This window comes from Beta vulgaris, chromosome 2, assembly GCF_026745355.1.
Source record: "Beta vulgaris subsp. vulgaris cultivar EL10 chromosome 2, EL10.2, whole genome shotgun sequence".
Lineage (NCBI taxonomy): Eukaryota > Viridiplantae > Streptophyta > Magnoliopsida > Caryophyllales > Amaranthaceae > Beta > Beta vulgaris.
In genome coordinates, this window is record NC_079203.1 from 23622040 (window position 1) to 23694128 (window position 72089).

The 72089-nt window shown below is 40.4% G+C and overlaps 3 protein-coding genes, 1 long non-coding RNA gene and 2 other non-coding genes across 7 annotated transcripts in view; 1 reads left to right on the forward strand and 5 right to left on the reverse strand.

The window, feature by feature from the left end:
* Nucleotides 1-8817: 8817 nt before the first annotated feature.
* Nucleotides 8818-11552, reverse strand: LOC109134483 (hypothetical protein). Of its 2 annotated transcripts, XR_007271119.2 has the most exons (3): nucleotides 10926-11552; nucleotides 9685-10273; nucleotides 8818-9051 (listed from the first exon to the last, which is right to left on the reverse strand). XR_007271119.2 is itself a non-coding variant. In XM_048638889.2 (2 exons), exons 1-2 carry the CDS (start codon nucleotides 9920-9922, stop codon nucleotides 8984-8986), a joined length of 306 nt encoding a protein of 101 aa, XP_048494846.1. In that variant the 5' UTR covers nucleotides 9923-11551; the 3' UTR covers nucleotides 8818-8983. The 2 variants fall into 2 exon arrangements, 1 of the variants encoding a protein (XP_048494846.1); XM_048638889.2 differs by having other exon boundaries at nucleotides 9685-11551.
* A 25564-nt stretch (nucleotides 11553-37116) lies between these two features.
* LOC125495319 (small nucleolar RNA R71) lies at nucleotides 37117-37223 on the reverse strand. Its single transcript, XR_007271961.1, has one exon. It is a non-coding gene; the product is annotated as a small nucleolar RNA R71 (small nucleolar RNA).
* Nucleotides 37224-61497: 24274 nt separating this feature from the next.
* LOC104887171 (uncharacterized) lies at nucleotides 61498-62148 on the reverse strand. Its single transcript, XM_010671769.1, has one exon. The coding sequence runs from the start codon at nucleotides 62146-62148 to the stop codon at nucleotides 61498-61500; it is 651 nt and encodes a 216-aa protein (XP_010670071.1).
* Nucleotides 62149-63079: 931 nt separating this feature from the next.
* LOC125495320 (small nucleolar RNA R71) lies at nucleotides 63080-63186 on the forward strand. Its single transcript, XR_007271962.1, has one exon. It is a non-coding gene; the product is annotated as a small nucleolar RNA R71 (small nucleolar RNA).
* Nucleotides 63187-63490: 304 nt separating this feature from the next.
* LOC130590356 (uncharacterized) overlaps nucleotides 63491-72089 on the reverse strand; it is a 10348-nt gene continuing 1749 nt past the window's right edge. The window contains exons 2-3 of the long non-coding RNA XR_008968005.1: nucleotides 71316-71375; nucleotides 63491-70516 (exon numbers count right to left, since the gene is read on the reverse strand). This is a non-coding gene — a long non-coding RNA (uncharacterized LOC130590356). The remainder of the gene's footprint in view (nucleotides 70517-71315; nucleotides 71376-72089) is intronic.
* The window catches only part of LOC104887090 (transcription termination factor MTERF4, chloroplastic), a 1682-nt gene continuing 1424 nt past the window's right edge, over nucleotides 71832-72089 (reverse strand). The window contains exon 1 of the mRNA XM_010671677.3: nucleotides 71832-72089. This exon is cut by the window's right edge and continues 1424 nt beyond it. Coding sequence (XP_010669979.1) covers nucleotides 71912-72089 — 178 coding nt within the window. The 3' untranslated portion in view covers nucleotides 71832-71911.

The window sequence follows — 72089 nt, forward strand, 5'->3', positions numbered from 1 at the left end:
GGCGATGTTCAACAATTCCCGTTTCAAATTGTTGCAATTTTTGTGTTACATCCAAATATGGCAAATGTTGCATTTTTTTTTTGTTACGAAGGAAGTACTTTCCTACAAACTCTTCCTACAAGTACGAAAATACTCTCAAACACTTTAAACTCTCATACACTTAAACCTCTTGTGATTTAATATTTGAAGCTTTGACGGTTGTTCTTTTGAAAATTGTTCATAAGATCAAGGTGATTTAGGTATATTTTTTAGGGTCTTTTAATTTATTGAACTCCTATTCATTTGCTTGAAGTTATTAACCTTCTTTGATGTAGATCTATAAGTAAGTTTATGTCTTTTGTATATTCTTAATCCCTACTCTTTTCTCTATACTTTTGTATATGCTTCAATGTCTTCATGTTTATTGCTCTCATCATCCCCACATGTTATTATTTCTAATTACAAGATCTAAATAAATCTTCTAACACTCAATAAAATGATTAGATAATTAATTTAGGAACCCAGTAATATGCTTGCTTAAGAACATGTCACTAAAAAGTAGCATTTTATGTGTTTAATGGACCAATCTAGACTAATCTTCTTAGGGTGTTGAAATTGGATTGCTTGGTTTTCTAATTCCATAAAAATTGATATAATCTATTAGGTAAAGCCAGCAATAGAAGAACGTTATTCCTGATCATGTTCGTACCTTCACCCTCCGAACTCAATTTTTGGTTTAATGACCAATGATGGAGTCATGATGGGAAAATCTACATTGGATAAGTCCCTATGTTGTCCCTAAACTTTCCAAATATATCCAATTAGGTTTATGATTTTTGTTTAAAGACTTGTTGGCAACTTCGTAACATTTTTCAATAAAACCCTTCAATGAGGTAGTCAAATAAGCGATTACACCGTGTAGGCAATAAAAACATGCCTATACTCGTAGGGATTTGTAGAACTCGTATATGAACCAACACAAAATGGATGTTCATTTCAACATGTTTGGTACGTTGGTACTGTACAAGATTGTCAGTTTAATAAATAGCGTCGACATTATCACAATAAACAAGGGAGGCCAACAAAAGAAGACAAGGTAGCTCAAGCATATTACAAAGCCAACATGCTTCTGCAACAACATTTACGATACTTCGGTATTCAGCTTCGACACTCGGCCTAAAAAGAGTAGCTTGGCGTTCGGACGACTAGGAAATCAAATGATCACCTAGAAAAGAATAATACCTGGAAGTTAAACGACGAGTGTTGCGACACCTATCCCAATCCATATATATGTATGTGATCAAGCGAGTCGAAATAGAAGGATATAAATGTACCCCATGATCAATAATGGTGCCCTAGATGTAATGCGGGATGGTTTTTAATGCATTAAAATCAGGCTCATTAGGGTTATGCATAAAAAGACAAACCTATTGTACTGCATAAGAAATATTAGGGTGAATAAGAATAAGGTGCTGAAGTGAACCTACCAAACTGCGGTAGAGAGTAGGATCTTGAACCGGGGGAACATAATCAACACCAAGTCTGGACTTAGTATCCACATAAGTAGCGACTGGCTTACAAGTGCCTATATGAGCACTCTTTAGAATTTATTGAGCATATTTCTGCTGAGAAAGGATCATGCCAGAGGAAGATCGTGTAACACAAAACTCAGAAAATAATTGATAGGAGTCAAATGAGACATACGGAACTCAAATTAAATTTCAATTGAAAAATGAGAAATTGTCTAAGCTCATCAAAAGACGTGACAAGTACAATATCGTTAAAATAAAGAAGAAATAAGCCGTATGGAAGCCACAATGAAAAATAAATAGAGAAGCGTCGCTTTTGGCACCTACAAAACCAATCATCATAAAAAATTGCAAGCCCTCGGTATCAAGTCTGAGGAGCTTGGTCGACTCCCTTGTTTATAAATAATGGGGAGCTCGTCCGAGTCAGTGACCCCCAACCTCGCCTCCTTATAAATTGTCTGAGGAGGTGAGGGGGATGGGAATAACGTTGGTGTCGACTTTAATAACTTACCCCGACCCCTTGGATGCACCCAATGCGGTCTCTCTCCCGAGCTCTTCATCAGAAGTGGAAGAAGAGGCCAAGGGCATCATTACCTATCTTTGGGAGGTGTCCCTAGCCTTTCCTTCTTCGAGGATCTTCTTAGACTGGTACTTGTCTGATGGTGTAGTTAGGATAGCCATGCCGAGGGAGGAAGGCGAGGCATCAACTTCAGGCCAATCGGAGTTTCCGGACATAGATCTGAAGGGAGGTCCTCACACATGCTTCCCCTTGCCTTCTTTGATGAAGGCCCTGAATGAGGATCTTCGGGGCACGAGTGCAAGATTTCAAATAAAGGACCCCTTCCACCTGGTCCGACCGGAGGTGTACCACACGATTCGAACTCCGCTTCTCGGTTGCACGGCTGCGTACTACAAAGCCATGGAGATGGGACTCTAGTTTCCCTTAACTCCCTTCATCAACGATCTTCTGAACGCCTACAGACTCTCTTTGGGTCAAATTCCACCCAACTCTTGGGGAGCCATCCTCGCTGTGCAGACCATCTGTGAGGTAATCGGAGTGAGGCCAATTGTGACCTTATGACATCATATGTACAAGTTGGTAGAAATGATGGCAGGTGAGAACTATCCAAGTTGGTGGTGCATCCAGGTCCGAAGGGGTTACCAAATCGTGTTAAATCTACCCACTTCCCAGAAAGGATTCCGAAGGGAGTTCGCCTTCTTTTACTATGGTGGAGACTAGGGGGTGCCAACCATCCGATCGACGCCTGAGCTTAATCATGAGTTCAATTTATGAGTTCCTGAGCTGGATGATGAAGAGGTCGTGGCAGCTTGTTACATGCAGCTTGAATCCAAGATTGTGAACGGAGGGGAAATTTTTGTAACTCGCAATTGGTTACCTAGTTGTCGCCTTTTTAAGAATGAACATTTCCTGGCTGCAATGGGATTGAGATCGGCCTTTCCCAAGGGTAATTGGCAGAGGGGGTTTGATTTTCACACGTGACGATTTTTTTCCTTGGTATTTCTCTAACTTTTCATTTTGTTTTGCAGAACCTTCACTTGCCTATTTTACCGAATCCGATCCAGCAATGGTTGAGCGACTAACTTCTACATCTCTCAAGACGGCTCTGATCTGAGCCGAGTTGGGGGTAAACACTATGAAGAAGCATGCCGCCCTTAAGGTATATTCTACTGACTCACCTCTTTGCATTTTGACCTATTCTATCTAATGAATTTGGCTAACTTTTTGGAAAACCTGAGACCTCGCCAAGCCGAAGCCGAAGAAACGTAAGGAACGTTCTGGGAATAAGGTGGCCCAGACTAAGAAGGCTCTGGCTAAGGCTCGGGCCGAGAAGGAAGCGGCCAAGAAGGCCAAACTGACGCCCTCTGCGGAGGTTAGTAGTCCTCGCGTTGAATCTCGAGCCGAGGATACTGACCTCTCTCTCCACTCCTCTAACTTCGGACCTCGGGGGGAGTCTTGGATATACCCCTTGGTTTCCTTCTCCTAAGCGGCCAGTCGAGGATCAGATTGCCGAGGCGGTCCCTGTTCCATTTACTCAGCTGAGGCACTCAAATAAGAACAAGAGGGTAAACCAGGCTATGAAGATCATCTGCACCGATACCGACTAGGAGCACATCAACATGACTCTCGGGAAGAATGAGACAAATGAGATTTACAGCTTATGGCTCGATGTAACTTTATTTCTGTTTTGGTTCTAATCGACACTGTGCTTTGACATTTTTTGTTCCGGATGGCCAATATTGCAGAAACCGACAGGCTTTGTTTGATGAGGTCGAGGACCTGAGAGACAAGTCTAGAAAGCATTTCGACGAGCTAAGCAAGGCCCTAAACGAGAACAAGATTGCTGAGTCAAAACTTGATGATGCTGAGAAGGCCATCAAGACAGACCGAGAGAATATTAAGGACGAGCGCGACCAGTGGAAAAAGACCACTACAAACCTCATTCTGGCTCGAGACAGAGCCCTTATTGCTAAGGGTGATGCTGAAGCTAAATTGACTGAGGAAGAGCAAGACTTAGCCAATGTCCGCTTCAAACTAAAGGTTGCCGAGGGGAAAATTGTGGCGGTCGAGGAGAGAGCCAAACAGTCAGAGGAGCAATGGTTCGCTGAGTGGCAGACCACCCATGCTTGTGACGATTATAATGTTGAAGTAGGTCATAAGTCCCAGGGTGAGGATGAAGCACTAAAGAGGGCGTTGGTTGCGACTTGCCCTTCTCTGGAATGGAATTATGTATGGTCTAAGTACGAGGAGATGTATTAGGCCGAGGCGGAGGAGATTTGGGCGCAGATTGCTTTGGAGGAGGCTGAAGAGAAAGAGGATGATGACGACGAGGAGGATGAGGCGATGAATGAGACGCTTGAGGTCAGCGAGTCGGCTCAGGGTAACGAGTTGATTGGCAACAGTTCTGCTGCGGATGCCCACACTGCGTCCGGCCTTCCCCCTCCCCTTAGCTCTTAGGCTTGTCCTCTTTGTATCTAGCTTTTTCTACTTTTGTAATGTCTTCTTTGCCAACTCTTGTACTGGCTTGCTTTTGTAACCGCTTGGCTTATCTTTAATTAGATATCATGGGTTCATTCCATCTCAAGTTGTGTTTGTTATTTGCAATATTATTGTCTTCTAGGTATCTGCCTGACTTGTTCTTTTTTCTGACTAACTTATTTTGACCGACTAACTGGTTAAGTTATAAGCCTCTGCTTGAATAACAGGTGCATTGAGCATACGATTTTGCCTAAGCTTTTGTTTTCGACTGGTTAAATCATAGTTGCCCGACTGGTTACGTCTTTTGCTGAATTGCGCTTTGTTTGCTTTGACTGGTTAAGTCATGGAATTTGATTAGGACAAAATATGTCTAACTACATTGATGACTGGTTAAGTCTAGTAGTCCAACTGGCTACAAAATGTCCTGCACTATTACACAATGTGCTTGACTATTGCATAAGCCTCTATTGCAATTAACAAACATTCAACACATAATCTTTTAAGGTTGTCTGCGTTTCAGGGGCGGGCCAGGGGTACACCTTCCGGGGATTCTAGTCGAAATGTGCTTGGTTTGATTACCTCCCCTATTTACTAGGTTTTCTCGAGTAATTGAGGATAGAGGTCTTTGGACTAGATTTTCTCTCTTTCACTTTCTCTCTCACCTTTTTTTTTAAAATTCTAATCCATCTGAATAAAAAATAGAACTATCATACTCCCTCTGTCCCATAATATAGTGCCTACTTCATTTTTTGGTGAATCAAACTTTAAAATATTTGACCGAATATTCTCATTCGTATATATAGAAAAAACATATTCAGGTGGGATCTTGTTATATTCGTCTCAATGTGTAGTTTTATAATATCAACCTTTTATATTTTTTATTAATACGAAATTGAAGAAATTAAAGGTTAAAATTACCTCTTGAATAACGTATAAAAAAGAAATAAGCACTATATTATAGGACGCAGAGAGTAATTATTTTGGAAAAAAAAAAAATGCATTTTTACTAATTTTCAAAAGAAGAAAGGCGAAATAAGTGGAGAATTCAAAGTAAAGACACATGGGTTTCCACTTGTCAATTGTCATTAACTTCTATGGTTAATTGCGTCTTCATGTTGAAGATGACGAGGAGTACTTCAAAGTACTGATGAGGTAAGGTAGAGTGGGGCCCTAGTGCCATAAAGATCGCACTAGTAAAACAATAGAATGCCGTGCTCTTTCCGTATACCGTACTAGTCGTACCGAGGAGAGAGAAAATCACAATGAAGTACAGACAGGAAGGGACACCTACCACCGACTCCCTACAGTTTTTCCTTCTAATTTATGCAACGCCAAAAGGATGTGACAATAGCAAAAAATCAACTTTAATAGTCTTTGGGCCCCACTTGTTAGGCGTCACTCACGCTGCTTTCCACCTCTTTCTTACTTCACAAAAGAATATGCCATAATCAATTATCAATGGCCGTTACTTTCCAACTATATTTTAGTTGTGAACGTATAGTTCAACAAATACTCCTTTTATTTTTCTAAGAAAATATGCATGCTTTATGGTTTTGCATTATTAGCATGATTTTTAGGTCATGTCATATGGAGTACAATTCAAAAAAAATCTCATTTCATTCCTTTCTAATTACCACATATTTCCCTCGTTTAAATATATATGATACAATTTGAATTTTGTATTATTCATCCATTTTTAGGGGCGGATTCAATATTGATTATTTTTGAAAAGAAATTAGTAATATTACCACCATTTTTCTAATCTACACATTTACTATAGCATTTCACCAATGATGTTCCGGAAGGATTACTTTAACCAATGATGTACTCTGTATTCTGTATTTTGGGAGCTAGAAGGATTATAATATGGATATTAATATGGGTATTATTGATAAGTTTTATTATATTATATATTCTCAAGGCTTATTTAGGATTATTATTGTATTAGTGGGCCCATAACTCGCGGATTTAAGTTCAGTTTTCGCTGGCAATTATTAGTAACAGTGATCAATTGAGTAACTGGATTTTTAAGGCTTGACATCAACATTTTATAGTTTTTACAAAAATAGATATTATTGTTCAAAGAGTTATATTGACAAGCGTGAAAAGGTAAAGTGTAACTATTAAAAAGAAAAGGAGGGAGTGTCATAAACAGAGGACCTTGTGGACCTAATGGATTTACATTAACCAAGTAATAAATCTCTAACACTTAGATGACAAGATTAATATATATATATATATATATATATATATATGTGTGTGTGTGTGTGTGTGTGTGTGTGTGTGTTGTGTGTGTGTGTGTGTGTGTGTGTGTGTGTTGTGTGTGTGTGTGTGTGTGTGTGTGTGTGTGTGTGTGTGTGTGTGTGTGTGTGTGTGTGTGTGCGTGTGTGCGCGCGCGTGCGCGTGTGCGTGTGTGTAAATAAGAAGAAGTATAGTATAATATATACTTCCTTTGTTCTGTGTTAGTTGCAACATGTGGAAAATCAAGGAAGCCACAAGTTTTAAAAACGGAACACTAGTGATAAAAACATCATTGGATCCGGTCTAAATTTAGGATACTGATCCATTTTTGGTATGGATCCGATGGGCTCGGATCAGTTAACCCTCAACTGATCCGGTCAGGAGGAAAAACCGAATCAGTTGGTTGTAAAAACTAATCCGGTTTTAACTCATGATCGGATCAGTAGAGGTAATATATAACAAAAAAAAATGATCCATGCACTGAAACACATTTGTAATTGTGAAACGAATAGGCCATGAAACTGAAAACCCTACAAAATTTACAAATTGAATCCATCAAAACTAACCAGCCAAAGAACGAAGTAAGTGGTCGAAGTTTCAACAAGGTGGCGGATGTATTGGCCAAGACTAGTAGACTTTCGGATATTAGTAGCATTGTAACTAGGACTTTTCCCCATCCCCCTAGTTATTGTATGAAAGTATATCTTGAGGATTGTAAGTCATTATTTAATACTCTAAATTAATCTAGTTGCTTTGTTCACCAAAAAAAAAAAAAAAAAAGAACGAAGTAAACCAGCGACACAAAATTAAAAAATTTAAAAGAACCAACCAAGAAACGAAATTAACATACACAAATTTACTAACTTACAACATCAACGAAATTTACAAAATCTAAAATATGAAATTAACATACATGTGTTTTTACTTACTTCCATCTAGGGGTGTGCATCGGTCAAGAACCAGAACTAGCTAGACCGGTGGACCGGAATCCGGGATTTTTTTCGATCAGAACCAGAATTTTTCCAGTCATGTCCGATCCTGGACCTCTTGGACCTTTTTTTCCAAAAAAAATCTTTTTTATTTTATTTAAATATATTTATAAATTATATACATTAAAAATTAACAAGTTTAATAATAATAATCCTAAATGAATAAATAGTAGTTTTTAAATTTCTAACTTTCTATCTTTTAAATTTTTTTAACGTATAAACTTTTTTTTTTACTAAAATAATAGAAATTTCGGTCCAACCGGTCCAAATCGATTTTTTTTCGAATTTAGACCAAATCGAACCGGTGGACCAGAATCCTGTTATTCGGTGGATCGGGAGAATCTCCGTCCGGTCCAAATTCCGGTCTGGACCGATTTGTGCACACCCCTACTTACAACATGATGTGAAATTTAAATAAAACTCAAGTTACAATCTATGGACGAAATTAAATGAAATGATATAAACCTAAAATACGAAAAAACAAATAAATCAAACAACAGCATGAGGTGTGACTAAGCCTAATATATCTCGAGTGAAAATTAAATTAAAATAAATAAATACACACTACAAGGAAATAGGTTTTGGGCAACAAAAATATTCGTCGCCCAATGGGACAATTTCGTTGCACAAAGGTTTGGGCAACGAGATTTTTGCGCGCCAATTTCGTCGTCTAAGGCTCGACGCCCTTTCCATTTTAGGCGTCGAATATCATGTTCGTTGCACAAACTATAGTTTGGGCGTAGAAATGCTTTCGTTGCTCATAATGCTATTTTGTGCTACGAGTTTTTTATATCGTTGCCTAAACTTGACACAGTTTTGGCAACGACAACTTAACTTTTGTTGCCCATATTATGGAACTTTGTGCAACAATCACTATTTGTCGTCGCCCATTGTGTGTTATAATCTTACCAGAATGCTATCTTGGGCAGCAACAATTTTATTGCCCAAAGTAATTTGGGCAACGAACTGTTTTACATAATTTTAAATCTCACGCTTTATTCAAATAACAATGTATAATACTTAATTAGTTGCCCAAAATTTCATATATAAGTATATAAACTTATTAAAAACAAAAGTATGATATAATAAAAGAAGTATTCATGGAATAGCAAATTGTAGACACCCGGTGGAGTCAAAATAATCTTCAAATTCAACATCCGACGTAACTTGAATATCTTACAAAATTCAAAGTAGATCTAAAAAAATTAATTAACACTACCCATTATTTACAAAGAAATTCACATAATTCAAGCTTTGTCATACTTCATATAGCTTTCCTTCGCTAATTTGGGAAGATAGCCACGACCCATTGTTCCTGATAAAAGCGAAAACGTCAAAATTAGACACCCATGTGATAAAAAAATGGAGGGGGGGGGGCAAATGACCTTTTTACTCTTCCGTCCTAAAAAAAATAATATGTCCAGATGCACCCATCACTACATCACTAAAAGTGAAGATTTTCTTTCTTATCTAATGGACAGTTGTGGAGTCTGTAAATAGACAAGCCACAACTTACATAATCAATCCTAAAAATTTTACAAATATTTCAATGTTCTATTATGCATTATAAGTTCAGAATAGTAGCACAAGGTTCAATATCTAGAATTTTCAAACATTACTCATTATTCATTCTCAAGACCCCAACTTGTTGCACTAAGACATAATAATGGAAAAGTGTTAATTTTATAACTAACACACTAGATAATTCTTGTACTAACTCACTCAAGAGCTAGTTGGTTCAGCCAATGATCTTCACTTATGTGAATCTTAACTGGAGTTTACGGAGCTAGTAGTGGGGCTAGATTTGAGTTTTTTAATTGCATGACATACTTTCCATCTTTCTACCTCCTGAGTTCATTTTCCATAGTGTCTAAAAGAATCCTCACCCACAAGAAACATCATCTTTCCAGTTGAGCAAACGCAATACAAAAAAGTAATTTACTCTTACCCTTCATTGCTCGAACACCATCCTTTTTAAGTTGATCGTTCTGACTGTCCTCTCCAGGTCCAACTCTATTTGACGAGGTTGCTTCATCTTTGCCTTCAAGATTCATCTCTAAGTTCTCTTCTTTAAGCATGCTGGGAACTGAATCTGCTGATAATTTAATTTCCAAACAGACACCATCTCTAAGGTCATTAGGGTGTACATCTGTAGAAAGACCAGTACTATCATCCTTGACTATCATCTCATTTTACATCCCAGTATGCAAGATGTCTTGGTGCTTAGTAACAGTGGAAAAAAGTCGTTCCTTCTGATCTCCATCCTCTTCGTTGTTGGAGTTAATTGAAAGATGCTCTAAAGCTTCTTCAAGACCAAAGCCATTTGAGGGACTGACTTCACCAGAAACACTGCCCCCATCAGAGCTGCTACTGTATATGCAATCTGGAGGAGATAACCATCCTTTATCTTCGGTAGACAAAATGTTCGCACCCATTAAAGTTTCATCCTTTTCTCCATCAGGTTCTTCTTCCAATATATCTCCATCCATGTCATCATACTCAGAGTAGCTGTTAATGAGGTCCTAAAAGCTCAAGAGCTAAGAGAAATTTACTCAGAAAAGATGAGTCTCATTATCATTTTTTCACATTTAGGTTCAACGCCAAATATCTTTCCTTCCCCAATGGCATTTATGTTATGAATCACATTTCAAAGATATCTAAAGGTATCAACAACGCAATAATGAAACCCCTATAATGCTGTAATGTTGGTTGGAACAGATAATGCAACAACCCAAATTCCCAGATTAATGTTCTCCTTACAGTTTGCTGTTTAAGCACATAATATCCTGCATTTTCTCATGTTGTCATGCTGTTGCTTATTATACGGAAGGAGTAAAATCATTTTGTCTTTTGAATTATATGTTGTTTCATACTTCTGAAATGAGTAACAAACTCACATAGTGTTAATAAACTACGTGAATGATTATCACAAAAGAACTAAATCGAAACACACGGTTCGCTGAAATTCAATTACTTCCACCATTAATCGGCCAAAACTCACATCTAAATCCATCATTATTGCGTAAACAATCAAAATAGGCAAGAATTCGGCATTTTTCTCAGTGAAGATATTGCTAACAACATATTTGACACTTTGATCTACAATAATTCAACCAAATCATCCACAAAATCATATAATCATCCACAAAATTAAAATTTTACCAGAAAAAAAATGGAGTAGAAAATTACCTATACCAAGATCTGGATGTATAATTGTTATCTTCAACTTTGGGTTTTCCTTGTTCAACATCTTCGTCGACCACAGACAACACTGGAAACCAGTAAACGAGAGGAGAGGGAGCACCGGTGGTTCTGCTTCGCCGCAAAGAAACGAGAGGGAAAGGGATATTCGTCGGACAACAGTGAAATCGGAACGAGAATGAAGTCGACGGACAACAGCAGATTTGCCGGCGACAGGAAGTGCCGGAGAAGTCGTCGGACATCAGCAGATTCGCAGGAGACGTGCGAGTGTTACGGCGGACCGGAGAGGGTGTCAGTTGAGGAGGAGATGAGCAGTTGAATTATTTTTTTTTTTGACAAGTGAGCAGTTGGAGTCTCGAAGGAGTGAAATACGTGATTTCGGGGGAAAATATTAGAGTGGGTTTCTTTTCATCTATTTTTTTATTTGGTTTGTGCAACGAGACATAATTTGAATTGGGCCACTTATTATACAAGGGCAATGAAATATATAGTTTCGTCGCCTAATCAAGATAACGGGCAACCCAAAACTTATCTCGTCGCCCAAATATGAATTTGGGCAACAACAATGATTTTTGTCGCCCATAATTTACATTATGGGCTACAAAATCAGCTCGTCGCCCTTGTTTTCAACAATGGGCCACGACATTCTTTTTTGTCGCCATTAAGTTTCAATTCTGTCGCCCAAAACCTATTTTCTTGTAGTGACATAAGGAACAACGTTGAGAGGAGAGGTGGTGAGCGACGACGAGAGGAGGTGTGATGTTAGCGTGAGCGAGGATGATGGTGGCGGAGATCTGGTGGTGAGAACGACAAGTGATTGAGAAAAATCTAGAGATGCGAAGACGGAGACACAAATAAGGTAAATAGATTTTTGAAGATGATGGTGCTGAAGATCAGGTGGCAAGGATGTTGTTGATGATGATGGTGGTGGATTTAGGAGAGAGGGTGGATAAGAGAGGGAAGAGGAGATGGGTATGATGAGAGAGGGGAGGGAAGAGGAGAGGGGTTTTAGGTTTGAGACAGAGGGGTGGGTCGCTAGTTTGAGTGAGGAAGAGAGGAGTTGAACTGAGTGTGCAACTATGTGCCGTGTTAATATACATGTAATATTGAATAACTGATCCAATTTGTTGAACCAGATCAGTTAACAGAAAACCGAATCGATTTTCTATTAAACTAATCTGGTTCACTACTGAACATGATTAGTTACTCAGCCCAGTTGTGTTGCCCAAAAGTTTGGGGATTTACAAATTTTGTTTTTTAAAAAATCGGATATGTTATCTTGTGACATAAAACCTTTTTTCTTCCACTAGTGAAAAGTGATAGAGAGAAATCACAAGAAGGACTCATGTGAACATATAGAGAGCACATTTCTAATAGAAGAAATGTTATAACTAATTTGTAACTTTTGGAAAAGGGAAGTGTTGCCATGAAATTGCAACGGGAGAAGTATATTGTTTGAACTCGTAACATATAGAATATATTACCTTAATTTGTAACTTCTGGAAAAGGGAAGTGCTGCAATGAAATTGCAACGGATCGGAGGAAGTATAGTGTTTGAATTCATAGCATATAGAGTATATTACCTATAGAAACATTTATATGAATACATATAGTTTTGGTATTGGCATCTAAATTATAATACATCCTCCGTATCTATTTAATGCAACAAATCCTTCGGGATTAAACTCCTATGCAGAATTTCTTTAGGGTTGGTTAACAAAAGTGAGGGCAAGTGTTTAGCTTAATTAAGCACCACTACCAGCTAATGTTGCTACCACCTACTGCCACCATCTAATCAACCACAACAAGCAAGACACCTCGAGGCACCACCAACACCATTGAAATGCCACAACACATCATCACCACCAAAACACTACCAACACCATCGAAATCCACCACCATAACCCAATTTCACCACTAACACCACCAAAATCCACCAAATAACCCCTTAAATTTGCCACCAACACCACCGAAATCCACGACCAAACCCCAATTCACCACTAACACCATTGAAATCCATCAAATAACCCCTAAAAACACCACCATAAATCGCAAACCACAGTCCCAACTACCGAATTTCGAAACCCCAAATAAACCAAAAAAGAGAAGAACAAGAGATGTGATGGTGAAGAGACTGAAGAGAGGGAGATGAAAAATTGAGATATGTTCGTGGTGGCGGTGGTCTTGAGAAGATCGAATTGGTGGTGGTTGGAAGGAGATTTGGTCGAGGCTGTGGTGACTTTGGGGTTTTGTCATGGATTTTGGTGGTTGCAAGCTTGTCGCGATAAGTTTGGCGACTTGTGGTGGAGAATAGAGGAGTAAATACTGGTGGTTCCAAGGCAATAAGTGTGGTAGTGGTTGGAAGGCTTGTGGCGGTGGTTGGGTTGATAAGGGTGGTGGAGGTGGTGGTTGGTGGTGGAAGCTAGTGTTGGAAATTGTTGGATAGAAATGGTGGTGGTAGAAGATGATATAGATATTGAGGTAGGTGGTAGAAGAGGAGAGAGAGTGTATGGTAGGTGGAGGAGGTTTTTTTTACGGTAGGTGGAGGAGGTTAGTATAATAAAGATTAGATTATTTTTGTTATTAATCAATTATGTTATATAATATGAGGTTTTAATTCTTAATGAGGGTCATTTTGGTAATTGCATGTCAAAAAGCCATACTATAAATGGAAAGATAGAATTTGTTTCTTTTAATTTGAAATTGTCAAAAACGAAAATTGTGCATTTAAAAAGAAACGGAGGAATTGTGAGAGGATTGTAAATTAAATTATCCTCTATGATCATTATAAATCGTACGTGGTATAACCAAATCCTTCTCAGATAATTAAAATATTTTCAAAATTAATTTTGTTTTCACCAATTTTCAAAACCCTTTTATTTTTACGAAATTGTGAGAGAATTGTATTTGTACATGCTGCAACAATTATATCATAAAATTCGCACATAGATAGACACACTTATTAGTTGTTACCAAGTTAAGCTTGACGTAGTGATAAGGAAAAAAACCTTCCAAACTCAAGGTTGGGAGTTCGATTCTCAGTAGGAGCACTTTAAGAGAGAGTTTTCTCTTATCATTATTCCAATCTTAAAACTATCTTACAAAAAAATCCAGGGCAAGAAAAAGAGAAGATTGACACACTTGTTTTGAAAAAGTTTTGAACAGAGTATGTTCGCTGATCCGCAGTACTAATGAACGCGGATAAGTTGGTTGGTCTTCGCTTTAGTTCATCATCACTTCAGTCTGTCGTATTAATAAATACGAGTAGCGCGTGAGATATCTTAATATCAGTGTATCACGTTGTGGTGTATTTTTCTATTTATTAATGCAAAAGGAAAGAAAAAGGGGAGCGCAGAAACATAAAAACAGAAAGGGTCAAGAGGAAGGAGTTGGTCATGACTCATTTTAAAGTGTGATGATTAGGAGTTCTTTTTAAAAAATTGGCTAAGCTGAGTATGAAAGCACCTCCTATGCGTAAGATCACCCACTCTTTCGCACAAGTGGCTAAACAGAAGAATATCCAGCTTTGGTTTTCATGATATATCTATAGACGGAGCTAATTCTTTTGTCAAAATAGTTATATAGATAGGTACATAACACCTTAAAAGAATAATATTAGTTAGATATAATTCTTTTGTCAAAATAAATAATTAATTATATAGATAGGTGCATAACACCTCAAAAGAATAATATTAGTTAGATAAAATCAAGTTTTCAATTATTAGATATCTTGTAAATTCTTTTAATCTACATAGTTTGATTTTCACGTTTGCTAACACGGAACCTCTATCATTAATATTTATAAGTATGTACAAGTAAAAGTTATAGAAAGTTGATAGTTGAAAAATATATGTCGAGATAAATATAACAAAATACACATGGCTATATTTCCTTATATATAAATTATAAATGTTGTCAAAATGAAGTATGTGAATAGTGTCAAATTACAAAGTGTATAGATAGAGAGAAACCAACTATTGCTTAGACTGCCTATCAACAGGCCCGGCCCTGAGCCTTATTTGAAGGAGCAATGGCCCAGGGCCCACGCCTCCAAGGGGCCCAGTTTTAACTCATAAAAATATAATTCGCTGGCGAAAATTTGGAGACGCGTGAAGAACTGAAGAAAGAGAAACCGCTGTCAGTTATTGTCAAACCCAAATAACACACGCTTCTTCATCTTCTCCATACAACTAAAGTTATTTTCTTCATCTTCTCCATACAACTAAAGTTTTTTTTGCAATTTAAATAAGGAAAAAATGCATTTGTATAATGCATTACTCATAAATTTCACTCTCAATCATTTGAAATTATTAAGAAATTTCAAAATTAAGAATTATATTTGGGAATTTCGGACGACTGTCGATTGAAAATTGCCGGATGCCGTCGAGTCTTGTTCCGGTTTCTTTGCCTCACGAGTCACTAAGGTGGTACAATCTCGTTCCGGCGTTCCGAGGTGTTCGTGGTTCGCTGTTGCCTCAGCCCTTAGTGGCTTTGCCTGTCGGATCCCTTACACATTGGTCAAGGTTCTATCAGTTCATTATCTGAAATTATGATTCTGTGAAAGTTTACTTATGTGCATATTCTCTGAAATTATTATTTCATTTCATTATCTGAAACATTCTGTAAAATTATCATTTTATTCTCTAAAATTATCATTCTGTAAAATTATCATTTAATTATTGGAGTGTTTGATTTATTTTCTTATGTGCAAATATGTTGCCAAAAAATATTTATCTAGAAGTGAAAAAAAGAAGAAAAAAAAAAGTTGTTGAAGAGTTACTAAAATCACATCAATGTGCTATTTACAGATTTGTTCTTAAAAATGTACTTCATGAGAATTAAGACCATTTACAAGCTAAATTGCATATGTTTTTAATTTGTTCTATTATAAATTGCATATATTTTTTTAATTGTTCTTGTATAAATTGCATTTTTTTAAGGGGCCCCAATCTTCTATTTTGCCTAGGGCCCCAAAAAGTTCAGGATCGGGTCTGCCTATCAAAAGTATTAAGTGGTCGTTTGGTACACAAGAAATTATATATGCAATAGAGATTCCCATTATTTTCAGATTTAGGTAGTTGTTTGGTTGACAGGAAATGAGAAAAATGGGTGCAATGAAATTTTTTGAGAATTTGAAATTCCCACAAAATGAAGTAATTTATTTACCTACCCTCCCCTTGGTCACTTATAATTCCTACATAAATTCCTATAAATTACAACTTTCCTTATGACTACCAAGAAATTAAGACTAATTCCTAGAAATTTCATAAAGGAATTAATTTCCCACAAATTGTAAATTCCTAAAGGAAATTTCATTCCCACTGCGACCAAACAAGCACTAAGTACTTCTAAAAATTATTAAGATCGATAGTACGTATTTTATATCTACCCATTAAAATATCAACCCCGGCCCGAACGATATAGAGGTCCTATGTTGATATTCAAAAATAGGCCCCTATGTATAAAAAGTTTAAAAGCAAATTGTTTTTCAACTACTCCCTCCGTTTCCTAAAGATCTTCCCTCTTTCCGTTTAAGGGTGTTTCCAAAAGATCTTCCCTCTTTTGCTTTATTCGTTATTTGGCAAAACAAATTTCCCTATTTACCCTCTCATGTCACTATCATATGGTCCACTATTACATTATTAATTCAATTTTACTCCATTTCTCTCTCCTACTTTAACCCCTTTTTATTTGTTTATTTATCTTAACCCCTTTCTCTCTCCTACTTTACTCACACCATGCCCCACACAACTTGATTTTCTTTGGTATCTGTAGGAACAGTAAAAGTGGGAAGATCTTTAGGAAACGGAGGGAGTATCATTTTCTTTTTACGTTTTTCATGCCTGAAATCTATACTAATATATCAAAAGGCATTCATAAGAATGTCAATGTGCCATGTGGCACTCTCCTCTGAGGTTCTAATGCAAATGCTCTATTTTCATGTCAAACCCTCAACTAAAAAAATTATATTGTATGGCTAGAAGGTATCGAACACGTGATCTTTGAAACGGAAAGTGAAAGCTTAACCATTTGATCCAGCATAACATCATTGTTTAATATTTCAAAATAAAATATAATAAGGTCTTGTAATTGTATCTCATTAAAAGACTACATAAGTAGTTGGATACCTAATACATTAATGATAATGATAGTAGACTATTGTAGACATAAATTCTTACTCCAATTTCTTGTATTCTTCAAATTATGACATCAATTTTTTTCCTTACAAGACAAAAATTTACGAAAAGAAATAATTCGGGGCATCGCCCGGGACACTCACTAGTTATATTTTATAAATCGAGAAGACATAATTAAAATAACTAAACAATCCTCCGACTCCCTCTTGTCGAATTTGGACTCAATTAACTTCTTTTTTTTTTTTTTTTTTGCTAAGCAAGAAATAAGTATTATTTCACCATGAAACTAACTACAACCAAAGCTAACTCAAGCCTAGTTCTTATCATGCACATAAATCTTTGAGGTAACACCAAGCTAATCCTCATCATGTTTTTGATAATATTTTGACATTCTATGATCAATCAAGAAGAAGAAAAAATTCAACCAAAGGACCTCAAATTATGGTAAATATATTAGTCAATCAGAAAATGAGCATAGATAAATCAAAATTCGACCAGCACAGAAACATTTTATCTAATCTCATTCATATATTCAAATTGGATGATTAATTAAGAGATATATGCTGTAAAAAAGAGCACATGAAAATGAAACTCTAATATGGTAAATATATTAGTCAATCAAAAAATGAGCATGTCTGTTGAGGCGTACTACCGCAAATTCATCGAGTTATGATGAGATTTACTCCTGAAATTTCCCCTACTGAGGATGCTAAGGCCTCAAGTTTGGAACTAGGACTTACCTTAACCTGCAAGGAAGACTGGGGGGGAGATACCTTCACCTCTTTAGACCATGTTTTTGGCAAGGCTGCTCATTTATATGCCATAAGAAAACGAGAGGAAGGGGGTAAGCAAGGTGAAAAACGGAAGGAGAATCCAAACCCCAAGGTCCAAAAGTTTGAAAAGAAACATCATGGGAACCAAAACAACCAAAACTCCCAAAGAAACTTTAGTAAGGGACCCAATAACAACAACACTCGCCCCCAGTAACACTAACAACCGCAAACCTAAGCGTGTGTACAGGTGTAGGAAGTGCCCAAACAACCATCCTAGGAGAGATTGTGAGGGTAATAAGGTGGAGTGTCGTTTTGGTTATAAACTGTTATTTTATTGAAAAATAGATGTGATAGGAGTTACTAGTTAGTAAAAGTATTTATTTTAAAAAGAGAGAATATGGACCAATAGTTAAAAAGTAGAATGATCAAAATAATAGCGGGTCATATCCCAAAATATAAGTGTAAAGAGTATTATGGGACGGAGGGAGTAAAATTAAGAAATAATAATAATAAGATGATGATGACTTGAAAATTTAATTAATGGAATATAATCTCACCCAACAATATGAATTAATTAAGAAGCATGTATAAATAAACAAGTGGTTATTAAAATAAAGAAAAAGAATGGCATGAAATGAATAAACAAGTAATTCACACATGACAAAATGCCAAATCATAATTTTTTTATTATCATTTTAATAACACAAGTTGCTGATTTATTTTAGGGTAGTATAATCCATGTTCCAAGAACCTTCTATAGATATATATAGGTCCAAGCTCATGTCTCATTTTCACCTCACACAAAAATACCCCACTCTTTCCTCTTCTTCTCCTCTCTCCTTCCCGTAGCTCCCTCTCTCATGCTGCCCTCGCCGGAGACCATCATCGGCCAGCCATTAGGGGAACCCCTTCCCGTCGTGCCGCCCATACACATATGGGAACATCAAATAGATTGGATGAAGATACTATAGGATCAATTTTGGATCAAACCAAATCGAGGTATGATTGGCTCTTTATTATATTTAACTGCAAGTCATCCAAATATTGCTTTTGGTGTAGGTCTATGTGCAAGGTTTGAAGCAAATGCGAAGGAATCTCATCTCACAGCAGTGAAGATAATCCTAAGGTACCTCAAAGGAACATATGATTTGAGCTTGTTCTACTCAAGAAGTGAATTTTGAGAGAAAACACAACTGTGGCTAGTTCGAGATCATGAGTTGGATAGTTTTGTTCATGAGGTTTGAGTTATCGAGAGGCATATGCTATGACTTTCTCGTTTTGCATTAAGACACATCCTCATGCTTACTTGGAGGCATCATTATCTACGACAAAGCCATCGGTTTCAGAAGGAAGAGTAAGAACAAGGGCTAGGTGAGACGTTTCTTCAAATCTTGAAAAGCGGTTTCACATTCACTGCTCCTTTCTGCACTAATAACTAGCCACATGAACATAATACTAATATATTTTAATTAATGCACTAATTCAGCAAATCCAATATTTACCTAACTACTTGAACTAAATATTAATCTAGCTAAGTTCATCTATAATTTAATAAACTTAATTAAGCCATGAACTAATTGAAAAAGGTATGCAAACATACCTCTATGTTTCAGTGAAGAAACAATTTAGGAGAGGAGGGAGATATAGGCAACAGGGGCGACGGTGGTGCGTCATTGTGCTGACAGGTTTGCGGTGGTTGCGGTTGTTGCCGGCTAACAGGGTAGGGACAACAAGCAAGCAGGGGAGGAGAAAATAGGAGCACGAGAGCAGGGGCGCCAGAAGATGGTGGTGTCAGCACGATGCTGGTCGAGGTTGAGGCAGCTCGATGCGGTGGTTGTAGGGAAAAGCAGGAGCTGAAGCAGGGGAGGGGGAAATACCGCGATAGGAGAGAGAGAATAGCGGGTGGAGGAAGAGAGAGGGAGTGGGAGTCATGATGGCAAAATATACATTGGATAAGTCCCTAAATTTATTCCTAAGATTTTTCAATTTCCAAATGGATTGATCAGTCTTCCTTTAAAGACTTGCTGATGACTTCTTTATTTGAAAATATTTTTCAATAAAACATTTACAATGATGTAGTCAAATATGTCTTCATCTTACGTAGGCGATAAAACACGCATACAGTTTGCCACATTCCTAACAACCTTGCTGAGTACCTCCACCATACTTAGGCTTCTTGCCATGGTTTCTTTTAGTGAAATTGTTAAAGACTCCTTTGACTTTCCATCCTCCACCATGTTAACAGTGGAAGAACTAGGATTAACTTCCTTTTGTCCATATTGAACCCCGATGCCCTCTTCAATCAGAAGATGAGAACCCAATTGTTCAACATCGATCCATATAATCTTTCTTATGTTTAAGAGAATTCCAGATGTCTTTCCAGCTAACTAAGTGGCAATTTGTCAATAATAGAAGAAGTGAAAAGATCTCATCCATGCTTATGTTGTGTTGTTTAAAGCTCCCTTAAATTATTTGCATTTCATGAAATTGCTCCATCAAAGGCCTGGAATAAACCATTATAAAATTACTACCTATGTCTTAGAAAGATTCAAACACTTTGCGACACATAGTTTAAGGTGCTAAGTTGTAGTGTGGTTATCAAATGTTATTTTATTAAGAAAGTAGATGTGATAAGAGTTGGTGGACTATTTTTTATTCGATGAGAGAGAAAGTTGGATAGCTTTTGATTAATAATGGTAGAGTGTGGGCCAAAGGAGTGTAAAAGAAATAATATAGTAATAGTTGAACCAAGCCAAAAAATATAAGCGTTGAAACTAATTTGGGATATACATATAGTGAAAGTGTTCAGACTATTTGGGAACGGAGTTAATATAAAATTTACTAACAAAAAACTTCTTGCTAGATGCATCTTCGGTCATGTTTTGCTTTCTAGTTGATCCCAAAGAATCATAGCGGGCCCTATAAATTGATAAATATCATAATAAAGCATCAAACATACCATTAAGAATGTAACCACGACAGGCGTAATCGTCAATCTCGCATATGATCCTCTTCCTAGTTGCTTATGTGGATTCATTTTCTACTTCCTCGGGCTTTGGAGTGTTAAGGACATACGCCACACTAATAGATGTAAGAAGAAATGCATTTTCTTTTATCATCTTTTAAAACTAATGCCTTCGAACTTTTCAAGTTTGTGAAAATTTGTATACATTTCACGAATCATAGCCATATTTAAAGAAAATTATTTTAGATTTTTAGAATTTATACAGTGAACAAGGGTCTAAACAGTGTTCTTGATTGCACTTTTTCCGAAAGCAATATTCCGATCCTGCACTTGAACACGGGTTACGTAGAAAGTAGAATTTACTTTCGAAATACAAAAAAAAAAAAAAAAAACAACAAAATTCCGACCTAATATTTTTTCGTTTTGGTCCTTTTGGAGATGCAGTTTGAACCTCTCTAGTTACAAAGTTGAGCATGTCATACAAGACTTATGGGACATCAATCTCGGAAGGAGTGTGCTTGAACTCCTTACAAAACGAAAATTAAACCAACTCCTCTATTTGTATTACTACCTTGAGTAAGAATAAGCAAAGTTGGAATGCTCGACAGTTTCGTAAGAAATCACAATTATACTCTTCAATTAATTTTTTTACTTTTATACGCAGGAAATAACTTTATTCATCTAATAGATAATTCATCTATCAGAATTACACATACTAACTAGTAACTCAACATTGGTAATAATTTATTAATACTCTCACCGTCTCAAAGTAGTCTAAACACTTTCTTCTTGTGTTTAAATTAGTTTGAACGCTTCCATTCTGACATGATCTCACTATAAATATAATATTTCTTTTATACTCTTTTGGCCCACACTTTACCTTTTATTAACAAAAAGTTACCCAACTTTTCTCTCCTCTAATGAAAAAAATCCCACCAACTCCTACCACATTTACTTTTTAAATAAAATAACATTTGATAATCATATTACAACTTATCATCTTAAAATACGTGTCCTAATAACAGTGGCGTATCTAGGAATTTACTCATGGGGGTACAAATACGTAAGTAGTTAGACTCGTTAATTTTTTTTTTCAAAAGAAAGCTTTAATAACATTTTTTTCTCCCTAAGTTTAAGTAAGAAAAGCAGTTGTTTAAGTATATTAATGAGGAAATTTTTTTCTCCTTAAGTTTAAGAAAGAACTTAGATATAATTGCTAAATATTTAAGTGTTCAATGTTTCAATTTAAATAACCAGATCTTAAAAAATAAGTTGTTCAATTTAAAAACATTAGTTTAAGTATATAAATGAGGAAAATTTGAAGGAAAAATAATAGAGACAAAATTATTATTTCGAAACTTTTCTTTTTGTGAGCTTATGAATTTGTAGTTGCAGAGTAATCTTACTTATAAATTTTTAGTTTCACACTAATAGCCATAGGCCCATAGAGAGTAGTATCTAGTAGAAGTGTTGAAGATAAATTAAACATGAGTCAAAGGAGAGTAATTAAAAGCAAAAAAAGAACTTTGTGGGGTTTTAAACTCAAGACCTCCTCATGAATTCATGGATATTTCTTTTCCCTTCTGTTACCAACAAGATAAACCTCAACATATTGATTTGTTTTCATTATTTTCCAGAAATAATGGGGGTACAACTGTACCCCTTGTACCCCCTCTAGATCCGCCTATGCCTAATAAGTATTCGGATCTTTCTAGTATGAAAAGAGTAATTTTTTTTAATGATCTACTAGAATATTTTGCACGCGATGCGTGCTTGACTTTTTTTTTGAAACAGAAACTCGATTTTTTTGGGCATAAGAGTCAAAATTTGAACATTAGACATACGAAGTATAATTGTTTTTAGTTGCAAAATTTGATTGGCTTAGTTTCTTTCACTTAAATCTCTCAACAGTCTTTTTGTTTTTTTTTTACTTTTCAAAGTTAAATTCTATGAACAAAATATAGATTTATTGAATTTATTTCTAATATTATAATTTTTTAGTTGATTTTTGAATTAAGTACAGTACTTCATAAAGTGTAAAGAAAGTGGACACTTGGATTTCAAGTCAATTTTTTCATAAGTTGTAGTTTGTAAGTGAATTTTTAAGTTTTTGTAAAGTTTCCTCATTTTAGTGATTTGCATAACGTAAATTATGCAATTTTATGATTTTAGTTGACTTGTGAGTGATTGTTATAATTATATTTTTGGTATTTCTGTTTGAAGTCCCCTTTGATTTGTAAGTGAATTTGTGATTTAGAATGGGAAGGGGGTAACATAGTCTCTTCATTCGGGGACACCATAGCTCCCCCCTTTCCTTATATAATAGAGATATGTTGTCTTTAATTCTTGATGATATTTTACATAAACCTTTTTACCTTGATAATTAATCGTATTATATAATAGAAAGTGTCTAGGTCCAAATATATGTAAAAGTTTCATTATATATAGAAAACACTATAAAAAAGTAAATAATTTTTTTCCTTGTCTAACTTCTAAAATCTGATTTCACTACAAATACACCTCTATTTTTTATCAGGACCCACCATTAATTGTGAATGGTTCTTGAAATAGTGATTTGTAAGTAAATTTTTGTAAATGTTTTTGTATGTATTGACGTTCTAGGTTATTATTTTAGTTGATGTTAATTTTAAGTTTTAATAAAGTTTCCTGATTATTTGAGTGATTTGTGTGATTTTTATAAGTGATTTTCAATTGTATGAGTGATTTGTAAAGTTTCTTCTTTTAAGTGATTTGTGAGTGAGTGTTGTAAATTAATTTTCGATAGTTTTCTTTGAGTGCCGATTTTGATTTTGACATTACTTTTGTAATTTAGAAAAGAAAAAGGGTAAAATAGGCATTTCAAAAGAGGACACCATTGCTCCCCCTTCCTTTATATAATAGAGATTTCTAATGGATGGATTACCCAATGGGGCATTTCATTCTTTAAACTTGAGCTGAAATCCAGAAATTGAGGCGGTGCTAATGATTAGCTCTTTTATGTAGTTTATAGTATATACGCCACTTCTTCAAAGAAGCTGAATAGCGTATGCCAGTTCCTTAATTTTTGGCTTGCGCACATGTAAACTCCAATACAACTGCAATACTGCATATCCTATCACACTAAAGTTGCGTTCATACTAAGGTAGCTTCAATTATTCAACAATCATTCTGAGTATTTAAAATGTAACTTAGTCATTGCTTCTAGGAGCAAACTAAATAGAAAATACTTCTTTCGTCATATGTAAATCGTAAATCGTAAATCGTAAATTGTATTATTATTTGGCCATATATAAATATGAATACTGAAAATTAAAGATCTTCTGCGAACATAGTAATGATCTACTAATTTCGCATCATAAATAGAGGTATTATTCAACTGTGGAAGAGAACTGCACAGTATCTCTCTGCTGCAAGTCTGGATCATACACTATTATTATTCTCTTCCTCCTTGCCTAGATGGCTCGAAAATCCTGGAAATCAAACAAGCACCATGTTTGTGTGCAATGACCACGAAACATGAGCCCCCAATCTAGAAACTTTTCGTGCTACTACCTTTATCATCAGCATCTCCAACTTTTAAGGCCCTATTTATTTCATCTTAGACATATTCAGTAAATATAGGATTTAATTAGTAAAAACCAGTGAAGGAAAAATCACTATAAATCATTAGGAAAAATAGACCAGAGTAATCTAACTATGCGTCTATGCCCATACACTTATAATAATACCAACTATGGATTACAACTTACAACAACAACAAAGCTTTCGTCCCAAAATGATTTGGGGTCGGCTAACCTGAATCGTCATAGGAAATTGTCATCGTGACCAATGAAACAAGAAAAGAGCATGAAGTTAAAAAAAAAAAAAAACAAGAGGAAGAAAATGAAATTATTAGAAGTAAAATAAGAGGAAAGAAATTTTAAAAAAAACAAACATAAGAGGTAAGAAACATCCCAAATATAGGTTATTTTTTAATAACCCCAACTATTGGGTATCACTAGGGGTGTTCACGGGTGGCTAACCGTCCCGAAACAACATTTTGGTTCGGTAACCGAAAGTTTCGGTTCGTTCTTTTTGCGAACCGTAATCGTAAGTTTCGGTTCGTTCTTTTTGCGAACCGTAACCATAACATTTAGACGATTACTGTTACGTAGTGGTTGACTCGTAAATAATTATTACTATCCCCAACAGTAGGTTCTAGAATAGGAGACTTGTGCAACAACGCCTGAACTCAAAACCCGAACCTGAGCTCTGCCTTTGGACCAGCAAAAAGGGACCCACCCTGGAGGTTTAGGTGGTATTTCCCCCTCCGAAGCTTAAGTCAGGTATAAGGAGTATGAAGGAACTTTTAGAGAGAGAAAGTAGAGAGAGAGAGAGTATTTACGACGGAATAATAGTACTATGCTATGAAAAACGTACCTTTTCCCTTGATTTCAAGGACTATTTATAGTGTCTGAAATGACTGTTGTACCTTAATGTCACCCTAATTTGGGAGCATCTGATTGGCTAAGCAATATAACACGTCGCAATCATTGATTGGAGAGTACACATCACCTTTTATAAAGGTGTTTTTTGTGTTTACTTGGGCCTAGACACAAATTGGGCCATAAGAAGGGCTTAGTACACCTTTCTTTATCCAGAAAAATGTACTTTACTCCTTATGAGCTTCTGGTCCATGTACTTTACAATAACAAAGAAGAGTGCCACCTGTAGGGCTGTGATCAGGCCACGTGTCATGCCTAGAACCGTTGATTTTTAGGCTACAACGATTGCCCCTTAAAAGAGGAGTTTACCATTTAGGCGCCAAGACGGTTGGAATCATCTTTTAACCAACGGGAACAGCCCATATCCTTTTCAAGATGAAATGGGCGTCATTTAGCCGGTCTCAACAGGTCAAACTTCAAGAGTTTTTGGCATGCAACAGTTACTTTACCGGAGGGGGAGGACACTTTTACCTCCCTATAAATATGTCTCTTTGGCCTTTCTGAGATCATTTTAACATTCTTGAGATAGTTTTTTAGAGAGAGATACTCTGCCAAATTCTTACGGGACTTTAGAGAATTGAAGAACCTTCGTCCAAGCTCTCGTTAAATCTCTGCAATCCGTCCGAGATCTTGCTAAGTTTCCTCCATCCGTCCAAGTAACTCCAACAGGTATTCCTTCTGCTAAATCTTATTTTTGTGCTTCTCTTTGTTCATTCTTTTAAAGAAAAAATGGATTCGTCCTCTTCATCGAATATTCTCGGCCGCTCAAGGGTTGGTCTTGACCCTAGAACAAAGAGTCTTTCTTGTTCGGCACATTCTAGAGTTGGGCCTATCTCGGCCGGCCATGCATTTTATTATTTTGGACATGGAAGGCAAAGTCAGACGACCCAGTCTTTACCTGTGCAGGGTAATCTGGCGCGCGCCAAGAAAATAGTTCGCATTAGACGAGGGGTGAACCTTCCGGCCTCCAGCTCAGAAATTGAGGTATCAACCGGCCGAATTGCTGCTGACGGGGAACGCGAAGTTCAAAGTGCCCCGCCAGCGAACCAAAATACTTTTTCTGAAAATGTCCAAGAGGAAAGTCTTATCAAAGAGCCTTTATAACCCAGCTCGTCCGGACAAGATATGGCGACGCACGAGGCCAATGAGGTGGAGGTCTCCTCTAACTTGTCTTGTGACTCGGAGGAACCTTCTGAAATTAGAAGCCGCCTAGACCCTCTGTCAGACCCTAGGTTCATCCTGGCCGACAATAGTTGGCTCGAACGAGTAGGCCCATACCTTAAAACTTTTCCTCGGCTATGTCTATGCCGGGGTACCGCTTCGTTCTTCCTGGCCAGGAAGACACTATACTTAGTGCTCCTTCCAGCCATTTCACCGTCTACCGGCTGGCTTTGGATACAGGGTTACTATTTCCCTTGCATCCTTTTATAAGCCGCCTTCTTTAATACTACAACATCGGCCATAACCAGCTTGCCCCAAACCCCTGGCAAAACATCTTGACCTTTCTGGCCGTTTGCGAGTTGAAAGGCGTTGACCCTTCATTGGCCGCCTTCTCCCAAATACACTACGTCTCCAAGGTTCCTAGAACTGTGGACAGAGCCTGGTTTAGTGTATGCAATCGTCGAGGCTTCCTGACATCTTGGGACAAAACGTCCAAGATGCATGTCTGGAAGGCAGAATTCCTGTTCGTCCAAGCACCTAATGAAGCTGTGGCTAGACGGTACCGGTACTTTAGCCGGACGACCACCAATACTGGATGAACAACTTCCTACCTGGAGCTGGAGAGCAGTTCAGCCAAAGAGATGATGGAATACTTCAGAGTATCGTAGTATTCTATCAACAATTCCTCTTTTAAGGGTCCGTCAAGCTGGATTCCCTTTAAAGAGATGTTTTACCATGATAACTTCTTGATCGCCGCAGGCTTGCGGCAGGCCGAGGATAGAGGTATATCACTAGTCTTTTTTCCAAGTAAATGCCCTCGTCCAATGACTATATCTGCCTAATCATGTTCTTTCTTTTCGTGCAGATTCGGCTAGAGCTTCCTTGAAGAAATCTTGGACGGGAAACGTCAGTATGTCCAAGTTCACAGATAATCTATGGAAGAAGTACATCAAGTCCGGCTTTGAAAAGAGGACGGACACCTTGGTAAGTAATTAATATTTTTTTTTTAATTTTTTCCTTTTTTGGACGAATCCTTTCTTTAAGAAGGAAGACATCCATGGAACACTTGGCCGACTTCCTACAACCCACGGGACTCATCTAGACATCAATCATCTTAAATTTTTGGACGAGTATTAACGTCGAGACGGTCCCTGCTCCAAAGGGGAACTCGGCCAAACTTTAGGTTTTCCTTAGAAGGGAAGACGTTCAAGAGATATTTGGTCGGCTTCCTTCCGCGGGGGACATCATTCGAAAACATTTCTTCACTTTTACTGGACGGGCTCTCTTTTTGACAGAACCCCGTCCATGCTAGAACGGAGTCCCTTCTTTACATGACCTCGTTTAAAAAGGGGTCCATTCTTATAGACGAGTTCGCTTTCTTTTTTCTTGCCGCTTACATATTTACTTGTTTTCTTTTCAGAAAAATGCCCCAACATCTAAAGCGTTGGCGGAGAAAGCGGCTTCGAAGAAGAGGCCGATCGCAACGGGAGATGCCCCTCCCCCCAAAAAAATCCAAAGGCTTCACGACCAAAAAGAAGAAAACCAATCGGCCTTCTTTGGTGAAGGTTGAAATTCCCCCCTTAGCGGAGGAAGTTCCTCCTTCTACAGAGGAGAGGGCCATGGTTACCTATGCCGACCCGGTTGAGTCAGCACTCCCTCTTATTTCCGAGCAACCAGATGCGGTTGCACTTTTGGACGGGGTCGAAGAGACCAAAAGACCAGCTACTCAGCCGGACGCGGCTATGGACGGATCGACTTTCTCTGGGCCGGTGTTTGCGAGGATGACCTCGGCCGAACGTGAGAAGCTCAAATGCTTCCTTGAGGCCTACATCAAAGGCTTGAGAGGAGCTTCCTCTGGGCATGTAGGCTACATGTCTCAACTAGCTGCTGAGGTACAATCTTTATTCCCCTGCCGTCTTCTTTTTTACACTTGGCAAATTTGTCTATCTTTGTGATCGTCCTGACATACTTTAATCCTCCTTTTTCAGCTTTTTACTCGCAGTATAATAACGGAGGACTGGGCGAGATTACTTAGAAAGGAAAATAAAACAGCTCGTCAGGGATGCGACCACTGCCGGGGACAAGGCTCAATTTGCTATGGCCGAGCAGGAGGTATTACATCGCCAACCAAGGGAGGGTTGAGAAAAGCGCTCGGTTGAGCTAGAGTCGGCCAACAAGAGATATCTCCTTCGGCTTACGGAGCTCCTGGATGAGAAGGCTGCCCGTGAGCAATACTCTCAAAGACGAAAGGAACACGACCCTTTGGACGGCCGTTGAGCTTCAAAGAGAGAATTGTTTTTTCCGAGCAAAAAATCACGACCTGAAGAAAGTTTTGAGTCGGCCAAGAAGGCTCTTAATGAGATGACAGATACCTCCAAGACATGGGCAGCGAAGGCTTTTGAAATGCTTGACGAATCGGACGATATTCCCATATACGAACGTCGTCTGGAATTTAGAAAAAGCCTTCACAAAGCCACCGTGGCCGAAAAGGAGCTCCCAGTCTTCGAAGAATCTTCGGACGACGAAGGAGAGGAGGAGGAGGCCTATCTAGAGGCTCAAGGGGACGATACTAACAATCCTCCTGAGCCGGACGCTTAACTTTTTTTTCTCTATCTTGGCCGCAGGTAGAGGTGGGTATGGGCCGGGTCGGGCCTGCTCACGGGCTCGAGCCCATGAGTGGCGGGCCGTGCCGGGTCGGGTTTGAAATTTTAAAAAATTTTCCACGGCTCGCGGGCCTGAAATAAAATTTCTTGACCGTGACAGGCCCGCGGCCCACGTAGCGGACAACGGGACGAGCCGAGCCCAAATCGTGCCGTGCCGTGCCGGCCCAACCCATGCCCACCTCTACCCGCAGGCCTTTTGTACTTGGCAGCTTTTTTTTTTTTTTTTAAACTAGGTTGTAATCTTCTTTTGATCTTTATAGGAGAATCTCTTTTTTCACTTATTGTCTCTTATTTCCATTTTGCTCATAATCTAACAATTTAACAAGTTGAAAAATTGTTCGGCCTGAAATTCAAAAGTTGTTCATCAGAATTTTAATTCAATTTTACACCAATACTTGTTTCTGTACAAGGACGTTTTTTTTTTTTTGCATTAATATATTTGACATGTATCCCCCCTTCTTGGACGAAAATAATTTTAATAATTTTCTTTGCTCTAAGAAGGAGAATGACCATGATATACTTATGCAGAGTATAGTCTAGGATTGTGGTAATTCGTCCATCCTTGTTAAAGCTTGAAATAACTTATTCCTTTACTAAGGTGGTTATCATAGTGAGTGGCTTTTGGACGAAAAGTAAGACCCTTTTACTAAAGCGCCCTAATTCCAACTGCCTTCGTTTAAGAGAGTGATGTTACTCTTTACGTTAATCAATTGGTGGCCTTCGTCATGTGCTATCCTTACAAGATTTTGACATGTTGGCCGATCTCCTAATAGAAGGCGTTTTTGTTTTGCTGTTCTTTTTTGAGTACCGGCTTGGCCGATAATATGTGCCTTTAATCAAATAACAAGGCATGCATAACTAATAAAGAGACAATGATGGTATAGAAGTAGATTTGTATTATATGAATTTTGCTTGGCTGGGAACCAAGGTACAAGTGTACATTTCTACTTTTTCACTAATGTGCTTATGGCACTTAGTTAGCAGAGAATTACACCTTTTCAATTACATCAAATGTAGTATTTTTTCAAAGTGTCTGAATTCCACGTCTTAGGAACAGAAATAGCGTCCATATCTTCCAGACGGAAGGTACCACCCTAAACTTCTTGGACTATCATGTAAGACCCTTACCAATTTAGTGTGAGCTTACCCATTTTTTGGCCCGGCCGACTGCTTCCATTTTACCTAGGACGAGGTCTCCCTCCTTTAATGGCCGCCTAACCACTCTTTTGCTAAACTCTCGAGCCATTCGTAGCTTATACAACTACATTCTTAATAGAGCATTGTCTCTAACTGCAGGAACCTGATCCAAAGCTGTGCGAAGAGCAGCCCAGTTGGCGTCCTCTGAATAAAGCATGACTCGCAGAGTTGGTTCTTCTATTTCAATGGGAAGGACAGCTTCTGAGCCGTAGACTAGCATAAATGGAGTTTTCCCAGTTGAGTTTTGGGCCGTCGTTCTGATTGACCAAAGAACCAGCTGTAACTCTTCTACACATAATCTCTTGGCATTGTCTAGCTTCTTTTTATGCCACTTGAGATAATATTGTTGAAGGCTTCTACCTGCCCATTTGCCTGAGGATGAGCAACGACACCAAAGTGAGCTTTAATATCCTGGTCGGCCAGCCATTCTTGGAGCTTAGGCGTTTCAAACTGCAGTCCATTGTCAAAGACAATAGACTAAGGCATCCTAAATCTTGTAATGATGTTCTTCCAGATGAACCCCTTTACATCATTGGTGGTAGTTCCTCTCATAACCTCAGCCTCCACCCATTTTGTGAAGTAGTCTACTGCTACTATCACAAATTTCTTCTGGCCGGCCGCTACAATAAATGGCCCCAAGATATCCATGCCCCATTTGGCGAAGGGAAAGGGAAAAAGAACTGGAGTCAAATAATTGGACGGCTTTTGATATATATTACCATGCCTTTGACAGCTATCACATTTCTTCGCATAAAGCAGAGCGTCCTCCTTTAAGGTGGGCCAATAATAATCTGTCCTTAATGCCTTCTCTCATAATACTCTTCCCCCAATGTGAGAGGCATAGGCTCCTTCATGCAGCTCTTTCAAGACATCTAACCCGTCCTCCCTAGTAAGGCATTTGAGGAGTGGCCAGTTAAATGCCTTTTTGTACAAGGTTTCATCCCAGAGCTCAAACCACTTGTCCCTTGCCTTCACATTCTTAGCTTCCAAGGGATCAGTGGGCAGGCGTCCTGTTTTCTTATATTCAATGATGGGGTCCATCCAAACATTTTCGAGCGGAAAAACAGAACTTGCTCTTGATCAATACTCTTTGCCGGCTTTACCTCCCAAAACACAGTTCGCGGCACATCTCTTTCGGCTTGATGATTCTCCGACCTTGGAATCTGGTCGAGCACAAGTCGCTTCAGTGTTTTAATCTCTTCTTGAATCAGCTTCATGTATTTACTCATGGACGCCTCTTTGAATTCAAAGTCGCCATTTACTTGCCTCAATTTCCAGGGCTCCTGCCGCTTTGCACATTTTAATGCTGCCTAACAGTGCCTCATACTTTGCTTCATTGTTTGAAGCCTGGAACTGAAATCTGATCGCATACTCAAACTTGTCCCCCTATAGTGATTGAAAGATTATCCCATCTCCGCAGCCGTTGGCGGTGGACGATCCATCCAGCATAAGGGTCCAATGACGCTTTTCCTCTACTGGACCTTGGACGAATTCCATCGCAGGCCGAGTAAGCTCTACAATGAAATCAGCTAAGGCTTGACCCTTGATCGCTCTTCTAGGCTCAAATGCTAAGTCAAACATGTTCAGCTCCACAACCCATTTTAGCATTCGTCTAGAAGCATCCATCTTGTGCAGGACTTGTTTCAGAGGTTGGTCTAGACGAGGATACTATGGGCTAGAAAGTATGGTCTTAGCTTCCGGCTGGCCATAAGCAGTGTTAGGCCGAATTTCTCTACCATTGAATATCTGCATTCGGCATCCTTTAGCACATGGCTAACAAAGTAGACCGGAATTTGCACTGACTCTCTTTCGGCCAGAAGAACAAAGCTAACTGCATGCAGCGATACAGCCAAGTATACAAACAGATTTTCTCCTTCGGCCGAACTGATTAATCAAGGCAACTGCCGGAGATGCTCTTTAACCTGCTGAAGAGCATGCTCCGCCTCTTCCGTCCACTTGAATTTCGCATTCTTTTTTATCGTTGCAAAGAAATGATGACATTTATCTCCGGATTTAGAAAAAAAAACGTCCTAGGGTTGCCAAACACCCTGTCAAACGTTGAACTTCCTTAACTTTTGACGGAGATGTCATGTCCAGAATCGCCTGAATCTTATCAGGGTTCGCCTCAATCCCAATTTGGTCGACCAGGAACCCCAAAAACTTTCCTGTCACCACTCCAAATACACACCTCTACGGATTCAACTTTAGCTTGTATTTTCTAAGAGTCAAGAATGTTTCTCATAGATTCTTCATATGATCTATTTCCTTCCGGCTTTTGACGATCATGTCGTCAATCTAAGCCTCCATATTTCTCCCCAGTTGCGGTTGGAAGACCTTGTTTATGAGCCTCTGAAAAGTAGCTGCCGCATTCCGGAGGCCGAAAGGCATCCTTAGCTAGCCATAGAGACCTTTCTCGGTGATGAATGAGGTCTTGTCTTGGTCCTCAGGCCACATTGGAATCAGGTGAAAACCTGAATAAGGGTCCATGAAGCTTAGTAGTGCATGCCCCGCCGTGGAATCAACTAGCTGATCTATTTTAGGCAGAAGAAAACTATCCTTTGGACAAGCCTTGTTTAGATCGGTGTAATCCAAACACATTCTCCAAGTTCCGCTTGGCTTGGGGACCATGACTACATTAGCAATCCAATCCGGATAATAAGTCTCCCGGATAAAATTTTGATTTTAACAGCTTCTGGACTTCCTGATCAACAGCTTGATTCCTGGCCGGACCTAAATGCCTCTTTTCCTATCGAATTGGCTTTTGTCCTGGATCTATGTTTAGTTTATGAACAACAATTTCATGATCAATTCCCGGCTTTTCCTCAACTGCATATGCAAAAACATTCTCAAATTCTTTTAACAGTGCGATCAATTTGTCTTTGATCTTAGGACCCAGAACTGATCCAATTTTCAGCGTCCTCTCCGGGCGACTTTCATCCAAACAAATCTTAGCCGGGCTTTTCCACTGTCTCTGGTCGTTCTAGCCCAATACCCATGATAGCCATTACTTCCTTTGACGAAGCTTTTTCTTCCTTAATGGCTAGACATTTCCTCTTCTTGCTTGGCAAAAGCATGGACGACTTGCTGTCCCGAGGAGCCTTCAGCTGAGTTTTTTCCACTTCATTCTTTAACTCTTTTATCTGGCCTTTTACCTTCTCGGCCGGTCCTTGCTCTATGGCCTTTAGCCGCTCTGATTTTTCTCCTTTCCATGATGAAGGTTTTAGAGTGGTGAGGTAGCATTCCCTTGCTGCTTGCTGATCTTCATATAGGGATCCAATTTTCCCTCCATCGCACTCAAACTTCACTAGCATCAGATGGGTTACAATAACAGCTTTGATGTGGTTCAAGGTGGGTCGTCCGAGAATGACATTGTAAGCCGTCAAATCTCGTACCACCAAGAACTTAACAAACAGCGTCCTGGAGGCCTCCTTATCCCCTACCCTGACGGGCAAAATGAAAGTTCCCATTGGGTGGATGATTCCTCCCCTAAATCCAATGATGGGATGGTTGACTGGGACCATGTCATTCTCGTCAAACTTCAATCTTGACAAACAATCCGCACTGATGATATTGGTTGAACTCCCCGTATCAATCAAAATCCGTCTCACTATGAGGTTTGTTATTTTCATCTCTACCACCAACGGGTCGTCATTGGGGGTTCTTATCTCCCGTGATCCAGCTCGCTGACAACAATCTTAGTGAAAGCGTCAAATTTTGCCTGATTGGTAAGCATTATCTAGTCGAGTTCCCGTAAGTAATTTTTATGGCCGCGGTTGGTAGGACCTCCTGCTGCAAAACCTCCAGATATCACTAGTGTTGTATCCTAAAAAGAACGGCTATGAATGTGACACGTGGTCCCATCACAGCCCTACAAGTGGCACTCTCCTGTTGTAGTAAAGTACATGGATCATAAACTTGTATGGACTAAAGTACATTTTTCTGAATAAAGAAAGGTGTACTAAGCCCTTCTTATGGTCCAACCTGTAATTAGGCCCAGTAAACACACAAAGTATATTTCTATAAAGGGTGATGTGTACTCTCCAATCAGTGATCGCCACGTGTCACAACATTATTGCTTAGCCAATCAGATGCTCCCAAATAAGGGTGACATTAAAGTACATCAGTCATTTCCGACACTATAAATAGTCCTTGAAATCAGGGGAAAGGTACGTTTTTCAGAGCATAGTACTGTTATTCTGCCATAAATACTCTTTCTCTCTCTCTGTACATTATCTCTCTAAAAGTTCCTTCATACTCCTGATACTTGACTTAAACTTCGGAGGGGGAAATACCACCCAAACCTCCAGGGTGGGTCCCTTTTCGCAGGTCCAAAGGCGGAGCTCAAGTTCGGGTTTTAAGTCCAGGCGTTGTTTTACAACTCTCCTATTTTAGAACCTACTGTTGGGGATAGTTGTATTATTTACGAGTCTAGCACTACGTAACATTTGGCGCTGTCTGTGGGGAGACGCAACAATGACTGATTGTCACTCATCCAATGTTGCTAGGAATAGAAGTTTTGAGATTCAAGTGGAAGATACGGTGGGAGATGAAAGGCCACCTAGAGGAAGAGATAGGCCTGCTGCTGTTCGTCTCTCTAGACGGAGTAGGGACCCTGTCTTCCAAGAAAATCCTGAGCGTCCAGTGACAGCTGCCCATCTGGAAACTGTCTTGAATGACTACTAGATTAGGATGGCCGCTGTCATAGAGGAGCAAATCAAAAACAACATCCTGTTTTCTCAAGTTAATCCAGACCAGGCCGCTGTGGCGCCGCTTAAGGGGCAGTCTCAGGAAGGTCGTCCACGGACAAGCCGGCCTCCTCGGCATGAAATGACCAAGCAACTGTCAAAAGGGAAGCAACCAGCACTCAGTGAGCCAAGAAGAAAGATGGACTGGAAGTTGGTGGCCCGTTCAGGAGATAATATCCCTCCTAGTGGTCATAAGATGGAGACGGATGCAAGGGAGTACTTGGAATCCAAGAAGGCAGCTGCTCTTCAGCGTTCGGCCTCAGGGTCTACTCCCTACATGAAGGATCCCCCATTAAGGATCCCATCCAAAACTGGAGGAAGAAGTCAAAGACCTTCGGCTGTTCAGCCAATGCAAGAAAAAACGGTTTTAGAACCTATGGTGTATAGGCGTCAAGCCCTAGCTAACACCTCCTCTAATCCCGTGTTAAAATAATATCGTCGGGAGCACATACCCACTGAGGGACATGTTTAATAGTTAATATAGATTAGACTCTTCTTCTTCTCTTTGTTTCTTCTTGTTTGTTCATTAGATCTTGTTTTGAATTATTGTCTTTTTTTGTTGGATTTTTGATATTTTTAGATTGGTGATTGATTGCTATTTTCTCCATGATTAGAATGCCTAGTAGTGTAATGGGTAGTGAGTAGTTAATCAACTAGGATTGGGAGTAGCCCAATCATTATTTCCATCCTATTTGTATGAGTAGAGTTTATTGGGTTGGCTTTTCTTGAGTTTGTGCAATTTCAATTTTTGGTGTTGGTTGGTGACTAAGTTGATGTGAGCTCCATCACCTTTTGATCCTTTGTTGCCCATTTAAAGGTTTACTTTTATGTGGATGACCTTCATGATTGATTGATTTATTGTTGCACATCACTTGCTGATTGTTATTAACTTGGGTTTGGCTTCAATTCCTAACTTGGCCTAGTTAGGTGATAACGCCTCGAAACATAGGTTTTGTTGCCATAATTAGGACTCTAAATAAACTCCCTAACAATGATTTTAGAGGTGTTTAGGATTGCTTATTCCCTTTGCATATTCCCAATATATGTCAACCCTCTTATCTTTATTTGGTTTTTGGATGTGAACTTATGATTGTGGTGATTTCCTATTTCTAGTGTTTTTCCTAATTTGATTTCAATAATATTATTCACTTAGTTCAACAAAAACTTGACCATTTTTTCGATTTAGCTTACTATTAGCAATTCTATCTTAGTGAGACCCTCCGATCCTTGTGGTTCGACCCTTGCTTACCACTTAAGTAGTTTTGGTGGATAGTTAGGTTTTTATTTGACATTAGGGAAATTAGTAACGATCTAGTTTTTCCTACGTTCAAATTGGCGCCGTTGCCGGGGATCGACGTATTTTCATTGAGTAGTAGTTTTGCTTGTGAGTCTAAGTCTTATTTTCCTTTTCTTGTTCTTTTGTTGTTGTGTGTTAGTGTCCTTTGATTGCTAAGTTGTTTGAGTACCCCTCTTGAGCTTTGTGGTCTTGTATGCCAAGAAGCAATCGTGCCTTGCCTCTTATTCCATTTGATAGGGAACTTGAGAGAACCGTAAAAGCTATAAGAAGAGGGTCGAGAGGTGAGAGAGTGCAAGAGCAACCGCATCCTACCGCCACCATTGAGAGTCCTCGAAGTTCTACAAGTTCCTCTAGTCACGAGGAATTTGATCAAGAAATGGGGGAAGTAAACAACCGGACTTTGAGAGACCATGGTGCTCCTATGGCATATACTCCAACAAGTGCCATTGTTGCACACACCACACAAGCAAATGATTTTGAGTTCAAACCGGCTTTCATTCAACTCATCTTGAATAATCAATTTGGGGGCAGCTGCCATGAGTGTCCTCGAGAGCATTTGAGGAAATTTCTTGAGTTTTGCTCTACGGTGAGGCATAATGGAGTCACACAAGACTTCATCCGCCTAAGCATGTTCAAGTTCTCTTTAAGAGATGAAGGATCACGTTGCCTCATGGATTTACCTCCTAATTCTCTCACCACATGGGAAGAAGTCACCAAAGCTTTTTTGGGTCAATTTTATTCATTGCAAAAGACGACCGAAATGAGAGCTAAAATTGTGACATTCAACGATAAAGAAGGTGAGAGTCTAAATGAAGCATGGGAGAGATTCAAAAGCCTCTTGAGGGAGTGTCCACACCATGACATGGGGAAGGAGATGCAACTCCATTGCTTCTACAATGGGCTTTCTTCTCACAATAAAATGTGTCTAAACGCGGGATCGGGTGGACCCATAATGATGAAGGGGGCGGATGAAGCTCTTCAAGCAATTGAACATGTGGTTCAAAATGACCTAGATTGGAACAAAGGGGAGCGCTCTTCAACCTCCAATAGAGGTGGAAGGTATGAACTTGATAGCATTGATTTACTTACTTCTAAAGTAGATGCTTTAGTTAATCAATTAAAATCATCTACTATGTCCCCCTCCTCATCTAATGTTTCCATGCTTGGTAACTCCCAAAACCCCAACTCATGTCCCCCTCCTAACATGTCTCATGTGAATAGTTATGGGAACACCCCTCATTCCGGTCATACTAACATGCCCATGCATTTATTGTTTTGTGATACTTGTGGAGCATATGACCACTATTCTTCCCAATGCAACTTTGTGGACTCTAACACCACTTCTCCTTTCTCCATGGAACAAGTCAATGCTTTAAATCAAAAATTTGACCCGTACTCAAACACCTTTAATCCGGGTTGGCGTCATAATTCGAATTTTGGGTGGAAAAACCAAGGTCAAAACTCTAATCAAAATGGATTTCAAAATGTGGGTCAACATGCTAATCAAAACCAAGGCCAACATGGATACAACCAAGAATTCCGTGGTTCGTATCCTAATCAAGGCCAATATTCAAATGCTAGACCTCCCCCGGGATTTCAAGGAAATCAAAGGCCTAACTATAACTCCCCTCAACAAGCACCTCTTCAATTAGGACCGCCCACCACCACCACTAATCTAGAGAGTATGATGCAAACTTTCATGACTAATCAAGCTAAAGAGACTAGTGAGTTGAGAGAGAGCATAAAACAAATGCAAGTTCATAATAAAGTGCTTGAAACTCAATTGGCTCAAATGGCGGGTTCTATGAAAAGTGCTCCCACTACCCAACCTCTTAGTCAAGGTGTAAATCCCAATGAACAAGCCCATGCTATAATCACTAGGAGTGGTAGACAATTGGAGAATGTGTGTGTAAATGGGGGTACGGCAAAGAAAGATGACAAACAATTGACTAATGACTTGATTGATGATGGGATTGAGAAAGATAATGACCCCCCTACACAACCACCAAAAGCCAAAGATGATGAGCTAGTCACAAACACCCCACCTTCTTATGTAGCAGAACTCCCCTACCCAAGTAGGTTTGCTACTTCTAAGCTTGATGATCAATTTGCTAAGTTCCTTGAGGTCTTGAAAAAGCTCCATGTTAATATCCCATTCACCAAAGCACTAAAACAAATGCCAACTTATGCTAAGTTCTTAAAAGAGATTCTATCTAAAAAAGAGCCTTAGATAGTGCGGACACCATTAACTTGACCGAGAGTTGTAGTGCTATAATTCAAAACAAGTTGCCCACTAAGTTGAAGGACCCCGATAGTTTTGATATACCATGTGCTATTGGTGACATGACCATTGACCGAGCTTTATGTGACTTGGGAGCTAGTGTTAGCTTGATGCCACACTCCGTTTGCAAAAGGTTGAACTTAGGAGAATTGAATTCCACTCACATTTCACTTCAATTGGCCGATAGATCGGTTAAGATGCCCATAGGAAAGTTAGAAGATGTCCCCCTTAGAGTAGGAAAGTTCTATATTCCCGTGGACTTTGTGGTGCTTGAAATGGATGAAGATCCAAATGTTCCAATCATCCTAGGTAGACCATTCTTAGCTACGACGGGGGTGATTATTTATGTAAAAAATGGCAAGCTAACCTTGAGGGTAGGAGATGATAAGATTGAATTCAACCTCTCTCAAATCATCAAAATGTCCACCATTTACGGATGATTGTTTTAGAGTTGAAACAATTGATTATGACGTGCCCCAACCCATGCATGCTTATGATAATGATTTTCTTGCACTTGCATTGGTTGATGATGATGATTGTGGCATTGATGAGGTGAAATCAATAGTTGAGCTACTTGACTCCACCCTAACTCTTGAATCATTTGAAGATGTGTTCTTGGCTATTGATGAGGAAGAGGGAAATTTTTCAAAAAATGAAACTAAGGCTCCGGAAGTAGAATTAAAACCTCCACCTTCGAACCTTAAGTATGTTTTCCTTGGCCCTTCCTCTACATATCCCGTTTTTGTAAATGCCGAATTAAGCCAAGAACAAATCTCCAAATTGTTTGATGTGTTGCGATTGCAAAAGAGTGTATTAGGCTATACAATTGATGATTTGAAGGGGATTAGCCCAACTCTTTGTATGCATCGCATTCTTTTAGAAGATGAATCAAAGCCTTTAAGAGAGAGGCAAAGGAAGTTGAATCCTTCCATGATGTAAGTTGTGAAAAAGGAGGTCCTAAACCTACTTGCTTCGGGGATTATCTATCCTATTTCGGATAGTAAATGGGTATCTCCGGTTCAAGTAGTCCCTAAAAAGGGGGGGATGACGGTGATTCGCAATGATGTTGGCGAACTCATCCCCACTAGGACCGTCATGAGGTGGAGAATGTGCATTGATTATCGAAAATTAAATGTCTCCACCTGGAAGGATCATTTTCCATTGCCTTTCATTGATCAAATGTTGGAAAGATTGGCGGTGCATAACTTTTTTTGTTATCTTGATGGTTACTTCGGGTTCTTTCAAATCCCCATTCACCCAGAGGATCAAGAAAAAACAACTTTCACTTGTCCTTATGGTACTTATGCTTATCGTAGGATGCCATTTGGGTTATGTAATGCACCGACAACTTTTCAACGTTGTATAATGGCAATCTTTGCCGACATGATTGAAGATACCATGGAAGTGTTTATGGATGATTTTTCCGTATGTGGTTCTTCCTTTGATGTTTGTTTGTCTAATCTCACTCGATGTTTGGAGAGATGTGAGAGGTCCAATCTTGTCCTTAATTGGGAGAAATGTCACTTTATGGTTCAAGAAGGCATTATTCTTGGACATAAAGTGTCATCAAAAGGTATTGAAGTGGACAAGGCCAAGATTGAGGCGATTGAGAGACTTCCACCTCCAACTACGGTTAAGGGGGTGAGATCTTTTTTAGGCCGTGCTGGTTTCTACCGGAGGTTATTAAAGATTTCTCTAAAATCACCAAACCTCTCACCGCTCTTCTCCAAAAGGAGAGTGAGTTTGTATTTGATGATGTGTGCCTAGATGCTTTTTGTAGGATTAAAGAAGCTCTCACCTCCGCTCCAATTCTCCAACCACCGGAGTGGACTCTTCCCTTTGAACTCATGTGCAAGCGATAATGCTATTGGAGTGGTCCTTGGTCAAAAGAAAGAAAGAAAGACACATGTCCTTTACTATGCTAGCAATACCCTCAATGATGCGCAACGCAACTACACCACCACCGAAAAAGAGTTATTGGCGGTGGTGTATGCCTTTGAGAAGTTTAGATCATACCTTGTTGGATCCAAGGCTATTGTGTACACCGATCATTCGACACTCAAGTACTTGATGTCTAAGAAAGATGCTAAACCGAGGTTGATTCGATGGGTCTTGCTTCTTCAAGAATTTGACATAGAGGTGAGAGATAAAAAAGGATGTGAGAATGTGGTTCTGGACCACCTTTCTAGATTGGACCCCATGGAGCTTGGCATGGATGATGTTCCCATTAATGAAGATCTTCGTGATGATGCCTTATATGCTATTGAGAGCAAGAACCTCCCTTGGTTCGTCGATATTGTAAATTTCTTAGCTTGTGGTGCGATTCCCCCCAAATTTAGACCACAACAAAGGTGCAAGCTCTAGCATGATTCAAGATACTATATATGGGATGAGCCCTTGCTTTACAAGAGATGTTCCGATGGCTTGTATAGGAGATGTGTCCCTAATGAAGAGAGCAAAGGAGTTCTTGAGATGTGTCACTCTTCCCCTTGTGGAGGGCACATGGGATCAATCAAGACCGCCGCTAAGGTTCTTCAAAGTGGCTTGATTTGGCCCACTCTTTTCAAGGACTCATGGGCTTTTGTTAAAACTTGTGATCGTTGCCAAAGAACCGGGAATATTTCCAAAAGGGATGAAATGCCCCAAAATGCAATTCAAGAGCTTGAAGTATTTGATGTTTGGACAATTGACTTTATGGGACCTTTCCCATCCTCTTGTGGCAACCTCTATATTCTTCTTGCGGTGGATTATGTCTCCAAATGGGTTGAATGTCTTGCAAGCCCCACCAATGATTCAAAAGTTTTGACCAAGCTATTCAAGAAAATCATATTTCCTCGATTTGGCATGCCCAAGGCTATTATTAGCGATGGGGGTCCTCATTTTGCTAAGAAATCCTTCCAAGCTCTCTTAGCTAAATATGGAGTTCACCATAGGGTTGGTCTCTCTTATCACCCTCAAACAAGTGGGAAAGCCGAAGTGTCAAATAGAGAGATCAAGTTGATTCTAGAGAATACCGTGGATAAGAATAGGAAGGATTGGTCACTCAAACTTGATAATGCATTATGGGCATATCGCACCGCCTTCAAGACCCCCATTGGCACCACTCCATACAAGTTGGTGTATGGGAAGTCTTGTCACCTTTCGGTGGAGCTTGAGCAGAAAACTCATTGGGCAATCAAGGCTATAAACTTTGATTTGAAGAGTGCGGGTGAGAAAAGACTCCTAGATCTTAATGAGGTTGAAGAGCTCCACATGGATGCTTATGATTGTGCAAGCATCTACAAAGCTAGAGCAAAGATTGGCATGACAAGCACATTAATAAAAAGGAATTTCATGTTGGTGACCAAGTCCTCCTCTACAACTCACGATTGAAGCTCTTCCCCGGAAAGCTTAAATCAAGATGGAGTGGCCCTTATGAAGTGAAGGAAGTCTTTCCTTATGGCTCGGTCTCCATCTCTTGTCCAAGCCAAAGGCCATTCAAGGTTAATGGGCACCGATTGAAGAAATACTATGGTGATGCATTCGTTAGAGCTATCTCTACCACCATCCTTAGGGATTTCACTTCCCCTCCTACAACATGAAGCATACATCTATCATGGTAAAGCTAAAGACCTTAAAAACAAGCGTTTTTTGGGAGGCAACCCAAAATTCCTACTCTCCCCCTTTTAGTACTTCTTTTTCATTTTGTTTTATTTCTATTATTTTTGGTAACTTTTCTAACCAACTCTTGTTTTATTGTTTTTAGGTAACCAAAAAAAAAACACGAAGAAGAAGAAAAGGGAAATGGCTAGGAGCTCAAACTCGCCCGCCCGGGTGCCCAAACTTTGGGACAATCTGCCAAAGAGGGGAAAAAGCGTCACCCGCCCGAGCTAATGCAAGTCCGCCCGGGCTATACCGCCCACCCGGGCTGCAGGCTCGCCCGCCCGGGTGCCCAAACTTGGGGACATTCTGCCAAAGATGAAAAAAATTCCCCCCAGGTTACAAGCCCGAGCCTGCCCACCCTGCACCGCCCGGGCCTTCATGTCTCGCCCGCCCGGGCTCTATACCGCAGCCGAAAAAAAAATCGAGCCGTTTCTTTTCTTTTCCTTCTCCTTTTCTCTTTCTTCTTCTCTACACTCATCTTCCTCACTCTCTCACCCATCTTCCACTCAAAAACCCTCAAACTCTCATTCTTCAACTCCTAAAATCTTCATTTCTCCATCAAATCCACTCATTTAAACCACAAAATCACCACTTTTTCCTTCTTTTCTACAAAAACCCCAACAAATTTCACTCTTTAACTCACTAATTCCCAATCTTTCACAAACCCCACAACCTCAAGTTTCTCTCTCCTCCATTAACATCAAAGGAAGCTTCAAGGGTGTACCGTCCATAACAATGTCGGACCGATGCGGAGTACCGTCCCGGTGTTGTATCATGCGAGCTACAAAATGCTCGGCAAAGTTGATGGGGGGTGGGTCTTGGTGTTCTTGAGTGCACAACCAAAGGGCCGGCATTTCATGCTCACTTGCTGCGCCTACTTCTGACCGGCCATAGACCACATATACCATCATGCGATGCACGTAGCGTATTGCAAGATGGATGATGGAGGATGATTTCTCATGACTCCGGTCAAAGTAGTCGCGAGAATCGATAATGCGGGCCCAAAAACTCTCCAGATTATAGTCGTCGAGAGTGTGCAAATCCGTTCCCGTAGGGGAATTAGGGTCCCACCCAAAACAACTATTTAAATCCTCAAAGGACATATCATAGTCCGCATTGAAGAGACGAAAACGAATTAGAGTTTCGTCCGACTCATCATCGGTGTCATGTGATAATGTACTTAAGAATTCACTTACAAGTGATGGGTAAGTGGGAGCGGATTTGCCAAGAAATGAGGTCCAACCAATTCGAGCACATAGCAAACGCACATCTTCATCAATGCCCAAAGTAGTGCATGAGCGTTGATGGTAAAATTCTGTAGGCTTATAATCGCGTTTGATATGTGTTCGAAAGAGGTTTTTTCTCGGCGGCGCTTGTAAGATTGATATTAAATTTCCTCCACGGTTGGGAGGAGTCTTGTTGATGAGAATTAGTGGTCGCATCTTGAGTTAAGTTAGACTTACGACTTTTAGACGACCTTGACATTGTTATGAAGAGCGAAAATTAAAAATTTTCGTTGAACTACAATGTGAAGGTCGTTTAATGGTGAAGCTAATTCCCAAATTGCAATCACTAATTAACTCAACAAGTATAATATCACACTTATGAAGGTAAACAAAAACACAAACACCAATCCACAAATCTCTAATACAATTCCAACTAATCCACAAACAAACCACACATAACCAACTGTTATTGCTCAACTAGAAGTAAAACTATAAAAAGAAAGAAAAAAACTTAACTAGAAATTCACCCACAACTAATACCACAATCAAATTACAACTAATTCCACAATCAAGTCACAAAAGGTTATCTAATATGACAAAATAACCTCTACTAAACAACTATCCTACACCAGAATCAAAGGGGAGCAATAATAATGGGAAGAACTAGAGTGTATGTATCTAGGAGAAAAAGAAATAAGAATCAACAAGAGTTAGAGAAATTCGTTACCAACAATAGAGAAATTCCTTTAACCCTGGCAAAATCTTGTTATTTTGTTCCAAAATATGATGCTCTTTGACCCTTGAAGCATCCTTTGATGTTAATGGAGGAGAGAGAAACTTGAGGTTGTGGGGTTTGTGAATGATTGGGAATTAGTGAGTCAAAGAGTGAAATTTGTTGGGGTCTTTGTACAAAAGAAGGAAAAAGTGGTGATTTTGTGGTTTAAATGAGTGGATTTGATGGAGAAATGAAGATTTTAGGAGTTGAAGAATGAGAGTTTGAGGGTTTTTGAGTGGAAGATGAGTGAGAGAGTGATGAAGATGAGTGTAGAGAAGAAGAAAGGGAAAAGGAGAAGGAAAAGAAAAGAAAGGGCTCGATTTTTTTTCCGGCTGCGGCATAAAGCCCGGGCGGGCGAGACATGAAGGCCCGGGCGAGCTGCAAAAACTGCCCGGGCGGTGCAGGGTGGGCAGGCTCGGGCATGTAACCCGGGCGGGGACACTTGTTTTTCATCATTGGCAGAATGTCCCCAAGTTTGGGCACCCGGGCATGCGAGCCTCCGGCCCGGGCGGACGGTATTGCCCGGGTGGACTTGCATTAGCTCGGGATGGTGACGCTTTTTCCCCTCTTTGGCAGATTGTCCCAAAGTTTGGGCACCCGGGCGGGTGAGTTTGAGCTCCTAGGCATTTCCCTTTTCTTCTTCTTCGTTTTTTTTATTTTTTATTTTTTTTTGGTTACTTAAAAACAATAAAATAAGAGTTGGTTAGAAAAGTTAACCAAAAATAATAGAAATAAAATAAAATGAAAAAAGAAGTAATAAAAGGGGGAGAGTAGAAATTTTGGGTTGCCTCCCAAAAAACGCTTGTTTTTAAGGTCTTTAGGTTGACCATGATAGAAGTATGCTTCATGTTGTAGGAGAGGAAGTGAAATCCCCAAGGATGGTGGTAGAGATAGCTCTAACGAATGCATCACCATAGTATTTCTTCAATCGGTGCCCATTAACCTTGAACGGGCTTTGGCTTGGACAAGAGATGGAGACCGAGCCATAAGGAAAGACTTCCTTCACTTCATAAGGGCCACTCCATCTGGATTTAAGCTTTCCGGTGAAGAGCTTTAATCATGAGTTGTAGAGGAGGTGATACATATTGATTAAGTATTCAAGAGCATTCAAAGAAAGAAACAAGAACAAAGAAAACAAGAACAATTCGATTGTATCTAACCGGTTCAATTTGATTGAACAATCACCACTTTCACAACCCAATTACCACCAAACTAAGATCAAGTTATAACAATAAGCTTCTAACTTGCATCTACTTTGAGTTTCATTCACTAAATCAACGTTTAAGTGAAAGAATTAAGCAAAGATTTAACAAAGGCCAAAACTGACCGGAACAAGCAATAAGCACACAGCTTAATGTTTTGAGTATAACTCTCTCAATTTTGATTCAAATGACTTGATTCCAAAAGGATAGCAAAGCTAACATATTTGTTTACATTGTGTCCAAATTTCGGCTGAATTGGACTTCCCTAGCTATGCCAACTAAGCTAATAAAAAACATGAAACAACAATTACAATCTGTCCAGCACACCTCCTACAAACTAGCTTAGATTTCTATTGGAAGTTACAAAACAGAAGAACTACCAATAGGATACTAAAGTAAACATATTAAACTATTACTCCTCAAAAGCTTGTCCAATTTGCAGAAGAAATGATGGTTGCCCAAAAGCTTCAAAGGGAAGGAAGGCTGGACGCTGGAGCTGCTGGCAGTAGCATACCTTGCATTGAAGCACTCTTCTCTCATTGGTTTTGCTTCCTTTGCCCATGTGGTCTTCATATGGCCTCATTCACATCCCAAGGCTTCAAAATCAGTAGGTGGTGGCACCAAATTGCAGCAAAAATCATTCCTAAACTAGCTTATACAAATCGGATGGCATGAGCTTATACTAGCTTAACTCCTAAAGCATGATTAACATAACTTAAGCATGTACTTAGGCCACTAATCACTTACTAAACTTGATTAACAATACATAATGATGTTTAAGGTGTCATTAAGTATTACTAATCTTGCTTAAGTAGAGATTAACATAGGATTAGCCTAATCAAGTTGCTTAAGTAAGGTTTTAGAATAAACCGAGCTAGTTAGGCTTAGAAATTGGACCTCCTTTACCATGTTCTCCTTTTGATCATGTAGAAGAAGACCTTGGTTGCTTGAATTAGATGCTCCTGCATCAGGAGGACTTGGTCACCAACATGAAATTCCTTTTTATTAATGTGCTTGTCATGATTTGATCTTTGCTCCTAGCTTTGTAGATGCTTGCACAATCATAAGCATCCATGCGGAGCTCTTCAAGCTCATTAAGATCTAGGAGAGACTTTTCTCACCCGCACTCTTCAAATCAAAGTTTATAGCCTTGATTGCCCAATGAGTTTTGCGCTCAAGCTCCACCGGAAGGTGACAAGACTTCCCATACACCAACTTGTATTGAGTGGTGCCAATGGGGGTCTTAAACGTGGTGCGATATGCCCATAATGCATCATCAAGTTTGAGTGACCAATCATTCCTATTCTTATCCACGGTCTTCTCTAGAATCAACTTGATGTCTCTATTTGACACTTCGGCTTTCCCACTTGTTTGAGGGTGATAAGAGAGACCAACCCTATGGTGAACTCCATATTTAGCTAAGAGAGCTTGGAAGGATTTCTTAGCAAAATGAGGACCCCCATCGCTAATAATAGCCTTGGGCATGCCAAATCGAGGAAATATGATTTTCTTGAATAGCTTGGTCAAAACTTTTGAATCATTGGTGGGGTTTGCAAGACATTCAACCCATTTGGAGACATAATCCACCGCAAGAAGAATATAGAGGTTGCCACAAGAGGATGGGAAAGGTCCCATAAAGTCAATTGTCCAAACATCAAATACCTCAAGCTCTTGAATTGCATTTTGGGGCATTTCATTCCTTTTGGAAATATTCCCAGTTCTTTGACAACGATCACAAGTTTTAACAAAAGCCCATGAGTCCTTGAAAAGAGTGGGCCAAATCAAGCCACTTTGAAGAACCTTAGCGGCGGTCTTGTTTGATCCCATGTGCCCTCCACAAGGGGAAGAGTGACACATCTCAAGAACTCCTTTGATCTCCTCATTAGGGACACATCTCCTATACAAGCCATCGGAACATCTCTTGTAAAGCAAGGGCCCATCCCATATATAGTATCTTGAATCATGCTTGAGCTTGCGCCTTTGTTGTGGTCTAAATTCGGGGGGAATTGCACCACAGCTAAGAAATTTACTATATCGGCGAACCAAGGGAGGTTCTTGCTCTCACTAGCATATAAGGCATCATCACGAAGATCTTCATTAATGGGAACATCATCCATGCCAAGCTCCATGGGCTCCAATCTAGAAAGTTGGTCCACAACCACATTCTCACATCCTTTTTTATCTCTCACCTCTATGTCAAATTCTTGAAGAAGCAAGACCAATCGAATCAACCTCAGTTTAGCATCTTTCTTAGACATCAAGTACTTGAGTGCCGAATGATCGATGTACACAATAGTCTTGGACACAACAAGGTATGATCTAAACTTCTCAAAGGCATACACCACCGCCAATAACTCTTTTTCGGTGGTGGTGTAGTTGCGTTGCGCATCATTGAGGGTCTTGCTAGCATAGTAAATGACATGTGTGTTTCCTTCTTTCTTTTGACCAAGGACTGCTCCAATAGCATTATCGCTTGCATCGCACATGAATTTAAAGGGAAGAGTCCACTCCGGTGGTTGGAGAATAGGAGCGGAGGTGAGAGCTTCTTTAATCTTACAAAAAGCATCTAGGCACACATCATCAAATACAAACTCACTCTCCTTTCGAAGAAGGGCGGTGAGAGGTTTGGTGATTTTAGAGAAATCTCTAATAAACCTCCGGTAGAAACCGACAGGGCCTAAAAAAGATCTCACCCCCTTAACCGTAGTTGGAGGTGGAAGTCTCTCAATCACCTCAATCTTGGCCTTGTCCACTTCAATACCTTTGGATGACACTTTATGTCCAAGAACAATGCCTTCTTGAACCATAAAGTGACATTTCTCCCAATTAAGGACAAGATTGGACCTCTCACATCTCTCCAAACATCGAGTGAGATTAGACAAACAAACATCAAAGGAAGAACCACATACGGAAAAATCATCCATAAACACTTCCATGGTATCTTCAATCATGTCGGCAAAGATTGCCATCATACAACGTTGAAAAGTTGTCGGTGCATTACATAACCCAAATGGCATCCTACGATAAGCATAGGTACCATAAGTGTTACGTAGTATGAAACTAGTAAACTAATACAATAACTCCCAACTTCGGATTCTTAATTTGGAGACTTGTGCAACAATGATTGGCTCGGATCCCGGTACAAACTCCTGACCATCAACCTGCAAAAAAGGGACCCACCCTGAAGGTTTGGGTCGTATTTCCCCCTCCGATGCTTAAGTCAGATATCAGGGATATGAAGGAACTTTTAGAGAGAGAAAGTAGAGAGAGAGAGAGAATTTATGGCAGAATAACAGTACTATCCTCTGAAAAAACGTACCTTTCCTCTGATTTCAAGGACTATTTATACTGTTTGAAATGACTGATGTACCTTGATGTCACCCTAATTTGGGAGCATCTGATTGGCTGAGCAATAATATCAGGACACGTGGCAAGTGCTGATTGGTCAATACATTTTACCTTTTAGCTGAATCAGGTTTACTTTATTGGGCCTAAGTACAATTTCAGGGCCACAAGGGAGCTTTTCAGTACACCTTTTCTTCAGAAAAGTGTACTTTAGCCCAAAGAACCTGCAGGCCTTTGTACTTTTCTTTACATAAGCAAATGCCACATGTAGGGCTGAAATAGTGCCATGTGTCATAAGGGTAGCCGTTGATTTTTAGGCTACAACATTTGCCCCTTAAAAGAGGGAGTTACTTATTAGGCGCCAAGACGGTTGATCTTCCTCTTTTAACCAACCTGGAACTGCCATCTTCTTTTTCAAAAAAGAGGCGCCATTTTGTCGATCTGAACAGGTCAATCTGTAAAGACAACGGTTATTTTTACCGGATGAGGGGGTCATTTTCACCCCTCTATAAATATGTGACCTTGTCGTTTCTGGAATCATTTTAACATTGCTGAGAAATTTTCTAGAGAGAGAGACTCTGCAATTTTTACTGAGCGTTTTAGAGAGAGAATTTACTTCCGTCCAAGCTCTTGCAAATTGCTACTCCGCTCGTCCGAGATTTCAACTCGTCTTTGACATTCGTCCGAGCTTTCATCTACAGGTATTTCTTAATTCATTTCCTTTATATTTTAAGCATATTTTAAGAAAATGGATTCGTCCTCTTCATCGAACAATCCCGCCGCTCAAGGGTTGGTGCTAACCCTAGAACAGAGGGCCTGACTTCCTCGACATCTTCTAGAGTTGGACCTATCTCGGCCGGACATGCATTCTTTTTCTTTAGCCATGGACGGCATAGTCAGACGACCCAGTCTTTACCTGTGCAGGGTAATCTGGGACGCGTCAAGCAGACGCTCGTATCAGAAGAGGGGTTAACATGCCGGCCTCTAGCTAGAAAGGAGGCATCAACTGGACGGATTCCCGCTGATGGAGAGCGAGAAGTCCAAAGCGAGAAGTCCAGAGCGCTCGTCCTGCCAACCCAAGCCCGTCTCCTGAACTCGTCCAGGAGGAATCTGAAGTTCAAGGCTCTCCAGAGCCTAACCCGTCAAATCCAAGGGTGGCCTCAGATGAGTCGAATGAGGCCGAAACCTCTTCTGCCGCCGCTAGCGACTCAGACGAGCCATCCACCACCTCTTCTGAGATAAGGCGGCGCCTTGGCCCCTTGTCTGACCCTAGATATATCCTGGCCGAAAGTGGCTGGCTAGGACGAGTAGGTCGCCATCTTGACCACCTTTCTTCAGCCATACCCATGCCGCGTATCGGTTTGTTCTTCCTGGCCGGGAGGACACTATACTTAGTGCTCCTGCTGGCCATTTCGCTGTCTATCGTATGGCCTTAGGTGCCGGACTGCGTTTTCCTCTTCATCCCTTTATCACTCAACTTCTTTATTACTACAACATAGGACTTAATCAACTTGCCCCAAATTCATGGCAAAACATCCTAACTTTCATAGCCATCTTTGAGTTTAAGGGCGTCGACCCGTCCATGGCGGCTTTCTCACAAATGCACTACGTCTCTAAGGTTCCCAAAACTGTTAATGGGTCTTGGGTTAGCGTTTGCAATCGGCAAGGCTACATGACGTCTTGGGACAAGACGTCCAAGATGCATGCTTGGAAGGCCGAGTTCTTGTTCGTCCAAGCTCCGAACGAGGCGGTAGCCAGACGGTATCGCTTTACTAGCCGGAGCGCTACCAACACTGGACGAACAGCGTCCTTTCTGGAGCTGGAGAACAGCTCGGCTGAGGAGTTGATGGAATATTTTGAGGTCTCAGAATATTCCATCAATGAAATCTCCTTCAAGGGTCCGTCCAACTGGATCCCTATTAAGGAGATGTTTTATAGCGACGATTTCTTGGTCTCGGCCGGTTTGAGGTCGACCGCGGATAGAGGTATACCCTTCAATAAACTCTAAGTAAACCCCTTCGTCCTAAGTTTGAGGATTTCACCATGCTTTCTTTTCTTATGCAGATTCGGCCAAGGCGAAACTAAGAAAGTCTTGGAAGGGAGATATGAGCGCGTCCAAATTCACAGACTCCCTCTGGAAGGAGTTCAGCAAGACCAGTGCTGAAAAAAGAGCAGACACGCTGGTACAATTTTTTATTTTTTATTTTTTTTTGGACTTCCTAGGTTATACTAGGACGGTCTTCATCTGCATGAGCAAAAACTTCAGGTATCTTTGGACGAACTCCTGCTTCAAGGAGCAGAGCGTCCTAGGCTATCCTTGGACGGATTCCTTCTGCCAACGACAGACCGTCCTAGATGCCTTAGGACGAGCTGCTGCTTCAAGGAGCAGAGCGTCCTAGACCTTCCAAGGACGGTTTGCTTCTGCCAAAGGCATACCGTCGTAGATGCCTTAGGACGAGCTCCTTCTTCAAGGAGCAGAGCGTCCTAGATTTTCTTTGGACGGTTTGCTTCTGCCAAAGGCAAACCGTCCTAGATGCCTTAGGACGAGCTCCTCCTTCAAGGAGCAGAGCGTCCTAGACTTTCTTTGGACGGTTTGCTTCTGCCAAAGGCAGACCGTCTTACGATTCTTTTTGGACGAGCTTCCTCGCCAATTTCCTTGAACTTGCCTCAGTTTTTTTTTCTCTGGACGGGCGCCTCTTTTAAGCGTACCTCGTCCAATAAAATATCCCATGCCGCTTTTCTTATTGACTTTGTTTATGTTTCAGAAAAATGCCCCAACGTCCAAAGCGTTGGCGGAAAAAACGGTATCTAAGAAGAGGCCAGCCGCAACTGGCGACGCTCCTCCACCCAAAAAATCCAAAGGCTTCACGGCCAAGAAGAAGAAACCTTCTCGGCCAATTCCTAAAGTCGAGATTGTCATCCCGGCTGAGGATGATCCTCCAGTCGTCGAGGAGAGGGCTTTGGTTACCTACACCGGCCCTATCGATTAATCTGAGCAACCTGAGACGGTTGCTCCAGTGGACGGATCCGAGGTTAAACCCTCTCAGCCGGACATGGCTTTGGATGAATCTGCTTTTACTAGGTCAGTTGCCAAACTGGTAGGGCAGATGCCGGAGGCTTTTAGGACGGCCTCCCATTCTTCTGGTGAGTCTTATTACTCAAATATTGTTAGAACACTGCGGGTTGGCGGGCGTCCGATGAGTCCGTCCAACAACAAGCCGTGGTTATCCGGTGCGAAATATTGACGAGTCTCCTCTTTCAGATAAAGGGAAAGAGCCACCCCTGACGGCTCTCCCATCCTTTCAAACGATGAATCTTCCGCTGCTTTTGGGAAGATGTCATCGGCTGACCGCGAGAAGCTCAAGCTGGAGCTTTTCAAATGCTTCCCTGAACCGTACATCAAGGGGTTGAGGGGAGCATCATCAGGACATGTAGGCTACATGTCTCAACTTGCTGCCGAGGTACATCCTTCTTCTTTCGACGCTTGTCTTTTATACTTAGAATTTTTTATCAGCTTATACAACCGTCCTGACATATATTCGTCTTTTTTCATTTTCAGCTCTTTGCTCGCAGCATGATAACTGAAGACTGGGCAAGATTGCTCAGGAAGGAGAATAAGAAGCTCGTCCATGACGTGACGGACGTAGCTGACCATGCTCAGTATGCCATGGCCGAGCAGGAGGTGTTGCACCAGCAGTCCAAGATACCTTGGGAAAAACGGTCGGCCGAGCTTGAGTCTCAAAATAAAACTTATCTTCTTCGGCTGACCGAAATGATGGACGAGAAGGCGGTCCTCGAACGTTCTCTTAAGGACGAGAGAAACTCAATCATGACAATGGCTGCCGAGTTTTTCAGAGAGAATCTCGTCCTTAGGGTGAAAAACCAAGCCTTAAGAGCCAAAGTCACGGCCACGGTGGATGCGGCCAAGGAGGCCATGAATACCATCATTGGTACCTCGAAGGACTGGGCCGTGCAGGCCTTTGGAATGATGGCCGAGGAGGAGGATATCCCCAGGTATGCTCGCCGGCTAGAATTTCAAGAAAGCCTGCACAGAGCCAACATCAAAGGGGAAGAACCCCCCGTCTTCCAAGAGTCTTCTGAAGACGAAGAAGAAGAAGATGATGTTGAGGCCCCAGACGAAGAGAATGACACCCCTCCTGACGCTTAGCTTCTCCGCTTTCAATTTTGGCCGCAGGCCACTTGTAAATTTTTTTTTTTTTTGTACTTTTGCTTTAGATTAGCTTGTAATCTAGTTTTTAGATTAGCTTGTAATCCTTTTGTCATCTATAAAAATTATCTTTTTCAATCGTCTTATCATACAAAAGCAATTTGTCTTATAATACTTCAGATGATCCAACAACTCCTTTTGGCCGAGCAAGTCAAGACATTTATCAATTGCCTAAACTTTAATGTTCAAGTATGAAAGCAACTCGTCTTGTCATACTTCATCTGAACCAGTAGCTCCGTCATAACCTCCTTCGTCTGAACCTATAGCTCTTTTCTGGACGAGTAGGAGTCAGGACGTGCAAAAACTTTTGAGTTTAAAAACTGCTAAGTTAATGACTAGTTCGGCCTGAATCTGGAAAATCATTCGTCATTGGACAAAGACTTAGTCATCTTTAAATTATGCCCCTATATGCCCCCCTTCTTGGACGAGGAGGTTTTGATAACCTTCCTTTGTTCAAGAAGGAGAAAGGTCATGATTTCTAAATAACTTGGACGTTTTTATGAGGGTGATTGCAACCCGTCCATCTTTGTTAAATTATGAAATAACTTGTTCCTTTACTAAGGTTGTTATTTCTAAGTTTTTGGCTTTTGGACGGAAGGTAGGATACCTTTACTAAGGCATCCTAATTCCAGCCGACCTTGTTTAGGAGATGTTTAACTCTTTAAGTTAATAAGCGGACAATTTTATGTAATTATCCATTTTAGGATGATAACACGTTCAGCCGATCTCCTAATGGAAGGTGTATTTATTTGCTGCTCTGTTGTGTTAGTTAGCTTTGGATGATAGTATATAACTTAAGCAAATAAATCAAACAGAGAGTCATAGAGAAGTAGAGCTGTATTATATGAATTTTGCTTGACGTAGTCAAGTACATGTATACATTCTACTTTTTTCATTGTAATGCATTAAGAGTAGATTCAATTTTCAAGATGCCCTAAACAAAGTATTTCTTCAAAGTATCAGAATTCCACGTCCTAGGAATAGAACGCCCGTCCATGCCTTCCAGACGAAAGGTGTCATTCTGAACTACTTCGATTATTCTGTAGGGTCCTTCCCAATTAGGGGTAAGCTTTCCTAGCTCTTTGGCTCGGCCGACTGCTTCCATCTTCCTCAAGACGAGGTCTCCAAGCTTCAATGGACGCCTTGCAACTCTTTTGTTAAACTCCCTCACCATTCTTAACTTGTAAAGTTGCATTCTCAGCAATGCATTGCCCCTAACTTCGGGAACTAAGTCCAAAGCCGTCCGAAGAGCTGCCCAGTTAGCATCTTCTGAATACATCATCACCTTCAGGGTTGGTTCTTCAATCTCTATGCGAAGGACGACCTCAGAGCCATATACCAGCATGAATGGAGTCTCTCCTGTGGAGTTCTTGGCCGTTGTCCTTATTGACCATAAAACCAGCTACAATTCTTCCACCCAAAGCCCTCTCGCGTTATCTAACTTCTTTTTGATCCCGACCGACAAGATCTTATTAAAAGCCTCAACCTGCCCATTGGCCTGTGGATGAGCCACTGCAGCAAAGTGAGCTTTGATTCCTTGATCGGCCAACCATTGACGAAGCTTGGTGTTTCAAACTGCGGTCCATTGTCAAAGACGATCGACTGGGCATACCAAACCTTGTGATGAGGTTCTTCCAGATGAACCCTTTGACGTCATTGGTGGTAATGCCTCTTAATGCTTGCCTTCAACCCGTTTTGTAAAGTAGTCAACAGCTACTATTACAAACTTTTTCTGGTCGGCTGCAATAGGAAAAAGGGCCAAGAATGTCCATTCCCCATATAACAAAGGGAAGAGGGAAGAGGATTGGAGTTAAGTAATTGGACGGCTTCTGATAAATGTTGCCATGCTTTTGGCAACTATCACATTTTTTGGGATAGAGCAAGGCGTCCTCTTTCAAGGTCGGCCAAAAATAGCCAGTCCTCAGAGCCTTTTCTCCTAACGCTCTCCTCCAATGTGGGAAGCACAAGCTCCTTCATGCAGCTCTTTTAAAACGTCCAATCCCTCCTTTCTGCTGATGCACTTAAGAAGAGGCCGGTTGAAGGATTTTTTGTATAGAGTCTCATTCCACAACTCGAACCACTTGTCCCTAGCCTTCACGTACTTAGCTTCTAAAGGATCAAGAGGCAACCGGCCAGTCTTCTTGAACTCAATAATGAGGCTCATCCACTCATCTTCCCGGCTGAGAATCAGAACTCCTTGGCATCAATACTCTTGGCCGCCTTGACCTCCCAGAAGACTGTTCTAGGGACATCTCCTTCAGCCGAACTGGCTAGCTTAGAGAGAGCATCAGCCTGATGGTTTTCTGATCTAGGCACTTGATCTAGGACGAATCGTTTTAAAGACTTGATCTCCTCTTTGATCAAGTTCATATATTTACCATGGACGCCTCCTTGCACTCAAAATCCCCGTTCACTTCACTGACCACCAGCAGAGAGTCAGTTTTAGCCTCAATCTCCAGGGCCCCAGCCGCTTTGCACATTTTTATGCCGGCTAAGAGAGCTTCATACTCTGCCTCGTTGTTTGAGGCCTGGAATTGGAACTTCATTGCATATTCAAATTTATCCCCTTCAGGTGATTGGAAAATGATTCCAGCCCCACATCCATTCGCAGTGGATGATATGTCCCCCATTAGGGTCCAATGCCTCCTTCCCTCTGCTGGGTCTTGGACGCTTTCTACCATAGGTCGGGTAAGCTCTACAATAAAATCTGCTAGAGCTTGTCCCTTGATTGCCTTTCGAGGCTCGAATGTTAAGTCAAACATATTGAGCTCAACGGCCATTTCAACATTCGGCCAGATGCGTCCATCTTATGCAACACTTGCCTCAGTGGCTGTTGTATAAACAAGAATTGCTATGAAGTAAGGCCTTAACTTCCGGCTGCCATCAACAGCGCCAGGCCGAACTTCTCAATGGACGAATACCTCCTCCGCGTGCTTACGCGAATGGCTAAAAAGCTAATAGACGGGTATTTGTACTGAGTCTCTCTCAGCCAAGAGAACAACACTTACCGCGAATGGAGACACGCCAGGTAAACGTACATTTTTCTCCCATGGCCGGACTGATCAGCCTAGGCAGCTGCCGAAGATGATCTTTAACTTGCTGAAGCGCAGCCTCAGCTTCTTCCGTCCATTCAAACTTGGCATTCTTTTTAATGGTTGCAAAGAAATGGTGACATTTGTCCCCTGATTTGAAAGAAACCGTCCAAGCAGCCAAACATCCCGTCAGACGCTGAACTTCTTTGACTTAGACGGCGAGGTCATATTCATGATTGCTTGAATTTTGTCGGGATTGGCCTCAATCCCTCGCTGATCGACCAAAAACCCCAGAAATTTCAGCTACTACACCGAATACGCATTTCTGCGGATTGAGCTTTAACTTGTACTTCCTCAAAGTGAGAAAAGTTTCTCTTAAATCGTCCAGATGATCTTTTTCTTCTCAACTCTTGACGATCATATCGTCGATATAAGCTTCCATATTTCTCCCAAGTTGTGGCTGAAACACCGTGTTGATAAGCCTTTGAAAGGTGGCCGGCGCATTTCTCAGGCCGAAGGGCATCCGAAGCCAGCCATAAAGCCATTTCTCTGTGATGAAGGAGGTTTTATCTTGGTCGTCTGGCCACATGGGAATCTGGTGGAAGCCTGAGTAAGCGTCCATGAAACTCAGCAGTGCATGACCTGCTGTAGAATCAACCAGCCGATCAATCTTGGGCAACGGAAAGCTGTCCTTAGGACAAGCCTTGTTTAAATCCGTGTAATCAACGCACATCCTCCATGTGCCATTCGGCTTCGGAACCATCACAACATTTGCTACCCAATCTGGATAATAAGTTTCACGGATAAACTTAGATTTGAGCAGCTTTTGAACCTCTTGGTCAACGGCCTGATTCCTGGCCGGCCCAAGATGCCTCTTCTTCTCGGATGGGCTTCTGCCCCGGCTCAATATTAGCCTATGCACCGCCACCTCATGATCTATCCCAAGCATTTCCTCGACGGTATAAGCGAAAACATCTTCAAATTCTCTTAGCAGCTTGATCAAGGCGTCCTTGATCTCAGAATTCAGGACGGACCCAATCTTCACTTCTGGACGATCTGGTCTTAAACAATTTCTACCGGACTTTCTACCGGCTCCGGACGTTCTAGTCCCAGCTCATTATTGCCATAACCTCCTCAGATGAATTCTTTTCTTCTTTAATAACTATTCTTTTCTTGCTGGCAAGAGCATTGACGGCTTGCTCTCAGGAAGAGGTAGCACTTGAACCTTCTCACTTCTTGCTTTAGCTCAATCTATATTACCTTTCTCGGCCGAGTCATCTCCCGACCTTTGGATGCTCTGCCTTTTCTTTCCATGATGATGGTTTGAGATGGTAAGGTAGCATTCTCTAGCAGCTTGCTGATCTCCATAGAGAGATCCAATCTTCCCCCCATCACACTCAAACTTCATTAGCATTAAGTGGGTCACAATAACAGCCTTGATGTGATTTAAGGTAGGTCGTCCGAGAATGACATTATAAGCGGTCAAGTCTCGTACTACCAAAAATTTCACAAAAAGCGTCCGGCAGCATCTTTCTCCCCAACCCTGACGGGTAGAGTGACGGTCCCCATGGGATGGATGATCCCTCCGCCGAAACCGATTATAGGGTGATTTACAGACACCAAGTCATTTTTATCAAACTTCAAACGAGACAAACAATCAGCACTGATTATATCAGTAGAGCTTCCGGTATCAATCAGAATTCGCCTAACCCTGAGGTTGGCAATCTTCATTTCCACAACTAGGGGTCATCATGCGCGTCCTTATCTTACCTCGGTCCAGCTCGCTGACACTATTTGGGGAAAGGATCAGACTCGGCCTGGTTAGTGAGCATAACCTGACTGAGTTCCCTTAAATAGTTTTTGTGGCCGCGATTTGTTGGACCTCCGGCCGCAAATCCTCCTGAAATGACCATTACAACATCATCATCTGTGCTATCTTCCTTGACGGTTATCTCTTTTCTGGAATTTCCTTTTTGACGAAGCTAGATAATTGTTCATCTTACCTTTGGGGCAAGTCTTCTAATGCTCTCTTTAAGTGCTTGCATTCATTGGTTTCATGTCCACAATCCTTGTGGAAATGACAATACTTGCTTTTGTCTCTGTTACGGTAGGGCGTCTTCATTTCGGCCGGCGCCTTTAGCTCATGCTGATCTTTAATTTCCATAAGAATCGAATATTGATCTTTGTTGAACTCTATAGGTTCAACTGAGGCCGCCGGCTCAGACCGCCTACTCCTCTTGGACAGGTGGTCAAAGAAGTCATTGCCCAAGTTTCAGCTTTTTGGGCGGATTCTTTTTTGGCTGAATAGCCTCTTCACCTTCTTACCTCCGGCTGTTTTGCCTCAGCACAAACCTCCGTGGCATGAATGAATGCTTCAGCTTCCTTCAAAGCTTCCGTCAATGTGGTGATTTTCTTCTTGACCAAATCAAACTTAAAGCTTCCTGGTCTTAAGCTCTGATGAAGGCGTCAAACGCCACTCCCGCATTCAGATCCTGGATCTGCAAGCTTCTAGGTTGAATCTCTTCACATAACCTCTCAAGGCCTCTTTAGGACCCTGAACCACCTTCCCAAGTGCATTTGTTTTTTGTTCTTGACGATTAGCCACAAAGTGACTAGTGAACAGGATACTGAGCTCAGTGAAATTGTTCACTGAGTTAGGCGGCAAATTGTTAAACCATTTCTGAGCTACTCCCTTCAACGTAGCTGGGAAATTCTTACACCAAGTAGCATCGTCCACCCCTTGGACATACATCTGATGCTTATAGGCTGAGAGATGATCGTTTGGATCTGTTGTTCCATCGAAAGGCTCAATGGTCGGGAGCTTAACCTTTGGGAAAGGAGGGGACTCCATAATTCTGACTGAGAAAGGAGTTGGCCAATTGATCTGGAGTGCCCCAACCTGACCCTCAATGGGTATGTGCTCCGCGGATCTCTTTAGTACCGGATTAGAAGAGGTGTTAGCTAAGGCTTGACGCCTGTACACCATTGGCTGCAAAACTGTTTTCTCTTGCCTTGGCTGGAAAGCCGAAGGTCCGTGGCTTCGTCCTACTGTTCTGAGAGAGCCTCAATGACGGATCCTTCATATAAGGAGTGGAACCAGAGGCTGAACGTTGCTGGGCTGCCGCCCTCTTGGCTTCAAAATATTCCCTGGCATCAGTTTCCATTTTGTGGCCGGTAGGGGGAATATTGTCTCCTGGACGGACTACAAGCCTCCAGTCCATCTTCCTCCTGGAATCACTAACAGCTGGCTGCTTTCCCTTAGAAAGCGGCCTGGTCAACTCTGGCCGAGGTGGTCGACTAGTCCCTGGACGGCCCTCTTGGGACCTCCCTTTGAGTGGCTCTGTTGCCTCTCCTCCTGGGCTTATCTGAAAGAACAACATATTGTTCTTAATCTGCTCTTCCATGACAACGACCATTTTGGCCTGGAAATCATTTAAGACATTCTCCAAGTGACCAGCTGTCACCGGACGATCAAGGTTTTCCTGGATGATCAGCAGTCCTACCCTCCAGATGGACGGCAGCATGGCCTCTGTCCCGTCCACGGGGTGGCCTCTCGTCGTCCACAATGTCGTCTACATGAACTCTAAAACTTCTGTTCCTTGCGACATTGGATGAATGACAACCCGTCATTATTGCGTCTCTCCACAGACGGCGCCAAATGTTACGTAGTATGAAACTAGTAAACTAATACAACAACTCCCAACTTCGGATTCTTAATTTGGAGACTTGTGCAAGAATGATTGGCTCGGATCCCGGTACAAACTTCTGACCAGCAACCTGCAAAAAAGGGACCCACCCTGGAGGTTTGGGTGGTATTTTCCCCTCCGATGCTTAAGTCAGATATCAGGGATATGAAGGAACTTTTAGAGAGAGAAAGTAGAGAGAGAGAGACTTTATGGCAGAATAACAGTACTATCCTCTGAAAAGACGTACCTTTCCCCTGATTTCAAGGACTATTTATACTGTTTGAAATGACTGATGTACCTTGATGTCACCCTAATTTGGGAGCATCTGATTGGCTGAGCAATAATATCAGGACACGTGGCAAGTGCTGATTGGTCAATACATTTTACCTTTTAGCTGAATCAGGCTTTACTTTATTGGGCCTAAGTACAATTTCAGGGCCACAAGGGAGCTTTTCAGTACACCTTTTCTTCAGAAAAGTGTACTTTAGCCCAAAGAACCTGCAGGCCTTTGTACTTTTCTTTATATAAGCAAATGCCAGATGTAGGGCTGAAATAGTGCCATGTGTCATAAGGGTAGCCGTTGATTTTTAGGCTACAACAATAAGGACAAGTGAAAGTTGTTTTTTCTTGATCCTTCGGGTGAATGGGGATTTGAAAGAACCCGGAGTAACCATCAAGATAACAAAAATAGTTATGCACCGCCAATCTTTCCAACATTTGATCAATGAAAGGCAATGAAAAATGATCATTCCGGGTGGAGACATTTAATTTTCGATAATCAATGCACATTCTCCACCCCGTGACGGTCCTAGTGGGGATGAGTTCGCCAACATCATTGCGAATCACCGTCACCCCCCCTTTTTAGGGACTACTTGAACAGGAGATACCCATTTATTATCCGAAATAGGATCTATCCCCGAAGCAAGTAGTTTTAGGACCTCCTTTTTCACAACTTCCATCATGGAAGGATTCAACTTCCTTTGCCTCTCTCTTGAAGGCTTTGATTCATCTTCTAAAAGAATGCGATGCATACAAAAAGTTGGGCTAATCCCCTTCAAATCATCAATTGTATAGCCTAATACACTCTTATGCAATCGCAACACATCAAGCAATTTGGAGATTTGTTCTTGGCTTAATTCGGCATTTACAATAACGGGATATGTAAAGGAAGGGCCAAGGAAAACATACTTAAGGTTCGAAGGTAGAGGTTTTAATTCTACTTCCGGAGCCTTAGTATCATTTTTTTAAAAATTTCCCTCTTCCTCATCAATAGCCAAGAACACATCTTCAAATGATTCAAGAGTTGGGATGGAGTCAAGTAGCTCAACTATTGATTTCACCTCATCAATGCCACAATCATCATCAACAACCAATGCAAGTGCAAGAAAATTATTTTCATAAGCATGCATGGGTTGGGGCACATAATAATCAATTGTTTCAACTCTAAAACAATCATCTGTAAATGGTGGACATTTCATGATTTGAGAGAGGTTGAATTCAATCTTATCATCTCTTACCCTCAAGGTTAGCTTGCCATTTTTTATATCAATAATCGCCCCTGTCGTAGTTAAGAATGGTCTACATAGGATGATTGGAACATTTGGATCTTCATCCATTCCAAGCACCACAAAGTCCATGGGAATATAGAACATTCCTACTCTAAGGGGGACATCTTCTAACTTTCCTATGGGCATCTTAACCGATCTATCGGCCAATTGAAGTTAAATGTGAGTGGGCTTCAATTCTCCTAAGTTGCAAACGGAGTGTGGCATCAAGCTAACACTAGCTCCCAAGTCACATAAAACTCGGTCAATGGTCATGTCACCAATAGCACATGGTATATCAAAACTACCGGGGTCCTTCAACTTAGTGGGCATCTTGTTTTGAATTATAGCACTACAACTCTCGGTCAAGTTAATGGTGTCCACACTATCTACGGCTCTTTTTTTAGATAGAATCTCTTTTAAGAACTTAGCATAAGTTGGCATTTGTTTTAGTGCTTCGGTGAATGGGATATTAACATGGATCTTTTTCAAGACCTCAAGGAACTTAGCAAATTGATCATCAAGCTTAGAAGTAGCAAACCTACTTGGGTAGGGGAGTTTTGCTACATAAGAAGGTGGGGTGTTTGTGACTAGCTCATCATCTTTGGCTTTTGGTGGCGGTGTAGGGGGGTCATCATCTTTCTCATCCCCATCATCAATCAAGTCATTAGTCAATTGTTTGTCATCTTTCTTTGCCTTACCCCCATTTACACACACATTCCCCAATTGTCTACCACTCCTAGTGATTATAGCATGGGCTTGTTCATTGGGATTTACACCCTGACTAGGAAGTTGGGTAGTGGGAGCACTTTTCATAGAACCCGCCATTTCAACCAATTGAGTTTCAAGCACTTTATTATGAACTTGCATTTGTTTTATGCTCTCTCTTAACTCACTAGTCTCTTTAGCTTGATTAGTCATGAAAGTTTGCATCATACTCTCTAGATTAGTGGTGGTGGTGGGAGGTCCCAATTGAAGAGGTGCTTGTTGAGGGGAGTTATAGTTAGGCCTTTGATTTTCTTGAAATCCCGGGGGAGGTCTAGCATTTTACTATTGGCCTTGATTAGGATACGAACCATGGAATTGACCTTGGTTGTATCCATGTTGGCCTTGGTTTTGATTAACATGTTAACCCACATTTTGAAATCCATTTTGATTAGAGCTTTGATCTTGGTTTTTCTACCCAAAATTCGAATTATGACCCCAACCCGGATTAAAGGTGTTGGAGTACGGGTCAAATTTTTGATTTGAAGTATTGACTTGTTCCATGGAGGAATGAGAAGTGGTGTTAGAGTCCACAAAGTTGCATTGGGAAGAATAGTGGTCATATGCTCCACAAGTATCACAAAACAATAAATGCATGGGAATGTTAGTATGATCGGAATGAGAGGTGTTCCCATAACTATTCACATGAGACATGTTAGGAGGGGGACATGAGTTGGGGTTTTGGGAGTTACCAAGCATGGAAACATTAGATGAGGAGGGGGACATAGTAGATGATTTTAATTGATTAACTAAAGCATCTACTTTAGAAGTAAGTAAATCAATGCTATCAAGTTCATACCTTCCACCTCTCTTGGAGGTTGAAGAGCGCTCCCCTTTGTTCCAATCTCGGTCATTTTGAACCACATGTTCAATTGCTTGAAGAGCTTCATCCGCCCCCTTCATCATTATGGGTCCACCCGATCCCGCGTTTAGACTCATTTTGTTGTGAGAATAAAGCCCATTGTAGAAGCAATGGAGTTGCATCTCCTTCCCCATGTCATGGTGTGGACACTCCCTCAAGAGGCTTTTGAATCTCTCCCATGCTTCATTTAGACTCTCACCTTCTTTATCGTTGAATGTCACAATTTTAGCTCTCATTTCGGCCGTCTTTTGCAATGAATAAAATTGACCCAAGAAAGCTTTGGTGACTTCTTCCCATGTGGTGAGCGAATTAGGAGGTAAATCCATGAGGCAACGTGATCCTTCATCTCTTAAAGAGAACTTGAACATGCTTAGGCGGATGAAGTCTTGTGTGTCTCCATTATGCTTCACCGTGTGGTGGGTGCCCCTAAATTGATTATTCGAGATGAGTTGAATGAAAGTCGATTTGAACAAAATCATTTGCTTGTGGTGGGTGCAACAATGGCACTTGTTGGAGTATATGCCATAGGAGCACCATAAATCACTTTTTATTATTATTATTTTTGTAGTTCTAGGCTCTTTATTCTTACTTTTTTTTTTCTTGTTTTTATTTGCATTTGCCCTTCCTCTTAGCAGTTTGAGCCTTATCTTTTTCTTTTAATACCCCTAATACAAGCCAATTACCTCCTTGTTTTATTCTTCACCCTTGTAGTGAATAGTGAAATTAGAGCGATTGTCTTGAGTGATATTTGAAAAAAAAAGGGGAAAAATGAAAAAAAAAAAAGAGAAAAAAAAGGGGAAGACGAAGAAGAAGATGAGATTCTTGTGGTATAGTGGAAATTTTTGTATATTTTGGAATAACTGCAATTGCAACTTCTTAGGAAAAGCCACCTAAAGTCAAAGAAGGTGAAGGGCATGAAAAAAAAAGGAAAAAAAAAGGGGGGAAAGAAAATCCAAAAATTGTTCTTCATTGTCATGTTTTTTAATAAGTTTGGGGGAATCCTATCCCTAAATGGTTGAGTTGATTTGTGATTTATGGTTATATAGCTCTTTCGCTCCTATTTAAAACTTCACTATATTAGGATTGAGCACCACTATCCAAATTTATTCACACCCTTTACCCCTAGCCTACATTACCACCCTTAAAAAGTCCTTTTGACCTTAGAGGGTGGAGTCATTGTCGATGGCGGAAGATTGGATTCAAGCCTATTGAGCGAGTTTGCCATGTCGAGATGTCAAGTAACCTTCTCTTGTTCTATTCCTTCTTACATTCATCGGCTCCATTCTTCGGAGTTTAGAGAAGCTACCTTGAATGGCGAATTTGAAACTAGTTGAGAGAACGCGGTATGTATGGTTGTAAAATTTTAGGAAATGTGCTCTATTTAGTTCTCTATGCTTAGTGTATAGTATGTTATAATCAACCTATGGACATCTTTGAGCATGCTTACTTTTAGTGTCTAGAAATCCTTGCATCCATTTGTGTTTGCTCCTTTTTTGTCTCACTTAAGAGCACCTTTTTATTTTATTTTTCTTCCTTGGTTTGTTTATTTTTTATTTGCCTTGCATTATAAGATCTAGAGTTATGGGTCAAAACTCCTAGAAAACCCTTACGAGAGCATTATTCATCCTCATTGGCAACTTTAGGGTTTAAATGGCTTGTCATTTACGCTAAAGATGACCATGATTCCTACGAAAATGAGTTAGTGTATATAGTTTCCTTTTTTTTGCTTTGAGTGCACTTACTTTTAGTAATTTTGCCTTGCTATCCTCCTCGTATCATTTCCTTCCCTTCTATGTCTCTTTGCACTTTGCTTGAGGACAAGCAAACACTCAAGTTTGGGGGAAGTTGATGAGTGAGATTTATATCACTCTTAGGGTAGTTTTTTAGGCTATTTTACTTATTTTATGTTGCATTTTAGTGTTTCGCTTCTTTAATGGCCCATGCCCGAGACGTTAGCCCGGGCCTGACCACCCTGCACCGCCCGGGCTCATAAGCTCGCCCGCCCAGGCCCTCTTTAATCACCCGCCCGGGCCCTGTCTCTCCCGCCCGAGCGCCTGACCGTTGGATTATTTTTCGGGTTTCTTTTGTTTTACGACGGCTGTAATAGAGAGAGGTATAAATACCTCTCTCCCCCTTTTTAGGAGGGGATTCAGATTTTTAGAACCCTAATCTTACTGACTAGTGTAAGAGAGAGGAAACATGGCTCAAGAGGTGTAATTTGGAGATTGAAAATCAATGAAAAAGTGACAATTTCTTTGAACTTTTTTGTTTCCTTAGCAATCCTCTCAATCCTTTCTTTCTTTCTCATTGTTTTTATGCATTTCTACTTTGTTAATTTCATATTTTCATAGTTTAATCTTCATGTTCAATAGTTAATATAGATTAGACTCTTCTTCTTCTCTTTGTTTCTTCTTGTTTGTTCATTAGATCTTGTTTTGAATTATTGTCTTTTTTTGTTGGATTTTTGATATTTTTAGATTGGTGATTGATTGCTATTTTCTCCATGATTAGAATGCCTAGTAGTGTAATGGGTAGTGAGTAGTTAATCAACTAGGACTGGGAGTAGCCCAATCATTATTTTCATCCTATTTGTATGAGTAGAGTTTATTGGGTTGGCTTTTCTTGAGGTTTGTGCAATTTCAATTTTTGGTGTTGGTTGGTGACTAAGTTGATGTGAGCTCCATCACCTTTTGATCCTTTGTTGCCCAATTAAAGGTTTACTTTTATGTGGATGACCTTCATGATTGATTGATTTATTGTTGCACATCACTTGTTGATTGGTATTAACTTGGGTTTAGGCTTCAATTCTTAACTTGACCTAGTTAGGTGATAACGCCTCGAAACATAGGTTTTATTGCCATAATTAGGACTCTAAACTCCCTAACAACGATTTTAGAGGTGTTTAGGTTTGCTTATTCCCTTTGCATATTCCCAATACATGTCAACCTTCTTATCTTTATTTGGTTTTTGGATGTGAACTTATGATTGTGGTGATTTTCCATTTCTAGTGTTTTTCCTAATTTGATTTCAATAATATTATTCACTTAGTTCAACAAAAACTTGACCATTTTTTCGATTTAGCTTACTATTAGCGATTCTATCTTAGTGAGACCCTCCGATCCTTGTGGTTCGACCCTTGCTTACCACTTAAGTAGTTTAGGTGGATAGTTAGGTTTTTATTTGACATTAGGGGAATTAGTAACGATCTAGTTTTTCCTACGTTCAGCAGCCCTAAGACGTATTCTTTCTAAATCCGAAGATAAATCTCATCATTTCTTCGCAACAATAAAAAAAAGAATGCGAAATTCGAGTGGACGGAAGAGGCGGAGCAGGCTCTTCAGTAGGTTAAGGAGCACCTCCGACAGTTGCCTCGATTAATCAGTCCGGCCGAAGGAGAAAAACTATATGTATACCTGGTTGTATCGCCGCATGCAGTTAGCGATATTCTCCTGGCTGGAAGATAGTCAGTGCAAATTCCGATCTACTTTGTTAGCCATGTGCTAAAGGATGTAGATATTCAATGGTAGAGAAATTCGGCCTGACACTGTTTATGGCCAGCCGGAAGCTAAGACCATACTTTCTATCCCATAGTATCCTCGTCTATTCCGGTCTGCATTGCTAGGGATGACGGGTTAGATGTCCTGAAAGAGCTGCATAAAGAAGCTTGCGCCTCTAACATTGGGGGGAAGAACATTAGGAGAAAAGGCATTAAGGACAAGGTATTATTGGCCCACCTTAAAGGAGGACGCTCTTCTTTATGCAAAGAAGTGTGATAGCTGTCAAAGGCATGGCAACATATATCAGAAGCCGTCCAATTATTTGACTCCAGTTCTTTTCCCCCTTCCCTTCGCCAAATGGGGAATGGATATCTTGGGCTCATTTCCTGTAGCGGCCAACCAGAAGAAATTTGTGATAGTAGCAGTAAACTACTTCACAAAATGGGTGGAAGCTGAAGGTATGAGAGTCATCACCACCAAATATGTAAAGAGGTTCATCTGGTAGAACATCATTACAAGATTTGGGATGCCTCAGTCTATTATCTTTGACAATGGACCGTAGTTAGAAACGCCTAAGCGCCTAGAATGGCTGGCCGACCACGACATTAAAGCTCACTTCGCTGCCGTTGCCCATCCTCAGACAAATGGGCAGTAAGAAGTCTTCACCAAAATTCTCTCAAGCGACATAAAAAAGAAGCTAGACAATGCCAAGGGATTATGCCTAAAAATTAACGGCTATAAATGTGACATGTGGCCCCATCACAACCCTACAAGTGGCACTCTTCTGTTGTAGTAAAGTACATGGATCATAAGCTTGTATGGACTAAAGTACATTTTTCTGAATAAAGAAAGGTAAATTAAGTCCTTCTTATGGCCTAACCTGTACTTAGGCCCAGTAAACACAAAAAGCATCTTTCTATAAAGGGTGTTGTGTACTCTCTAATCAGTGCGCCACGCGTCATAGCATTATTGCTTAGCCAATCAGATGCTCCCAAATTAGGGTGACATCAAAGTACAACAGTCATTTCATACACTATAAATAGTCCTTGAAATTAGAGTGTTCGGCTTGTTCCAAGGCAATTGATACGGAGCGTTCGATGTGTTCCAAGGCAAGTGATACGGAGTCTTCGGCCTGTTCCAAGGCAATTGATGCGGAGTGTTCGGCTTATGCCAAGGTAATTTATGCAAAGTGTTCGGCCTGTTCCAAGGCAATTGATGCGGAGTGTTCGTTTTCTTCCAAGGCAATTTATGCGAAGTGTTCGACCTTTTCCAAGGCAACTGATGCCGAGTGTTCGACCTGTTCTAAGGCAATTGATGTGGAGTGTTTGGCTTCTTCCAAGGCAATTGATGAGGTTTATTCGAAGTGGTTTGCAGGCCCTAATGGTTTGTGTTCCGTCAATGATTTTTCTGAGTATTGGTTATCTCCCGAACAATGTATGCTAAAATTTGTAAAGTGGCAAGATTGTATTTTTGTGTGCCTTTGAAAGTTTGTTGAATAACCGCGAGTAATGTCGTAACTAATATTTGAATTCATATTGAAGTTGAGTGTTGCCCCACTTGACTAAGAATCCCCAAGCGCGCTATACAAGGTTGTGCATCAGACGCACAGGCTTGCAATTTACATGGTATGTTGCGTTGAACGCAGTTTGCTGCGTGCGATGTCGTTGTCGGTTAGCTGGACGCCTAATTGTAGGCGTGTTTTTCAAGTTTCACTCACTCATTAAAAAAAATCCTCTCTAGTAAAGTCGCCTAATTGTAGGCGTGTTTTTACTTCGCCAACACGGTATGAGCGCGTATTATATTTGACTACCCCATTGTTAAAGTTTTATCAAAAATATGCCATTGAAGTCACCAACAATTTTTTAAAGAAATAATCATAGACCTAATTGCATATTGAAAAACCGTAGGGACAAATTAAGGATTTATCTAATGTAGATTTCCCGCCATGACTCCATAGATGGTCAGGAACCAAAAATTGAGTTTGGGGATGAGAGTACAATATAGTTTGGAACTATATTAATACCGATTATTATAAATTTCATGCCAAAGAATAATCAATTAATGTTTTAAGCACCCGAAGATCAAATTTTGCGTGTTGAAAATCTAATTTAGGTTCTAAAGATAATTAATTTTTTTTATGAAAATATATATTAAAATTATAAATATTCAATTGGGCTTTAAAAAATGGACTTAAAACGTTTTACGCGTTTAATTTGCAATTAATCATCATGAATAATTAATTAGGCTCTCATAGTTTTATTTCAAAACGCATATGACCTGGTTATTCGGACTGCTCCTTCATTGGGCGTGCCAACTAACACCGCAGTATATTTTATGATTGGACCCTTAAATGGGGAGACACGATTATATGTCTAATGTAGTCACTAAGACTCAACATCAGTCCACTGAAAAAAGAGTTTTATAGAATGAGAGAAATTAGCATTGACAATAACTACAACTGTATAGTGCCCCTGGAATCCTCGACCAAAGTCGTTTCAATAAAAACGGATTGCAGTGAGATTATCAGGGCGCTAAAAAACGATTATGAGCCGCCAATGGAAATTAGGAACATATCAAGGAAAATAAAGGAAGAAGCAGGTAAGCTAGATTTTATTTCTATTGTTAAATGTAAAAGAGAGGAGGTCTCTAGGGCACATTTCCTGGCAACTAATGCAAGGAAAAAGTAGCCTTTTCTTCCTCTTTCTTAGCCATTGTCAAAAAAAAAAAAAAAAAAAAAAAAAAACAATAACTACAACACTTGAAAGGCAACATTGTTTTCGTAAGGGCTTTGCTAACCGACACCTTAAAATTTCCTACTAACACCCTAAATACAGTTTTTTTTTTATACTGTATTTATATACTTTGCATTTATTTTCTCTCTCCCCTTGACTTTGCATTTATATACTTAGCAGGGGCAGATGATTTCTTTTCAAGCATAAAATCTCGTGTATATAATCTCCCCTGCTAGGTATTTGACTTTTACAAATGCAAAGTATTTATATACCACTCCCGCCACACACCACCACCACCACCACCACCACCAGCAACACCACCACCACCACTTTACCCCCGACAGATCACCTCCACCACCTTACCCCTGACATATTGTTTCAAGCAACTATCCTCTGTTTTTTCTGAAATTTTTTTTAAAAAAAAAAAGAGAGGCGTCCTTGGCAAGCGCTCCACCACATGGTGAGGCGCCTGCCAAGGACGCCTCCACCGGTGGTGGGGCGTCCTTGGTGGACGCCTCTCTTATTTTTAAAAAAAAAAATTCAAAAAAAAAGGGGCGCCCACCAAGGACGCCCCAGGCGCCTCACCATGTGGTGAAGCGCCTGCCAAGGCCGCCTCCACCTGTGGTGGGGCATCCTTGGTGGGTGCCCCCTTTTTTCTGAATTTTTTTTTTAAAACGAAAAAAAAAACAGAGGAGAGAACAAGGGGATAGTGTGTCAGGGTACGGTGGCGGTGGTGGTGCCGTGAATTAGAAGATGGTGGTGGTAGTGGTGGTGCCGTGGAGAAGAAGAAGGTGGTGGTGATGGTAGTGCCGTGGAGAAGAAGGTAGTGGTGACGTGGAGAAGAAGATGGTGGTGGTGGTGGTGGTGCCGTGGAGAAGAAGGTAGTGGTGACGTGGAGAAGAAGATGGTGGTGGTGGTGGTGTGTCGGGGTACGGTGGTGTGTCGGAGTACGGTGGTGTGTCGGGTACGATGGTGTTGGTGGTTCGGTGGAGAAGAAGATGATGGTGGTGGTGGTAAAGCGGGAAGTGGACTTTTGAAATTGGAGGAGGGTTTAGGGAAGTATAAAAATACTGTATTTAGGGCGTTAGTAGGAAATTCTAGGGCGTCGTTTAGCAAATGAGTTTCATAATTATACCACCAAAAAGTGGACAATATGGACTTGAGTTGGAAAGAGAGACAAATAATGCCAAACCTGACACTGCTTCAGCAACAATCGGTTCATGTTACTGTTGCTAAGGTTATTGTATGTTCTTAACGCTCCTGAACCTTTGAATGAGCTCTAAAACGTTCAATTTCACCAGCTGCTAATTCCTCAGTCGTCTCTGGTAGTATATAAAGATCTGAAAATTAAAAGATCTAAAATTAATATGATCTGGTACAAGTTATAATATTGAACCGACAACAACAATATCAAAGCTTTAATCCCAAAAGGTTTAAAGCAATAAAAAAGAAAAAAACTTGGCACATTCAACACCCTGTGCAATCATGCTTACATTGTCATTTGCCATCAGCCAACATGCAGAAGTTTTTACGACACACTGTCCATAAACACAGCAAGCGAAAGGGTGATACTGATACCCCCAAACATCAAATTCCTAACTATGGTATATAGCCACTAATAAATAGAGATATGTAATCACTCTTCCATTTTTTTAAAAAAAAAAAAATCTCCTTTCTCATTTTTATGGGCAAAATATCACTAATCCCGACGACAATGAAGAATGAACAAGTGAGAATGCTCAATTTTATTCTCATGAAATTACCAAATGCTTTGGATACCGGTCGATGAGCTGCAATCTCATACATACAGCATCCTGATAAACATAGGAGAAATCAAGTCATACTTTATGCAGCAAAGAATCCACGTACCATTAGGCCACAAAGAAAAGACAAATGTAAATAAGGACCAAATATCATATTTAAATCAACAAGATGTGTCTGCGAGAAGTCTAGGACACACGTATTTTGGTGTTCCAACCACCTAAAGCACAAGACTAATATTGGCTTCAAGCCATGTCACATCGTGGGCACAACGAATTCAAAAAAAGTTAATATCTGATATTAGCTATTTACAAAGTTAAGAACAAATAGTTATCAACGCAAGGTTTCTCATAGACGAAAAGGAAGAGAGAGAAAAACCTGTTTGGCCGTTGGGTGAGGCTTCGGATGAGAGAGAGGATTTCGGCAACACAAAAACATCTGCATAACACAGCCACACAGGCTCAAAGATATAAGCTTTAAAAAAAATCTGCCACTACATTTGGCCATATAAGGACAGAAGTGTGTATCATAGAGTTTCATGACCAAGACGTTAACATAGCAAAAAGAAGCACCAGAGAACCTTAGGCCTTGTTCTTTTGAGCTAAATTGAGTTGAGCTGGATTGAACTGTAGTGAGCTGAAAAGAATAGGGCTCAAAAGAACAGGGCCACATACTTTTTCAATGCATAAGTGAAAGTTTTGAGCAGAAATCTTCAAAGTTAAAAGCAAAAGGCTCATCTAGAAATATATCTAGACCCATTGCTAATTTTACTATCGAAACAGCGTACTAGAATCTGTCAACAATAATGGAAATCTTCCCACAATATTGACTAACTTATCGAGCTTAGTTTCAGGCGTTATGTAATGCATGGTAAAACAAGCAAACAAATGAAACTGTAGGAACAATAACTTAATCTGACTTCCATTAGAACTTTTGTCATATTTTGGTACATTAGTTATTGAAGACAAACTACACTAGAGGGAGACAGTGCGCCTATAGAGTACTTCATCTTCACTTTCATCTTCTTCATCTGATACATTGTAACTTCCTGCTAGTTCTAACTTCCCACCCATGTTAAATGTGGGGCCAGAACTCTCAGCTTCAAAAACATCACCCTGAATTCTTTCATCAAACCACTTATCACTACAGTTG

Bases quoted from the DNA above. Each gene is read 5' to 3' on its own strand.
- LOC109134483 (XM_048638889.2), bottom strand. From the start codon at position 9,922: ATGATAGTCAAGGATGATAGTACTGGTCTTTCTACAGATGTACACCCT. The intron at 9,052-9,684 runs GTAAGAGTAAAT...CGCTTTTATCAG, and splicing joins TGGTGTTCGAGCAATGAAGG to GAACAATGGGTCGTGGCTAT.
- LOC104887171 (XM_010671769.1), bottom strand. From the start codon at position 62,148: ATGGCGGGTTCTATGAAAAGTGCTCCCACTACCCAACTTCCTAGTCAG.